Source organism: Suncus etruscus, chromosome 5, assembly GCF_024139225.1.
Source record: "Suncus etruscus isolate mSunEtr1 chromosome 5, mSunEtr1.pri.cur, whole genome shotgun sequence".
Classification (NCBI taxonomy): Eukaryota; Metazoa; Chordata; class Mammalia; order Eulipotyphla; family Soricidae; genus Suncus; species Suncus etruscus.
The window spans coordinates 84,722,556-84,794,644 of record NC_064852.1 but is presented as its reverse complement, the minus strand read 5'-3'; positions in this window follow the sequence as shown (position 1 = coordinate 84,794,644).

Here is a 72,089-nt window from a genome sequence, read left to right as displayed (position 1 = left end):
GTGATGTATGCCAGTCTCTGTGGCATTACATGGTACTCATTGTTATTTTGTTTATTTGTGTTTGTTTTTGGCTTTGGGGTCACACCCAGCAGTGTTTAGGGGTTTACTCCTGGCTCTGTGCTCAGAAATTGCTCCTGGCAGGCATGGGGAACCATATGGGATGCTGGGATTCGAATCATCATCTGTCCTGGACTGGCTGAATTGCAAGGCAAATGCCCTACTGCTACTGCTGTGCTATCTCTTCGGCCCCTCATTGTTGTTTTTATTTGCATCTCCCTGATGATGAAATGTGGAGCATTTTTATGTGCCCTTTGGCCATTTGTATTTCTTCTTTGAACAAGTGTCTGTTCATTTCTTCTCCCCATTTTTTGGTGGGGTTAGTAATTTTTTCTTGTTAAGTTCTGTCAGTACCGTGTATATCTTAGATATTAACCCCTTTTCAGATGGGTATTGGGTGAATAGTTTCTCCCATCCTGTGGGTGACTTTTATATCCTAGTCATTCTTTTCTTTGAGGTACAGAAGCTTCTCAGCTTAATACAGTCCCAATCTATCTCTGCTTCCACTTGTTTGGAGAGTGCTATTTCCTCCTTAAAGATGCCTTTAGTCTCAATATCATGGAGTGTTTTCTCTACATGTTCTTCTATATACCTTATGATTTTGGGTCTGGTATTAAGGTAATATTTAAGTATTGTGTAGTGATCTTCCATAAAATATTCAATTAAAATAGAAGCAAAAATATGTCCCATAAGAATCACAATGTACCATCCTGACAGAATTCATGAGAAATATCATGAAACCAAAGTGAACAAGAAAATGCAAAGAGCTTTGTGGACAGTTCTGTGGTTCAAAAATTCTGGTGTGTGTGTGTGTGTGTGTGTGTGTGTGTGTGGTGTGTGTGTGTGTATGCTTTTTACGTTTACAGAGATATTAATAAAATCATTTGATTTGGTGTACCCATCTTATTGTTAAATGTATGAGATATCAACTTAACATCATCTGCCCCAGATAAATTATACTCAGAAAACTAAACTTGGTACTGACAAGTCTTTTTCAAGAGGTACTTCCTTTAGTATTTGAGAACTAATAAGCATAGTTGAAATGCTATACTCCTTGTTGGAACCAAGTATACTCTCCTCAAATAAATTGTTTTATAGATTGTGACTAATTTAGGAATGTTAATCAATGCATTGGGACATGCAATTAGTATAAAATAATCAGAGAAATTAGAAGTAATCACATTTATCATTTTGTCTTGTTTTGGGGCCATACTTGGGTATGTGCAGGGGTTACTCCTGGCTCTGCACTCATAAACCACTACTGGAAGTGTTCGAGGAGCCCAAATGAGATATGGGGATCTAGCCCAGATTGGCTGCATAAAGGCAAGTGCCCGGTCCACTTTGCTATCATTCCTGCCCTTATATTTTAGCTGACTATGAATTTGCTTAAAGTATTTAGCTTTAAAACTTAAAAGCATTTCAAAAATGTCTTCATCATTATCTCTATAAAATAAATGAAATTCTCTTATATTTCATGTAATTTCTACTGAATTAACTAACACCTCCCCCAAAGTGGTTCTAGAGTTTTTTTTGGGAATTGAAGCCTAGTCGTGTCTTAAACAACGTGAGTCTAAAGTTCAGGGTAAATTTACTTATTTGTAGTTTTATTCATTTCCATTGTTTTCTTGTTCACAAATCTAACCAACTATGACTCTGGATGTTTGAGGATTTAGAACTGAAATAGAGGATCCATGATAAAAGCACTTAAGCTTCCCTGAAATTGAGTATGGGGGCATGACCTGAAACCAATACCCTTCTATACCAGTTGCTGACTAGAGTTAATATTATGTGAAAATAAGAAATTATTTTCTTCTGTTGCTTATTGTCCTCCATCTATCCCTTTTCCTTCCACCCTTTTCAAATGTATTTGAAAACATATGACATAGTAATCAAATTGATCCTCCCTCCACCCCACACATGCAACGTTTTAAAGATATTAAAAGGAGGAGAGACAAAGGGGCAGAGACAATATTGTGGGTAAGCCACATTCCTTGCAAGTGGCTGATTTCAATCAATCCCAGCACCACTAATGATTCTCTAAACCCCACCAGGAGCATAGAGCCAGGAGTAAGCTCCTATGCACTGCTAGGTGTGGCCTACATACCAAAAATAATAATTAATAATAATAATAAACATTTTATAAATGCTAAAGAATTACTCTGTTGGAATAATCAGGAAAACTTCATGGAAGAGACTATTAAAATATTTTTAGGAAAATAATAGGGAGCAGAAAAGTCAAGTAGTGGTAATATATCTCTAATGAAAAAAAATTATTTGAGTAGATAATAAGAAGTCTTTACATTGAAAGTTCCTTCAAATATGCTCTTGGGTTAAACAGAGGCTCTTGGGAAGGTACCACTGTGCAGAGAAGACTACATGTAGAGTCATCTGCCACAAACTTTGAGTGCTGAGGACCTGAAGGGATACTTCTCACTACTTTCTTGGCTTGTTGACCTTTTGCTGGCTTTTTGTCTCCTTCTCTTGGATCTGTACTTATATTTGTCTCTTTAGTTTACCAGAAGGGAGGGGAAAAAACCAAGAGATCCCTCCTTCATCTTATGTAGATCAACTTTCCCTTCTTATGTCTTTCTTCTTTTCCACACAAGTGTCCGAGATATTTCTCAACAGACAAGACAGTTCTTCCTAAAAGAAGTGCTGGTGTTCATTTCTAAGGTTCTTAAAGGAAATAACCTTTGTATATGTAAAATGATAAATCAGAAAAATACCAAAAATTTATCATTGCCCTCCTCACTTGGTCCCATAGTTGGAGTTTTCTACTTGGCTCAATCGAACATTCTACCTTCTGTTCTCTTTTATTTCTGAGTATCAGAGTTCTCCCTATTTGTTCTTTCCTATCCTTTTCTCTCACTGCCCCCAAGACCATTTAAACTGGTGTCCTTTAAACTGCTCCTGGGAAGCAATTAATGTTTACTACTCTTTAATTACTTTCTTGCTCTACTTATCATGGCTTTTATGTCCAGATACAGCCTCTTATTTCACTGTCTTCAAAACCATGCGTGAAAGATATAATTATCTCCATTTCTATAGGTGTGAGAATACAAGATTAAAGAAGTGAAATAACATGTTCTGGACAATATTAGGAACTGGAAAGCAGCAGAATTTGAGACGAACTATTATCTTCAGTGGTTTGAAAGCAAGTTAGTCTGGTTTGTTACTGCTGTCCACTATTTCATTTTCTCTCTCAAATTTTATTTTCAGTTCTTTGACTTAAGTAAAAGTATTTCAATTGTAATAATGTGAACATAACTGCTAATATAAACTCTATTTAATATTAATGTTTCTTTTTATAAATGACTGTCCTGCAATCTCACAAAATACCTAACCAGTTTATCTTTGGCTTTTCACTTCCTGGCTAAAGACTTCTATAGAGCATTTATATATAATTTAATTAATTTAATTTTTCTCTTTTTTTTCTTGGTGTGTGTGTTCAGGGCTTACTTTTGCCTTTGTGCTTAAGGATTTCTTTAGGCAGATTCAGGGAATTATATGTCCTGGGGATTAAATTTGGATCAGTCACATGCAAGGCAAGCACTCTACCCATGGTATTCTCTCTCTAGCCCCTCATTTCTGTCATTTTAAGTGATCTACTTGCTTAAATTCGTCATAGTCTACTGGTGTCAACTTTGTACCAGTTAATTGAAAGACAGGAATCATCTTTCTCTTTCCTTCATTTTACCTTTTCTGTTCATAATTGTCTCAAATATTTCCTCTACATACACTTGGACCCATTTGAGGCATTGTTTTTTTCTTTATTCAACTATTACACATAATTTAAAAATCTTTTCACAGGTAATGCTCCAAACTAAAAGAAAACCAAAGGAGTGAGAAGCTGCTACATTCATGAAGAAAAAGCAGAGTACCAGGAAAAAAAAATTCATTGGAAAAGAACTCTTAAAAACTGAGAATAAACCAAAATGTAAGGCAATAGCATTTTGGGAAGCAAAATTGAGGATAACTATAATAAAATAAATTTAAAAAGAAGTAGAAAGTAAGAGCTAGATACAATATGATAAATACATTCTGGAGCAGAATATGTATCCAGAATAGCTCTGAAATTAGGTTAAATGAATAGGAAAGAAAATATTAAATAATATTGTATGTGATCCAAACTACAATGGAAGAAAGAGGATCCAGGAATCTGACTTTGAGAGAAAAATTACTATTAAAATGGATAGAGTAAGATATGTTAAGAATAATTTGTGTTCTAGTATGTAACACAGGAATGAATTAACAATAAGAACAGAGAAAACTAAAGAAAATAAAGTTAATGCCTCTTCAGTGGGATCTAGATAAGAAAAAAAATTTATACTAAAATATTTAATTGGTGCTATCATAATAATTTAGTGTTTTATATATATATATATATATATATATATATACATATATCACAACATTGTAGTGGGAAATCGAGTAAGTGATATTGGAAACAGGCAGACAAGACAAGGTTAATATAAACTCTATCAACAAATAATTCCCCAAATCAGAAAGCCAATGAAGAGCTGTACAATGTGTTTCCTGAGACTATTTTTCAATTCCCCTGGGATACATTTGCCCTATAATTTTTAGTGGTCTTTCTTTTTGTGAGTCTATTATCATCATCATCATCATCATCAAACTGCTGTAGGTTTTATATATATATATATATATATATACACACACACAATGGAATGCTATTCAACTATAAGAAAATAGGAACTCATGCAGTTTGCTGTTATATGATGGAACTAGAAAGTACCATGCTGAGTTTAGTGAATGAGAAGGAAAGGGATAGATACAGAACGATCTCATATGTGGAATATAAAGGAACATATTAAAAGAATAACAAATGGGCAAAGACAACATAACTAGAGAGTTAATATTGAAATGAACTTTCCTGAGAGTTGGGAGAAGGAGGTAGGATTGGAAGGTCCCTGGGGCATTAGTGGAGGCTGGTGAGTCCCCACATGTGGTAGATGTGGTGTTGGAAAGATATATGCAAAATAATTATGAACAGAACTGTAAGTCATGGCACCTCAATAAAAAGGGGGAAATAAACAACTTCTTAGTCAAAAGGGCAGACATCTTGGTTTATGTTAAATAAACTCTGGTAGCATAAAAATTCTAGTGAACCGTATTCTCCTGCCAGTTGGAGTATTTGCTGTGGTTACAGGTGCTGAGGCATTGGGACAGAGCATTAGCCCAGTGGGAAGGTAGGTGAGTCCTAGAGGTTTTGGTCCATTCTCAAAAACCTCTCCACCTCCTAATAATTCTTATTTTATGGCTTTGCTCACCTACTCTCAGGCAAGGGTTTTCCAGTTGACCAGAAAAGAACAGGGCCCAAGCTTATGATCCAAGAGCGCTTTATTCCTTCTAACCAAGGGAGGGGCCACAGCGATGGCGCAGCGATAGAGCGTTTGCCTTGCACGTGGCTGACCTAGGACAGACCGCTGTTCGATTCCCCGGCGTCCCATATGGTCCCCCACGCCAGGAGCGATTTCTGAGCACGTAACCAGGAGTAACCCCTGAGCGTCACCAGATGTGACCCCCGCCCTCCCCCCCCCCCCCCAAATAGGAGGGACAGGGATAGCTGACGAGGTCCAGTGGTGTAGGTGAGGGTTGGGAAGAAAAAGCGAAACAGTGCAGTTAAGAGTGCCCTGGGTTGACACTGTGTGGATAGGTTTTATCTCCTGCAACCTGAGCTCTCTGTGAGGGAGGAAGGACGGCCCAAGGTCAAACCTAATTAGAAATGGGGTGGAGGAGTGACATCCCTTTTTGTGCTGTCCATCTCCATCTCCGGTTAGGTGGTTTGAGAAAAAAAGCATCACAGAGGGCATCCAACAATACATTTAAACATCTGGCAAATGATTAGTTTGTTTTGTTTTGTTGTTTTGGGGCCACACCAGGCAACTCTTGGAGTTTACTCAGGGTTATGCATCCAGGATTTCCTCTGGTGGTGCTTTAGGAACATATGGGATGCTGGGGATCGAACCTAGATTGCTGCATGTTTGGCAAGCACACTACAGGCTGCACTATTACTCCAGCCCTTAGCAAATTATATTTTTGTTACTTCTTTTTTTAATAGTATCTTTATTTAAACACCTTGATTACAAACTTAATTGTGATTAGGTTTCAGTCATGTAAAGAACACCCCCCTTCACCAATGCAACATTCCCACCACCAATGTCCCAAATCTACCTTCCATCCCACCCCACCCCCACCTGTACTTCAGACAGGCTTTCCAGTTCCCTCATTCATTCACATGGTTATGATAGTTCTCAGTGTAGCTATTTCTCTAATTGCACTCACCACTCTTTGTGGTGAACTTCATGAAGTGAGCTGGAAATTCCAGCCTTCCTCTCTTTGTCTCTGAGGATTGTTGCAAAATGTCTTTCATTTTTCTTAAAACCCATAGATGAGTGAGACTATTCTGCATCTCTCTCTCTCCCTCTGACTTATTTCACTCAGCATGATAGACTCCATGTATATCCATGTATAGGAAAATTTCATGACTTCATCTCTCCTGATGGCTGCATAATATTCCATTGTGTATATGTACCACAGTTTCTTTAGCCATTTACATCTAATGTACTCTCTGTCAGCCCAGAGTACCTAAAACATCCTGACTTTTCTGATAATAATGCTCATCCTCATCTGCAAAGCTGGTCGAATGGTGAGCGTGATATGATTTCAGTATTTTATTACTTTCATTTTGTGCCTTCTTACAACTGTTTTCTACACTTTAGAGTAATATATGCCCTTTTATAGTGAAAAAGGATAACCGATTTTAGTTGCATTGAGTTTACCCTTAGTAATAAATATGGGACTGGCAAGAGAGCTCAAAACACTGGATCACACACCTTGTAATCCCAAATCTTTTTTTTTTTTTTTTTTGGTTTTTGGGCCACACCCGGCGTTGCTCAAGAGTTACTCCTGGCTGTTTGCTCAGAAATAGTTCCTGGCAGGCACGGGGGACCATATGGGACACCGGGATTCGAACTAACCACCTTAAATCCCGGATCGGCTGCTTGCAACGCAAATGCCGCTGTGCTATCTCTCCGGGCCCATAATCCCAAATCTTTAATTTTGATCCTGGCACCCCATAGCCATGTGTACACTGGACTGTGGTGGCTGAGTACTGTTGGGAGATACCCAAAAAGTCACAAATATTTCCCCAAATGAATTATTTAAGAGCTGCTTTCATTGATTGAAAAAGTCACAAGCGGGACCAGAGAGATAGCACAGCGGAATTTGCCTTGCAAGCAGCCGATCCGGGACTTAAGGTGGTTGGTTAGAATCCCAGCGTCCCATATGGTCCCCCGTGCCTGCCAGGAGCTATTTCTGAGCAGATAGCCCGGAGTAACTCCTGAGCACCGCTGAGTGTGGCCCAAAAACCGAAAAAAAAAAAAAAAAGGAAAGAAAAAGTCACAATCAGGGCCAGGGAGATAGCACAGCGGTAGGGCATTTGCTTTGCATGCAGTAGATCCAGGGCAGACTGTGGTTCCAATCCCGGCATCCCATATGGTCCCCCATGCCTGCCAGGAGTGATTTCTGAGTGCAGAAACAGAAGTAGCTCCCGGTGTTACTGGGGATGCCACCGGTGTGACTGGGTGTGATAGGGGTGTCGCTGGGTGTGACCAAAAAACAAACAAAAAACACCAAAAAAAAAAGTCACAATCAGTATTTCATTTAATCAAACTTTCAGGTTAAAAAATGGTTAAATAACTTCAAATAGGAAATGTATTCACATTAACCACAAATTCTCCTTCTCTCCCTGTTTTCTTCTTCCCTCAGTGCTCTTTTGTGCAGATGATTTTTCCAGTCTTGTCTGTTCTTCCAGAGATATTGTAGACATGTGAAAACATACAAAAAATTTTTTTTGTTTTGTTTGTTTTGGTTTGGTTTTTGGGTCACACCCGGCAGCGCTCAGGGGTTACTCCTGGCTCTATGCTCAGAAATCGCTCCTGGCAGGCTCAGAGGACCATATGGGATGCTGGGATTCGAACCACCAACCTTATGCATGAAAGACAAACGCCTTACCTCCATGCTATCTCTCCGGCTCGAAAACATACGTTTTTAAATAAGTTGAGAATTCAGAACACATTGTTCTCCTTCTCCCTCCATTAACAAAGTATTTTTGTATGAAATGGTTTCACGCAGGCATAATCTAGTTCGTTCTTTATTGTGTGGTGTGTCTTAATTGACATGAAGATTTCTACTTAATAGTGAAATTGTGACTAAATTGTAATCGAAAGGTAATTGATAATATAGCACTCCCCCGAGTTTACATACAGAGGCAATATATTTTTAGCCTTTAAAGCAGGGGTCTCAAACTCACGGCCGAGGGCCATTTGCGGCCCTCCGTACAACATTTGTGGCTCGCGGCCGGCCTTCAAATATCGCAGTATTCGCGATTATTCACTTACCGAATAATCGCAATAAAAATCGCAGTTCTGTTCGGGGTACGCACATTTTTAATGCAATTATTTTGCGATTTTTTTCTTACTAATACAATTTTTTATTGCTAATATTTGGTAAGCGAAATCCCTTATGCGGCCTTGCCTCTGCCTCACCCGGAGTTTGCCTCCTGCGGCCCCCAGGTAAATTGAGTTTGAGACCCCTGTTAAAGTGAAAGATTAAAGCCCAGACTTCAGCCATTTTTTGTGAGAATAAGAAGTTGTATCAGTTATAGATTGATCATGTACTTGATGAAAATATAAAGCAAAATGGCTTTAAATGGTTTCATTTTAATTAACAATGGTCTGTGAATTGTATGAAGAATTTTAGGTGAATTTTATGAAGAGTTTAAGACCTGAAAATTACTTGTAAGAATTTTAGATTTTGTTTCTTTTTCCCCTTTCTCTTCTGTATTATTGTCTTCATTTCTTCCCACATTCCTCTTCTTTCTCTTTTGGGTTTTTAATATATAATAGCTACTATTTAACTTCTATTAATGGGTCGATTGAGAGCTCTGTAACCACTAGGTGGTGGTACAAGAACATAAGGCGAAGCACTTTCGTAAACAGACGTGGAATTAGTTTTGATTTCCTGCTCAGTTTTTAAATTGCTATACACGTGGGCCCTTAAATACCTCCTAAGGGATGTCATTGTGATTGCTGTTTAGCAGTGGAGCCCACATAAAATTGATGTTGAGCTTTACAACAGCTGTTACGAACCACTTTATGTTGATGTTGAGACTTTATAAAAATGCTTATTGCTGGAAAATGTTAACTCTTCAGTAGAAATCAAGTTTTCTGAGTGATTTGAGATCATTGCTTCCATTTCAGACTGATTTACAGATCTCTCTGACAATGTTACAGTTAAGACTACTTAGAATGTAAAATCACCCCCTTTTAAACACAATTTTCGGTAAAGTAACAATCTCCCAGCTACCCTCTCTGAAAATGATAAAAAATCTGTTTCTTATAGTTTTATTTAGTTGACTTCAAGTAGAGTTTTAATCAACCTTGTAATGCTGATCTTTATTTAAATGAGTAAACTAGGTGTTCGAAATGATTCCAAAATTTGAAAGTGTTTTCTATGTATTGGGTAGTTTAATTAATTTTAGGATGTTTGTGTTGTCCATTTCAATATTTTGAATTTGTGATTAGACATTTGAACTGGGTAATTATCTTTGAATTGCACATAAACACACACAAGGAATTCAATGTAAGTATTGCAAGAGCTTTGCTTATATCAGAATTGTTATGATGCATTTACCTTTTGCTGAAATTCTGTATGGTAATATAGTTACACTTACCTCTTTGAAATTGGAAATCCACATGCTCTTTCCCCCTTTTTTTCCCCTCTCCTCCCCCCTTCCTCTTTTTCCTGTCCTTACCTTACCTCTCCTTCTCTACTACTCTTTACTCCCTTCCCCTCTCCCCTCCTCCTCTCCACTCTCTTCCCTTCCCCTCTCTCTTTATCTCTCTCCTCCCCTTCCATTCCTTCCCCTTCACTCTTCCTTCTCATCTCCCCCCTCCTCACCCCTTTCCTCTCCACCCCTTCTCCTTTCCTTTCTCATTATTATCATTATCCTGGCTGGGTTTGTAAAAATGGATATGTAGAGTGGCTTCCGCACTTTATCACAACAAGTTTTTGTCAAGGGGCAAACCCGTGTCTTTCTAAGAAGTAATCTTATAACAAAATATCCATTGACTTGCTTCAATGGATCAGTTATTTGGGAATAAGTATTGAAGCATTTCACATCTTCTCATAGGTATGGTTAGATTTGCATGTAATTTTACTAGTGATTGCTATGTTTGAAAATGAGGACACACATATTTTAGCTAAATTGTCTTCCCAATTTGTTTTGATGATCATTCTTTTTATCATTATATACATATAATCTTATATACAAATATAATCTTATATATATATATACTTTCATATATGTAATCTCCCAAATAAAATTCTATGACCTGATATCCAATAATGGTGTGTTATAACATCACATCTGAATCTTTTATTTAAGATATATGGTATTTAACTATACATACAAATAAGTTCTTATCTAATAAAGATTGGAACACACAAATCTCATAGTGCAATGAGACCTTACGCCCTGAACATTGATATAATGATCTGGCACAGGCCTCAGAAGAATGGACATCCTCCATTCACCCCTGAACCAGGGAAGCTATCTATGAAACATCCAAGCTTTTTTATAACAACACCTGGAAGCAATCCTCTACCAGGGAAGGCCCTACCACTGCTCTGACATCTACCTGCTCAAAAGAGACTTCCCTTAACACTAAGAAGACAACAACAACGACCTGCTTACAGGACAGGGTTCTCTGCATTACCCTTTAATTGTGAAGTGAAACAAGAGGACGCTCTGCACCATCCTGACTGCAATGTAGGATATGCAGATTCCAGGATCTTTAATACAGAAACATGATACCAGCAACAGAGACTGTGTGAAAAATAAAAGTATTGGCACTACAGACAATGACCTGGATTGGACAACCTAGTTTGCCTGGAGCCTAGAATTGGTCTTGTGCCAGGAAATTTCAGGGGTAGGGTCTCCTTGTATTTAGGCCAAGGCTTTTTTTTTCTATGTCCCTCATATTTTGGTGGGCCTATGCAGACAATGATTGCCACTCTAACACTGTTTTTGCTGTGCTCCTTTGACTCTAATCCTTAAGAAAAACAACCCACTTAAACTTTTGAGGTTAACTTAAACTAATATGCATGTGCATGGAAATGTAAAAAAGTACTTTGCCTTCAATGTTTAAGGAGTTACATAAGTTTTATGGCTTTAGATTGCTTTGTGTGCTAAGAAATATTATGTACTACAATCTGGGGACTAAGGGACAAAGTAATTGTACATGGGATCTGTTTTATTTTTCTTAATGTTCTTTGGCTGAAAGTTCAAAGTTAAGATATCAGCAATGGGACTACTGAGAATTCTGTTTATGGGTGATTGTCCTTCCACTGTAACTTTACCTTGTCCTCTTTCTTTGCATCTTTGTTCTCATAATTAAAAATAAAAAAATTAATAAAAAAATAACAAAAAGATATATGGTATTTTACTGAAAGGAAAAATGACTAGTGCCGAGTCACACATTAGCAAACAAAACAATCAGAGATCAGTTGGACTGAAGAGAACTAATTTAAAAGAAGACTCCTTTAAATTATGAAGCCATTCCAGCACTTTCCAGGATTAGAATCAGCCACAGCTGATTCCTCAGTTTTATTAGAAAAGATAACCCAGTTTGTAACCTGCAACGTTTAAATCAATTGAACAATAGTGAAATCTCTCCCCTGAAATGGCTATTACACAGCTTGCAACCTTTTGTTCAAGAGATTAAGTTTGCATCTCCTCACATTATCTCCTTGTAATTGGAAAACTTTCATTTTGACAGAGAAAATGTGCCAGTCCCCCTGTGAGCATTGCCACAAGCCAATGCAGAATGCCATCTGGAGGATGCATGCCCAAGTCGTGCAGCAACCTCCTGTCGGCTTGTATCTGGAACTTGCAACAGAACAACTAATAGCATCTTAAGCTCCATTTGTCTAGCTCGCTAGTGCTCTTGGCAGAGGTCATAACCAGTAGTAGTTTTGTTGATTTGCTGCATCAAATGTAATTAGGTTAAAGCACTCACTGACAGAGTTGCTGATAATGGCATAAAAGCCTGAGGCTTAAATTTACCCATTGTGTCAAATTCAAGTGTAGATCAACAAAGACATACTCATTTCATCACAGGGACAATGCCACATAATAATTTTTAAAATATGCTTGTTTTCTGGGCTTTGGATCTTAAATTTATTTGTCTTTTAATGTTTTTTTTGTTGTTGTTGTTTTTGGTTTTTTTTTTTTTTAGTCAATGGCTCCCAGTGAAGTTGTTGGCATTTCCTATTAAGAAAGACAGTTTCATGTTTACTCAAGCCATGCCTCCCTTGAGAACACTGTGGAAAACGAGAAGACATTTTTTATCAGGTTACATCAAAGATCCTTGAACCCTGCCAGTTTCACACTCATGAGGACGGGAATAACAGTATTACTGACCTTTTAACCCTTGCTCACTGAAAAACTCCAGTATGCCTAAAGTCTCTTTATAAATGAGTCAGTTTCAGTCTCTGAGTAAAACGTAGAGACCATTACTTAGGGTTAAATTTAGGGCAAAGCCCTGCCCAGAGCACAAAATAGACTTTAGTTGTTAGTAAAAGCCATAAGAAAATTTCAGAAGAGAATTTCTGCTTACTTCAGAGAAGGAAAAATATAGCATGGATAAGGCTGAATGTTTTCCTGTATAAATGTAAAACAGGTCAGCAGGGATCTGTGCAAGAAAAGGAGGACTAGGACTTGGTCTGTTGGAAGGCACTAGAACTGCCCTGGAGTAGCTGGCCTGCTGAATCCTGGCGAGGCTTTTTCCAAGAACAAGCAGGCGAGCTTAACATGAAATCACATGCAAAGAATATTCTATTTAGGTTTCGTTTTCTTATTGACTTTTGAATTTTCTCTCACTTGCATGAATTCTTGAAATAATGTTTTCAGTGTTAAAGCTTGCAAGTAAATTACCCTGAAATGTTCAGGGCATAGCTGTGATTTCTGTGGACTTTGTACCTCATCATAGAAGCTGTCTTAGTGTGAATGTTCCAGGTATGCTGCTTTTGATAAAAGCAATAGGCATATGTGAGAATGAGGTTAAGTAAGTGTCTATTTGAGGATTTAATATTGCACATACTCTAGGACTAAAGCAATTATCATGCTGTTAATTTCATATTCATGTATGGCTTATTTATTTGTTGTTTACCTCTCTGCATAATAAAAATGCCATGAAATCTGCTTCTTCTGGTACTCTAATTGTAAATGAAGCTAAATGGATGCATAATTTTGAGTTACAGATTGCTAATTCCATTTTATTTTAAATACTTTGTATAAGAATTGCCTATGTTTTCTACTCTTCTTTTTAAATAGCACCAAAGCATTATTGCCTAAATAATTATAAAAGACAATTAATTAAAGCTAACCTTATTATATGCATAATTTAACCATATAGTTATCTGAACCATGTTTGGAGAGAGGTAAAAATTAAAGGGAACATATATATATATATCAAATATATTTACACATATGTCCCCTATATTTCTAAGACATAATACCTTACTTTTCTGACAAATATAATGTAGGCTAAAGATATTATCACTTTGCTCCTACTGACAAGTTATTTGTATCTGGCTTACTTATAATCTGGTAGCAGAGTCAATATTTGATAAAGTGATTCCAAAAGCTCCAGGACACTGCAGTTTTCATTTATTTACATGACATGATATTTTTGAAGAACCAGTTATTGGCAGAATTCTGGGTTGGTTCTCTGGTTATTTGAATTTTTTTAAGAAATGGGATGAATACAATCCAATATTGATGAAGTCTTTCTCTGGTTTTAGAATTCACTCAAATTTTATGCCTCTGATTCTATTTCCTGGCCCTTTCTGGTTCTTCTCTGTTTAACACCTGATTTATATCTGAAAGCAGAGAGGCGAGTCATCTCTATTCTGTCAGATACATCACATCAGCAACAGTATCATTGAGTGCCCACCATGTGTACATTAAGGTTCCTACCTTTGATGGCTATAGTTCAGTTGAGAAGAAATATGAAATATTGAATAAATAATACTGCATGTGTCACCATACATTTAAGTACTCCAAAGGCAAAAATTGTTGAGGAAATTTGCTTCTGAAAACACTTCACATAATCTGCAAAGCTTGATATGTGCCAGTTGTTTAGTTTCCATTGTTATTTACAAAACTGGAGATTTAGATTAAAAAAAAAAGCACACAAAAAACAGGTACCATCTGCCTGCCCATGTAATAATCTTGGTTTTATTCCCAAGCACATAAACCACTGGCTTGGCATTTTAACTAACTGAAGTACTTTTCTCATTAGAGTGTGTGTGTCTACAAGGTGTATTTTAGTTGTTTCTCCCTTGCTGCTTCTTTTAATATTTTTGTACTCAATCTGTGTCCTGCTAAACTTGAAGCTTTTCTGTCAGTAAGAATGACCAATTTGTCAAATGACCCTTTCATTCTGGCACATCAGATGTAGGTTAAACAGATGCCCCTTCTTTTCTGGTTACTTACTCAGTCAATCTTTTTTCAAATGATGGTTTAACATAAATGTCAGTATTTCTATTAAGTAAGTGCCTATGTTCTGTGACACAAGGGCAAATGGTAACCCTTTAAAGATGTAAAAATCAAAGTATAAGACAGTACTCAATTCAGATAAATTTCAAAAGAAAAATGTGCCTATAAAATTTTCTAATTTAAGCAAAATTTTCTAAGTGCTTGTATGTTGCCCATTTATTCATTAAGTCAGTAACTTATTCAACAAATTCTGAATGTGAGGTGTAAAGTGTTCTGTGATTCAAGGAAAATACAAAGATAAATTATGCAGGATGTTTTCCTGCCCTGTATGAACTTAGACCTGTAGAAATACTTCTAGGCCAGAACTGTGTTACTCAATTTGTGTCAGACAACTAGTGGAGTTTGTAAGAGCATGTTTGACATCCATACCCCCAGGCCCTACCAGATCTTTTAATTCAGAATTTTCTTTTTAATATGCTACCCATGTAATACAATTAAGTTTGAAAAGCACTATGGTTATTGAATATTTTGAGAAGAACTTAAAAATGTAGCTGCTATGGCTGGAGACATAGTATAATGGCACAGTACTTGCCTTGCATGCTGCTGATCTACCTTTAATCCCAACACTCTATAGGTCTCCTGAACAACACCAGGAGGAATCTATCAGCAGAGAGCCAGAAGAAAGCCCTACTACTGCCCAGTGTGGCCACAAACAGCAATAATAACAAAAAAATTTAGGAGCCACTAAGTTTTATTAAAAGAAGAAGGGCAAATTTGGTTAGGTTAAGGTGCTTATCTAAATATTTGCACTCCTAGAACAAAGCAAGAGGGAGTGACTTGCAAATTATAGCTCAATTCCTTAGACTTTTGGTGGCTGGACACTGTTAGATGAAAGCTGTATTCAACTTGACAAGAGCAAGAACCTGATTCCACTTCTTCACTATTGAGTGTCTTTTTGTTTGAATGTCTCATGGCCAAAAGTGTAAGGGAGCTAACTCTTTTAGGTCTCAGGATATAAATTTGTGAGAAAGAAAAATATAACAGTGAAGAACAGATAAAATTTGATTCAGGATCTAAAATTTTAGAAGTGACTTATGACTCTTTCTGATGTTTGTGTCCCCCATTTCTCTTCTTTTCCTTGGCTCTTCCTATGAAAGTGATTGTATCTTCTGCTAGAAGACACTATGGTCATCTTCAGACCCTTTGTGTCTGGTTCAACAATCAGCTCAAGAATGCTACAAGGAGGATCAAGATGTTCAATGGACACCAGTCCAACCTCTATGTAATGGTGAAGTGGGGCTGGTGGAAGAGTTGAGGTATTAACAGCAGTGCGCAACAAGGATTCTAAATCTCTGTGCCAGCATCTGTTATAGTAGCAAAAAGCAGACAAAGCACATGCTGTCCAGTGGCTTCCAGAAGTTGTTGTTCCACAACACCAAGGAGTTTGAGGTGTTGTTGATGTGCAATAAATTTTACTGTGTTGATTGAGATTGTTCCCAATGTCTCTGCTAAGAATTGTAAATTGTGGTAAGAGAAGCCCAATTGGCCTCAGAATCACATCCCAATGCCAGGCTATGCAGTGAAGGAAAAGAAAAGATAGGCATTAGACATGTTATGTTGTATTAATACAGTTATAAAATTGCCAAAGAAAGATCTTAGAAAGAGTAATCCTTAGCATCCCATATGTCTACCCTCAGCACTGCCAGGAGTGACCCCTGAGCACAGAGCCAGGAGTAACACATGAGCACCCCTGGGTAAGGACCTCAGCTCAAAATTTAAACAACACAAAGTTTTGTTCTTCAAAAAATGTTGGAAAACAAACTGGTAAAAAATTCCATTGATCCATAGAGAGGATGATAATATGAAATTCAAAGATGAGAAAGAAGTATGGCGAGTTTCTGAAATTCAGAAGTAGGGATGTAGTGTTGAGGGTAAGGTATAACTTCTGGAGTTGAGACTCATCCAAAACATGTGGAGGCAACTACTATTATTTTTAAGATTAATTTTTAAAATCTTAGCACTGGCATTTTGGAATCCTAAAATTAGAGTGAACAACAATTTGCAGGTGCAAATGGAAGTTATAGAACTTTATATTTATCTTTACTTAAAATGTCTATTTATTAGATCTTAGCTATGGAAGAAAATCTAACTGTTAAGTATTGCTTTAAAATGAAGAATGATGTTATTTATTTGATTTTTTTGTTTTGGGGCCACACCCGTTGGTGCTCAGGGGCTACTTCCTGGCTCTGCACTCAGGCAAGCTTAGGGACCATATAGGATGCTGGTGATTGAACCCAAGTTGGCCATATGTAAGGCAGGTGTCCTACCAGTTGTGCTATCACTCTGGTCCCAGAATAGTGTTATTTAGAGGGAAAGGACTGTTTCCATCTTTATCAACACAGTTATGACTCAAGTGATATCTGATGCAAGAGTGTGAGATAATGAATTTCATCTTTGGTAGTTTTCTCTGCTACAATCATTCGTTCTGTTACCTCCTGCTTGTTTTTTATTCTTGTTTTGTTTTGTTTTGTTTTCAGTCTTTTGCACACAAAGAAGTTTGGCAAAAGTCAATGAGAGACTTAATGAGAAACAGGCAACCTTTTTAAATACATCACTTAAAATAACTTTATACCTTGTACTTTCTAGCCCTTTGTAAGGTCTATCCTCTATATATTGGAAATTTCTGTTCTTGGATTTGAAAAATCCAAGGGGATGATAAATCCATGCAATGCAAACAACCTCATGACTGTCACAGAAGCCTTATATTTGCTTATCAAATTCTTAATAATAATAATAATAAATAAAATAATTGACTTTTCTATTATGTTATTGTCAACTGTGTGTTCCTACATCAGAAGTCAGTATTTTATAAGAATAATTAGAGGACTTCAAGGGAAACCTCTCCTGAACCTGTCTGTGTTCCTGAATACCTGAAGGTCTCATCAGAGGCCTAGGGAGCGCACCCACCAAAAACTGCATTTTGAAGCTGCCCAGTGAGTAAACTCTGGCTGTGAGGGTCGCCATCTAATAAGCGGAGCTCTCTGGCCTGTGGAGGCTCCACCCTGCTGTGCCTTTGATCACTCTGAGGACTTCAAGGGAAACCTCTCCTGTGCCTGTCTGTGTTTCTGAATATCTGAAGGGCTCCTCAGAGGCCTAGGGAGCGCACCCCCAAAAAACTGTCAACTAGGGGCAGCAGAAGAGCGCAACCGCTCTGCTTCACTTCCCGGCAGCGCACTCCTTCTAACCAATGAACCCCACCACAACACACAGGAAAAAACACACTACAAGCATGACAATGGGGTAACCTCGCAGGTAAACACCATGCACAGAGAATGAAGACGAAAGCTCGGATGACCTAATAAATTCCAACCACCTGATTAACTCCTCGGATAAGGAACTTAAAATAGCAATATAGAACTCAATATACAAACTCAGTTTGTAGAACTCAGCGGCAAGGCTCTTCCATGAAATTGAAAAAACGGGAACACTCCCAAACAGCTTTTATGAAGCCAACATCACTTTGATACCAAATCCGGATAGAGATGCTGCCAAAAAGAGAAAATTACAGACCAATATCCCTAATGAATGCTGATGCAAAGATCTTCAACAAAATCCTGGCAAATAGGATGCAATGCATCATCAAGAAGATCATACCCTACGACCAAGTAGGTTTCATCCCAGGAATGCAAGGATGGTTTAACATCCATAAATCTATCAACATCATACACAAAACCAACAAGAAGAAAAATTAAAATTACATGATCATATCAATAGACGCAGAGAAAGCATTTGATAAGGTCCAACACCCATTCTTGATCAAAACTCTCAGCAAGATGGGAATGAAAGGAACCTTTATCAATCTAGTTGAAGCCATCTACCACAAGCCAGTGGCAAATATTATCCTCAATGGAGAAAAACTAAAAGCCTTTCCTCTAAATTCTGGTACAAGACAAGGCTGTCCGCTCTCACCACTCCTCTTCAATATAGTACTGGAAGTGCTTGCTATAGCGATCAGGCAAGAAAAAGATATTAAGGGAATCCAGATAGGAAAGGAAGAAGTCAAAATCTCATTGTTTGCAGATGACATGATACTCTACTTAGAAAACCCTAACTGCTCTACCAAAAAGCTTCTAGAAACAATAGACTCATATAGCAAGGTGGCAGGCTACAAAATTAACACACAGAAATTAATGGCCTTTTTATACACCAATAATGATAGGGAAGAGAAGGAAGTCAAGAAGGCAATCCACTCACATTAGTGCCACACAAACTCAAATATCTTGGAGTCAACTTGACCAAAGATGTGAAGGACCTATACAAAAAAACTATAAAGCCCTGAACAAAGAAATAAGAGAGGACACACGGAAATGGAAACACATGCTCATGGATTGGCAGGATTAACGTTATTAAACGTTATTAACATTATTAAAATGGCAATACTCCCCAAAGCATTATACAGATTTAATGCGATCCCCCTAAAAATACCCATGACATTCTTCAAAGAAGTGGATCAAACACTTATGAAGTTCATCTGGAAAAATAAACACCCTCGAATAGCTAAAGCACTCCTAGGGAAAAGGAAAATGTGGCATTACTTTCCCCTACTTTAAATTACTACAAAGCAATAGTTATCAAAACAGCATGGTATTGGAATAAAGACAGACCCTCAGATCAGTGGAATAGGCTTGAGTTCTCAGATAAAGTTCCCCAGACATACAAGCACCTAATTTTTTTACAAAGGAGCAAGAAATCCTAAGTGGAGCAGGGAAAACCTCTTCAACAAGTGGTGCTGGAAGAACTGGTTAGCCACTTGCAAAAAAGTGAACATAGACCCCCCAGTTAACATCATGTATGAAGGTAAAATCCAAATGGATTAAAGACCTTGATATCAGGCCTGATACCATAAGGTATATAGAACAGCACGTCAGTAAAACACTCCATGACATTGAAACTAAAGGCATCTTCAAGGAGGAAACTGCACTTTCCAAACAAGTGGAAGCAGAGATCAACAGATGGGAATACATTAAGCTCAGAAGCTTCTGCACCTCAAAAGATATAGTGCCCAGGATACAAGAGCCACCCACTGTGTGGGAGAAACTATTCACCCAACACCCATCAGATAAGGGGCTAATCTCCAAAATATACAGGGCACTGACAGAACTTTACAAGAAAAAAATCTAATCCCATCAAAAAATGGGGAGAAGAAATAAACAGACGCTTTGATAAAAAAGAAATACAAATGGCCAAAAGGCACATGAAAAAATGATCCTCATCACTAATCATCAGGAAGATGCCTGATACCATCTCACACCACAGAGATTGGCATACATCACAAAGAATGAGAACAATCAGTGCTGGCAGGGATGTGGAGAGAAAGGAACTCTTATCCACTGGTGGTGGGAATGCCGTCTAGTCCAACTCTATGGAAAGCGATAAGGAGATTCCTCCAAAATCTGGAAATTGAGCTCCCATTCGACCCAGCTATTCCACTCCTAGGGATATACCCTAAGAACACAAGAATACAATACAAAACCCCCTTCCTCACACCTATATTTATTGCAGCACTATACACAATAGCCAGGCTCTGAAAACAACCAAGATGCCCTTCAAGAGACGAATTGGTAAAGAAACCATGGTACATATACACAATGGAATATTATGCAGCCGTCAGGAGAGATGAAGTCATGAAATTTTCCTATACATGGATGTACATCGAATCTATCATGCTGAGTGAAATAAGACAGAGGGAGAGAGAGAGACACAGAATAGTCTCACTCATCTATGGGTTTTAAGAAAAATAAAAATCATTTTGCAACAATCCTCAGAGAAAATGAGAAGAGGGCTGGAACTTCCAGCTCACTTCATGAAGCTCACCAAAAAGAGTGGTGTGAGTGCAGTTATAGAAATAATTACACAGAGAACTACCATAATCATGTGAATGAATGAGGGAAGTGGAAAGCCTGTCTGGAGTACAGGTGGGGGTGGGGTGGATGGAGGGAGATTTGGAACATTGGTGGTGTGAATGTTGCACTGGTGAAGGGGGTCTTCTTTACATGACTGAAACCTAATCACAATCTTATATGTAATCAAGATGTTTAAATAAAGGAAAAAATTAAGAAAATTAAAAGAAAATAAAGCTGGCGTCAGAGATAGCAGAACAACTTGAAAAAAGAATAATTAGGTTGCTTGTGTACTTTCTTTTTCTTTTCTTATTTTTGGGGGGGGGGTTTGGGTCATACCCGACAGGCTCAGGGGCCACTCTTGGATCTATGCTCAGAAATCACTCCTGGCAGGCTCAGGGGACCATATAGGATGCCGGGATTTAAACCACTGCCCCTCTGCATGTAAGGCAAATGCCCAACCTTCATGCCATCTTTCTGGCCCCATGTGTAATTTCTTTTTGTTTATTTATTTGTTTATGTGTATAATTTATCTTAGCAATCCTCTAATAGGGGGTCACATACACTGGTACTCTGGCAGGTCTCAGAAAAAAAATTTTCTGAGATGTTTTGAAATGACACCAATCTTCCATATTTTATGAGCATCTGCTAATGTGGAATTTCATGTGTTTTACTCACATGTCTTATCTGCATACAAACTTGAGCTGACAAGGGGACATTTGTAGTTCCCAATAAATGACAGACTGACTCAATGAGACACAGAGCCTAGAGCTGTGTTCAAGACAAGTCTAAAAATGTCCAACAAACATAATCTGACCATAGTTAATGTTGATGTTTCCAATGTATCAACACAATGGTGGAGAAATAGTTATTTCTTTGTATTGAGTGCTTCAAAATAACTTTTGAAGTAAGCATAAGAACCTGGAGTTATAATTGTATGTAAGGGTTTGGAAGAAGAAATTTCCTTCTGGAGGTAGGCTTTATGAGAAACTTTTTTCTCATCAGACTCGCATTATTTAATATAATAATTTGGAATGGTATTTTCAAATATAATTTTTTGTGTGAGTGATTTAAATGCTGTATTTGATTATACATTTTTACACAGTTTCAGAAATATTCCCTTATTAAATAAATTAGTAGTGGATTTTTTATTTGGAGAATTTGTTTTTTGGGAGACATACCTGGTGGTGCTTAGGCACTTCAGAAGTATTCCTATGGTTTTGGGGGACCATAGAGATGATGGGGATTCAACTTGGGTTGTCCACATGCAAGGTAAGCACCCAACCCTCTGCAATATCTCTCTGGGCCCAATAATTGTTTTAAATATTAGTGAGTGTACAGAGTCCTTAACACAAGTCTTGAATCCCAGGGTTAAATTTACTCTAAAATTGTGTTATGTGGTAGGTGAACATTTCTCTCATGACAGATTTTCACTACTTTAATGTAGACTGTAAATTTTTCTCATGAAAGCCATTTGGAAACATTTTTGATAAGTTCACAAGGAAATCAACTGCTAGCCAGCTGTTTTAGGTAGAAAAAAAATTGAAGAATGGATGGATGGGTGGAAGGAAGCAAAAAAGAAACAGAAGAAAAAGGGTTCATTGTACATACAAAATACAACTTTATATGCATGTGTTGAAATACTTCCTTTAGTTCCAAACATCAGCAGTATTGCTTTATAATTCCTTCCAGAGTCAGAAAGCAGCAAACATTTAAATATACATATTCCATTGTGCTTAACTGAAATAGGTTTCGTTTTTCTGCATTAGTCATAATGCTTATGGTCAGTGAACTTGAACAATCACTTTTAAATAATGAACCCAATAATGAAAGCCACACTAAGTACATAATCTGTATAATTCTCTTACTAGAAATTCTAAAATTGTTTTTTTTTCTTTTTTGTAAATATATTTTTATTGTGATCAACCTGGATTACAAGTCTTTCACAGTAACATTTAAAGTACATATTGACATTGAATCAGGGGTATTCCTACCACCAGTGTTGTCCCCCGTCCAAACCTATTCCCAGCATCCCCCTCCATTGCCTCCTGGACTGCTAGTATAATTGGTCCTCTCTGTATAGTGCTTGTTGAAAATTGGGTAATGATTCTGTTGTCATTGACTTTGGGTTTGGTGTTTAAGTCTGATCATTTTTATTTCTACTCAATGTTCATACGACTGTTTGATTCTCATACCATTCATTTCCCCCCACCCTCAATTTATGAGGTAGAACAAGATGATTCAATTTATGTGATTCTGTTTGGAAAAAAGAGAAAAAAACAAAAACAAAAAACCCCAAAATATAAAAAATAAAACCAAGAAACAAAAACGGGAATTAAGAAATAACATATCATGTAATTAGAAAAGTAAGTTATTGGAAGAATATTTCCTTTTTCAAAGAAGCATTACATCTGGAGAGGAGAAAGTTGGGGTCACAACCAGTGGTGCTCAGGGCTTACTCTGGGCTTTGTGCACAAGGATAACCCCTGGCAGTGCTCAGGAACTTCACGTGGTGTGAGGATGGCTGCATCCAGTGCAAGTAACTTACCTACTTGTACTATCTCTCTGACTCCAAAGAAGTGCTACTTTTTATGTGCTAAGTCATTAATATAAAAAAATAGCATTTCTGAAAATAGAGTTCATACTTTTTCTAATTATAGTTCTTTTCTATCTATAACGGGTATTCAAAAATGTCAGTTTTTCTGGCTAACACTTTCCTACCATAATACCCTACCAGTGAGAATGACTCAGAATAGTTTCCCCAGTTTTTTTTTTTTTAAAGATCAATCAAAACAAAAAAACTGGGGCTGAGAGAATAGTGGCATAGTGACTTGATGTTGGAGTCCATCATTTTTGTGAGAAAGAAAATGCAGTAGCAAAAGTGGCACCACAGAAATGATTATCAGTAGGAAAAATGTCACCCATCATGTGGCCTCTGTCTGTTAATTTAATGTGATGCACTTGAGTGTAAAAATAATGGGCTTGTCAGCTTTATTAATTATCTATGCTTGTTCTAGAAGTTGTGATCGCGTAATGCTTCCAAATCACCTGATGTAATGGGCTATTTTAAAGCTTTATTTGCAAGTCTCCAAGAGAGCAATTGGCAATCCCAATGGCTAGCTCATCTGCAGTTAGGAATGTTCTACTGAGCTGGGCACACATAACAGCAGTGTTGGCCACAAAATGATGGAATCATTGATCTTTCTACGGTGCATTTCTTTACCCTGGTGGGACAAATGTTCTAGTTGATGAAACCATTTTGAAGCCTGGGGCAGTTCTTTAGCTCATGCTGCCTCTGTCCATTATAGTTTAAATATACTGCATTTAAGTTCATGGTGGGAAGAAATTAGTCTGCTAAAATGATTCATATACACATGTTTTGTGTATCTTTTAATGTGCCCTTGGAAAGCAAGAAGACAATTTAGTCAGACAGTGATCCAGCACTGGAAACTATTAATACTTTTATGTTTAAGGAGTTATCAGTGTGGTATTTGAAGAGGAAACATGTTTGAATGAGATGATTTACCTGACTGCTGACGGGGTTTGCATCTTATTCTTCAGTGTGTGTGCACATGATTATGCATGTGTGTGGACACACAGTCGTATATACACATTTATACTAGAGCTGCTAAAAGACAGCTTATTCCTTTTTCTGCCTTAAATGTTAGAACTGTGTTAGAGTTTCAGAAAGTCTGTAAATCATATTTGAGGGAATAAGTGTTCTAGTCAAGATTACAGTCAGAAATTTGACTTTCAGTGATCCTTGATAATTTTTAGCTATTTGACCTTGGGCAAGTAACTTACCTATCCTGAGTTTCATTTCTTTATTATTATTATTATTATTATTATTATTATTATTATTATTATTATTCTAGGAGGCCACACCCAGCAGTGTTCAGGGGTTACTCTTGGTTCTGTACTTAAGAATTATTCCTGGTGGTGCTCAGGGGAACCATATGGGATGCTGATGATTGAACCCAGGTCTGCCACATGCCCATGTACTGTCATTCCAGTCTCTCAGTTTATTTTCTTAAAGAATTTTAATAATGTCCATTCTACTTATGCCACTAGTATATATTTGAGATTTAAATTAGGATATGGAGCACTGCAAAATGTGGCCCTCAAAACAAAATAAATTCTTTTTTAAATTAATTTTTTATTATTTATTTATTTATTTTGGTTTTTGGTCCACACCCGGTGATGCTCAGGGGTTAGTCCTGGCTATACACTCAGAAGTCGCTCCTGGCTTGGGGTAGCATATGGGTGCTCAGGGGTTACTCCTGGTTATCTGCTCAGAAATAGCTCCTGGCAGGCATGGGGGAACATAGAGGATGCCAGGATTTGAACCAACCACCTTAGGTCCTGGATCGGCTGCTTGTAAGACAAACACTGCTGTGCTATCTCTCCAGCCCCTGCTCTACAAATTGAACCACATCCCTAGTCTCCTCCTCTTCCTCTTTTCTTTTCTTTTCTTTTCTTTTCTTGTCTTTCTTTCTTCCCTTCTTTTTTTCTTCCTCTTTCTCCTCTTTCTCCTCTTCTTCCTCCTCCTCTTTTCTTATTCTTCTTTCTCTTCCTCCTCTTATTCTTCCTTCTCTTTTCTTCCTCTTCTTCTCCCTGCTCTTTTCCCCCTTCTTCTTCATCTTTTTCTTTCTCCTCTTCCTCTTCTTCCTCTTCCTCCAGCTCCTCTTATTATTCTCTTACTGGGTCTCTGGGACTCCAATGGTTCCTATGTTGTTGCTGTTGAGTTTATCAAAGATTTCTATTTTCATCTGCTCATATTTTTGAGTAGTTTATCCATTGCCTGATCATTTGCTTTAAGGTTCTTTTCCAATCTTTTCTGCTGTATAGAGTTGTTTTGCATCTCATCCTCCAGCTCACTGACCCCGTCCTCAGCTGCTGTTACTCTGTTGGAGAGGCTTTCCATTGAGGTTTTTATTTCATCCTCAGAATTTTTCAGTATTTCAGTTTGAAGTTTTCTGAGTTCTATCTTTGTGGTCTGTTCAGTTCAATCTATACTTTCTTTGAATTCTCTAAGCATCCTCCATATTTCTACTTGAAACACTTTATCTGAGAGGATACTTAGCTGGTTGGTACATTTCAGGTCATCAGAGCTGCTATCTTCATACTCTATATGTGGGGTTGTCCTGCATTCTTTCCCCATTGCCATACATGTAGTGTAGTTTTTACTAAATGCTATGGTGGGGTTTATGGGTTAGAAGATGTGCGAGGCCATGGAGTGAAGCAGAAGGCAAGCTCCTTTGGATCCACTTTATTGGGTGGGTCAGCTTACCAGATTTGGACCCTGGAGAGATTATGTTTGACGGCATCTTTTTGGCTGCCTCACACAGAAAAGCCACAAAATAAATTCTTAATAGATACATGATGGATTTTATTCCTCTCCTTTTTACTTTTGTTATTAAATATGCTGCAAAATCTGATCCAGCACTAAATATTTTAATTTTTAATGTTAATCTTTCTTATAAAGTTCAACAGAATCCTTGTGTGAATCTTTTTTTTAATATTAGTACCCAAGAATTACAATCTCAAATTATACTAGGAAGAAAAATAATTATTATAAACTAATAAATGTAGAAATTTAATGTCACATATTCAGACATATATGTCATGAAACAATCTAATTCAAAGAAGATCTTCACTTGCATTATTTCTTCTGTTGTAACTAGATTGATGATCAGATTTAGTTATGTCATTTGATGCATACCTTACAGATATTGAATAATTAGTGAATTAATGTATACTAATAAACCTTTTTTGTTTACTCTAACTCTAAAGTTTAATTGCTGAGTTATAGAAATTAGTTTAGCTATTTAATCCACTGAACTTTGGTTTTGTTGTGTAATATGAGGAAATAACTTTGAAGGAGATTGATGACCCTTTTTACTTATAGAAAGATCTGCCCTCTGGGGCCAGAGTAATAGAACACCAGATAATGTGTTTGCCTTGTATACAGCTGACCCAGGTTTGATCCCCAGTATCCCATATGGTTCCCTGAGCCTTCCAGGAGTAATTTCTGAGTGCAAGTCAGGAGTAAACCCTCAGGGCTTTTGGGGTGTGGCCCCAAAACAAAAACAAACAAACAATAAAAGATATGGCCTCCATGCATGTTTTTGAGTATCTGATTAGTAAATGATATACTTTAAATATAGCCAGTCATTCAGGACTAATTACCATTTCATTTTCTTTTTAGCTTTTATTCCAGCCTCTGAAGATTTTATTTGTTTCTTTTCCTGTTTAAACTTTATCTCTGCATAAGACTAGAGACTTGCTTGATTACAAATAGATGTTCAAGGCCTAAAAAACTGTGTAGCTGGTAAGTACTAGAGTGCCTATTAAACATAAGTTGAACAAATATGTGAATGAATGAATTGGGAGTTATATTCAGTGTAGAATCTCTTTTTATTTTTTGGAATAAAAGTTTGGTGGGTCACGCTTGGGTTGAAACCACTATTTAACTTAGTCACTGGGGTATATGATTAAATATTTGTATCTTATATAGGAGAATCTTATTTATTTATTTACTTATTTATGGCCTTTTAATGTTATCTGGGAGGTTTTTGTTTTGGTGGTTTAGTTTGATTTGGTTTTAGCCTCACAAGGAGTGCTCAGGAGACACAAGGTCCCAACAGTGATTGCCTGCCAGGACAGTGGTTCAATGCAGGGGACTGAAGATGTGATGCTGCTTGGGACATGTAGTGCCAGGGTCACTCTGGCAGCAGTGTGGGGATTCAGGGCTGGACCTGGTGGTACTTGGGATTTTCGGAATCGCACTTGTCCATTCTTGGAAATTCATGTGGTTCTAGCCCAGCATGTGACCCAATCACTATAATTGTTAACAACTATATCTTAATCACTATGCTTGATTTTTGTTTTTGTTTTTGTTTTTGGGCTACACACAAAACAGAGGAGCTCAGAGCTTACTCCTGGCTCTGCACTCAGAAATTGCTCCTGGCAGGCTCAGGGAACCACATGGGATGCCAGAAATTAAACCTAGGTCCAGCCTGGGTTGGTCACATGCAAGACAAACGCTCTACCGCTTTGCTATCTCTCCAGTCCCGCTTGTTTGTTTTTTAATTAAAGATTTTTTTCTTTGCTTGTTTACCATTTTTCCCCATTTCTTTTTGTCTTTAAAGACTATGCTTAGCTATTGCACTTGTGCACATAATAATGCCCAGGTATTTTTTCTTTTACCTCATATAAATATCATGCCTATTTCAGGCATGCACTTTTATGTAAGAGAAGAATTTTTATCACCATAAAATGTGAACTGTAAGTTTAGAATTCATTGTGAAAAGCTATACATCTTGAAATTTTCTACCGAGATAGAGAGTATCATCTGTTTCTCCATGCATCACTTCTCATAACATGAAAATGTTCAAAAATCATGTCATTTATCCGTCCTTAGCTAGTTCAATTATTTCTCGCTTCAACTTACTTTCCTGTTAAGGTCAATATGAGTGCTATGTTCTCATTTTTTAATTTGTTAGAAAGGTAAATTTTTCTTTGTAAGACATTACTCAGTGAACCCTTGCTTTACAGTGAAATAAACCATTTCAAACAAGAAACATACAGATTCAAATTGATTTGGAATACAGGAACATGAATATCATTGACAGAATCTATCTTGCCCTCTTATAACAATGTTAATTTCATCTGTGAACTAGTAGCTGTTTGCTGTTAAATTTTGATAGAGCCTGTCTGTTCCAGTTTGTGGAGACAAACCTTTCTCTTATGAACCCTTCTTATGCTTTGCTCCCTGGCGGTAGATCTGGGAGTCATTCCTGGCTATAGAGTATGCTCCTATGTGTTTCATCATGTTAATTTAATTTGCAATTTAATTAGAACATAAAAGCAAGTCCAAAGACACCCTGAAGAACACAGCTTTTAGTGACATGACAAGGAAATCTCAAGGACAATAATTTGCACTTAAAAGCTCATAGCTGTTGTTTCTTGGTCACTAATGGTAAAAGCTGCCTCACTGTGTCCTTGCTGCAGAGAAAGTGTTGAGGAAGAGCCTCTCATCAAACTTCTTCTAATGCACATGCATGGATACATATTTACATGGTGCTTATATTTTGACACTTCTTGAGCTGCAGCACATTACATATAAAATGAATATAAATGGTTTCAAATTGACTTTTTTAAAGGGTGAATATTATGGATTCAGAGTGGCCCAATAGAGGTGCAAATGAATGTTACCACAACAATCCTAAAATGGAATTATTTTAAACATACACATATAAAAATGAATTTAGAATCAGCCTACTTCAGTTTTGGAGAGGGATTTACTGCCTGGAAATGGAAAGTAAATGTGTGAATAATATCAAGGGTGTGAAATTCTCCATTTGTACAGATTGAAAACTTGGTAATAATTATGAATATAGAAATAGCAGAAATTTTGCAAAAGTTTAGCAACACTGAAAATTTAAATGTAAGCATTTTATACCAAGAGTTTGGGATCAGCTTGGAGATTATGTCTTATAGTCTCTGATACTATAAAGTTTGGAATTTCCAAGCAGAACACAAATGATGATTTTCTTGTAATTTTAAAACAGAAAATTGCAGTGACTAATCTTTTCAGTTTCTAAAGCTGCTTATTCTAAGTATCTAAGAATCTGATAAATCCACAAGCCCCAACTTAACCCAACCTAAATGAAACTTAACCTTTTCTCTCTTCTCACATCAGTGGACAATGGGGCTCAGCTGCAGGGAGCATTAGAGACGCTTGCCCAATCTCTAGGCCAGCTGGAAGGCCAGGCTCCCCTGCTTCTCAGCCAAATAGACACTGGCGTGGAGTTACCCCAGGGCAGGGGTTTAACATGGCTTGAATGAAGCTTGGATTTTGAAGTATCTTTCCCTTTAGGTTGATATCGCTGGGAGTCCAAGACTCCTCTTTCATTAACTGGCCTCTTACATCGATGGCAGTGGTGAGAGAAAATAGCCAACCGCTAAAACAGTTGGTTCTTTTTTATTATTTGTAATTTCATCTATTTGCATGAGAGCCTGGCAGCATATGGCTGGTGTATTAAAAAAAAACAACAACAAAACTCCATAAACTCTCATCTCCTGCCCAGGGCCTGAAGCTCATGGCATTAGCAGGGGTTAGAACTGCTCCACCTGCCACTTGTCTGGAGGATGCAGCATAAACTGATGACCTACTAGGCTTCCACAGCCAAACAGGGCTCTGTGGTTACCATGATTTAATTCCTAACGAAATGGCAAAATATGCAAATATCCACAGTTTTGATAGTAATTAGGTGACCAGCTTTCTACCCTACCTGATATTTGACCTGTTTAGGCCAGCAAGAATAGATAGGGAAGAAATACTTCTAATCTAATGTGCACAGGTTAATGTTGAGTAGAAATATCTAGAAATGGATGTCCACATGATCATTCCTTGTTAGTAAGGGCTAGCATCAAAGCAGGCAAGAAACTCATAAGTTAGATCATACATTTTATATGTTATGATATACATATACATATATTCTGATTTATATACATATATATACATTCAAGAGAAGGACTAAAGAGAAACTAATTTGCTGATATTTTCAGTGTGTTCTAGGAAAACATTGTAAATCAAAGTCCAAAATTGTACTTGTCAACATGGAGGATAGTTCTTAGAATTAAAGACTTGGTTTCACTTATATGTGGAATATAAAGAAACAAAGTCAACAGAACACAACAACTGTTAAAACTCTGGGATAAAAAATAGTGATTACAAGACAAAAGAATGTAATTGCTAGTGGTAAATGCTCTAGAATTTTAGTGGTGGGAGCAGTGAAATATATATTAGGGCAGAGGCTAAATTCATATATGAGGGTTGAAATATATATTCCTAGAACATATAGTTTTAAAAACATTGATAAATGAAGGGCTGGAGAAATAGTACAATGAAAAGGAAGTTGCTTGCCTTGCACACGGCTGACCCAGGTTCAATCCCTGACATTCTATATGATCTTCCTGGCCTACTAAATGTGATTTCTAAGCTCAGAACCGGAGTAACCCCTGAGCACTGCCAGTTGGGCCCCCAAAACCTAATAAAACAAAACAAAACAAAAACATGGATAAATTATTTGAAGAAAAAAATAATTTAGAGCTGAATGGAACTTTAGAGATTGTCAGATCATTGGGTACAATTTATCTCCCATAGTTGAATTAACTGATTCTTCTTCTTCATCATCTAATTTCACAAATACTGATTAGACCAAAGATTTCTACAACTTTGCTCTATTCTTCTTATTCAATATAATGGAAGTTTTAAATATTTCAAGATTTTGAGAGTAGAAGAAATCCTTATTTATCTTCTATTAAAACCACCCTTTTGGGCTCGAGAGATAGCACAGCGGTTGGGCATTTGACTTGCACACATTCAATCCAGGACAGACAGTGGTTCGAATCCCAGCATCCCATATGGTCCCCCATGCCTGCCAGGAGCTATTTCGGAGTGCAGATCCAGAAGTAATCCCCGAGCACCGCTGGTGTGACCAAAAAACAAAACAAAAACAAAAACAAAAAAACCATCATAGCCGGGTTTGACCCAAAAACAACAAAACAAACAACCCCCCCAAAAAAACCCCACCCTTTCATTTCAGCAGCCAGTCTATTACCATTGTCTATTTAGTATGAAAATATTGCTTGAATTTCCGTCCTCTGTACAATATAGCTTTTGCTTATTGTTAATAATATAAATGTAATGTTATTTTCTAAGAAAACAGACACATATAAATAACTCAAATAATACATTAAGAGCTTAATTTATAAAAAAGTAAATGCAGGCTACCAAAATGAATATTAAGATAGATTCATTCATAAAAAGACAAAAGACACCTGTGGTTGGAACTACAAATACTTGTTTAAGTGGATGAAAATAGAAGAAGGGCATAATGAAATTGTGAAAGGACTCAATACTAATTATTTGTTGAAAGGCTTTAATGAAAGGATTGGGTTCAGTTTTAACATGTGATACCTCCATCAAGTCCTAGATATCCCAAACAAATGCCAATTGGAGCAGTGACAACTTGATACAATGACTCTAGATGTGGGGGCTGGGAGATAGGAGTTGTTTTAGGTGACAGAGATTCATTTCCTCTATACACTCGAAGTGTGGTTTGGCAAGCGAAGCTAGACTTTTCCTGTTTATTATTTCTTTATGTGTGAAGAAAGGTTTTAATTTGATGATTTCTCTCTCTCTCTCTTTTTGGTTTTTCGGGCCACACCCATTTGATGCTCAGGGGTTACTCCTGGCTAAGCGCTCAGAAATTGCCCCTGGCTTGGGGGACCATATGGGACGCCGGGGGATCAAACCATGGTCCTTCCTTGGCTAGCACTTGCAAGGCAGACAGACACCTTATATCTAGCGCCACCTCACCAGCCCCTAATTTGATGGTTTCTAAAGGTTCATTCAGATCATAGTCTGGAACCATCTTGAACCATCTCTTGAACCATCTTAATGAAAAGAGCATACCAGCATAGTTTCAGAACAAAGGTGTATCAGGAAGAGGGTTTTTAAAGAGAACCAGAAGAAGGTAGGATAGGAATGATTTTTAACATGTCATCCAGAAACAAATAAATTCAGGAGGAGGTTGTAAAAAAGTTAAGAGAAACAGTAAGTCTAGAAAAATATTTCCATAGGTAGAAATGGTCTGTTTGGTATGAGATCTTTTTTGTTCTTTGGCTTTTTGGGCTACACTCGGTGATGCTCAGGGGTTATTCCTGGCTATGTGCTCAGCAATTGCTCCTGGCTTGGGGGAAACATGGGATGCCAGGGGATTGAACCAAGGTCCATCCTAGGTTAGCGTGTGCAAGGCAAATGCCCTACCACTTGCACCACTGCTCCAGCCCCCAATGTAAAATTTTAAAGTGGCTATCTAGATTCATTTTTACCCCCATTCCACCTTCAGCCACGTTTCACACATACTCAAACAGCAAAGCACAGAATGCTCTACCTCTTATGTTCATGGCGTATTTCCCAGAATCTCTTTCACACCCCTGTTTCTTTGTTCAGAGCCTGGGTTTGAACCCAGGGCCTTACACCTGCATTGCATGTGCTCTGCTGAACTGAATTATCTCCAACTTAGTGTGAGATAAGAAAAATTAGTTTAGAAATGAGCCTTGGGGACTGGAGTGGTGGTGCAAGGGGTAAAGCGTCTGCCTTGCCCTTGCTAGCCTAGGACGAACCTTGGTTTGATCCCCAGCATCCCATGTGGCTCCCCAAACCAGGAGTGATTTCTGAGTGCATAGCCAGGAGTAACCCCTGAGCGTTATCGGATGTGGTCCAAAAACCAAAAAAAAAAAAAAAAAAAAAAAAAAAAGAGCCTTAAGGGAAACTTGGTAAAAACAATTCTTGGGGACCCAAAGAGAAGAGGACCCAGTTATGAAATGAACTGTAGCAAGTATAGGCTAGAAAGCCAGTGTAATTGCCAAAGTTTACCTTGTTTGACAAAAGTAAACTTAAGGTAGTACTTCCATCAGTACCTATTTACTCAGTGTCTATGCCAAGTACTGTTATAGCTCTAAGTCATTCTGATACATGAAAATAAAGTGGATATAGTTTCTTCAAAAGGCATTATTTTTTGGTACTCTATTTCTACTACATCTTAGCACTTAGAAACTCACCATTGAAAAAATTTATTTTAACAAGCTTATTAATTTTTATTAAAGTAATCTTTAAAGTATTTAAGCATTATAAGAAGATACTTGCCAGTTTTTTCCTGTGACGAATCTTGTTAATATCTCAGTCTCATCTTTTATGACATCTCTAGGCATAACTAGATAAGTCCCAGAATGTACTGTTCTTTGTGCCTATATATCTTTGAATATTCCAGGTTCCCAACTAAAAATGTATTTCCATGCATGGAAAATGCCCCTCGAATGCCCTTTACTACAACACTTATTAAATCTTGCCCTTCCTGTCTAGGGGAGGTAGCCTAGCAAGTAGAACACATTCTTAGCCTGTGTGAGGACTGAGCTCGAAGCCTAATATCACATGATGACACACATGCCTGAGCACTGCTATAGCCTCACGCCCAGCATCTCTTCTCCTTTGATCAGTTTTTCTCCTATCCCAACTCACCTTATTTCACCAGTGTTTATTTTACCATCTGAGGCTCACAATATTCTGTGTAGAACTCCAATTATTACTCCAAATATTAGGGGTAGAGAATGTTGTCTTTTTGTTTGCTTTTATTTGGGGGCCACACCTGGCAATGTACAGGAGACATTTCTGGCTTTACACTAAGGAATCACTAATGGCCATGCTCAGGGGATCATATGGGATCGAACCTAGGTTGACCACATGCCATATGACAAATGCCCCATCTGCTATACTATTGCTTCAACCCCATAGAGTACACATCTTATCTGTGATTTGTCCTTAGGGCCTCAAGAAGTACAAAACTGAACAAATGGATAATGGATGCATATTCACATAACCATGACTTATAGACACACCTTCAATTCCTATAAATGTAGCATGCTTTACTGAGGCATTCAAAGAAATACAGTTTGCACTTTGATGAACGTGCTTCTAAGATGCAATACTATTGTGTTATAAGGGATGCAAATAATGGTTCCCTGTTAATTTATCCTGAAGGAAGAAAGTTTCCCTTTTTAAAAAAGACAGTCTGTAATCAAAGTGTTTTTTGTAGAGTCCCAACTTTTTTTTTTTTGAAAGCAAAACTCTGTATTTAAAGAAAACCCAACAGCAGTCAACATGTTTCACTGTTTTCATGTGTGGACATGGTGGAAATGTGTAGCTGCCTGATCTGGCATCATCATTGACTTGTCAGTCTTCCTACTCAGAGGCCAACCTGAATTTAGCATGAACTGCATGAGCAACGATTTCTCAAGCTGTCTGCTCCGCAGACGCTTGCTTTCATAACCACTGCTCATGGCTTTCTTTCTGAGGTAACCTAAATTCAGAGCTACTGTAAATCCAGAGTCAGCAGTCATGAGGACAAGAAAGAAAAACAGGTAAGTGAAGAAAAGATAAACAGGGACAAATGCTTTTTCAAAAGGTGAAGTATTTGTCCAAGAATGATAGCAAGCACCACCTTACAGGATTTCCTAGGGGTGTGGATCAGAGATGCAGCAATAATTTGTGGTGTGGTTTTCAGTGCCCAATCTCACAAGACAGCAGGCTCTCTTGTCTAAAAAAAAAGGAAATGCTTTGTTTTTGGAGGGAAGGTTATCAGAATTTTAAAAGCCAAATGATGGGCTAAAATTTTATCAATTTCATAGTTTTAGAAGATACCTTTTCCTCTTCCTGCTTTTATTCTAAAAGCATGTCTTTAAGTTCTAGTTGCAAATGAAAATTGTGATTAAAAATAAATATAGCCCTGGTGCCCAAAAGACATTATATGTATGGTTACTTAAATTGTTCATCAAGAGTTGGGGAAGGGATCTAACCTGGACCTTCAACATGCAATTTTAAACTTGGGATGGAATCAATATATGTGAATTTTTTTCTTAGTACTAACTACACAGTAGCTACACCTGGCAGCGCTCAGAAATTACTCTAGGCAGGTTCAAGGGACCATACTGAGTGCCATAGATAGAACCTGGACTGGCAGCGTGCAAGGTAAACTCCCTACTGAGTATGCTATCGCATAGGTGGCTATTTTTATGGCCTTTTTTTGGTGGGGTCACATCAGGTGACACTTAGAGATTATGCCTGTCTATGAGCTCAGAAATTGCTCCTGGCTCCGGGGACCAAATGGGACTCGGGGAATCAAGCCCCGGATCGAGTCCTGGGTCAGCCACTTGCAGGCAAACAGCCCCTCCTGCCCCTTTTATGGCTCTTTTATAAACATCTTAAAATGCTACATGCAGCGAGGAGGGCATTTGTTTCGATTATGGTCAAACTGGGTTCTGTCCCCAGCATCTCATTTGGTCCCCTGAGCCTAACAGGAGTAAATTCTGAGCAGAGAGCCAGAACCCAAGTTGACCATATGCAAAGGAAGCACCCTACCAATTGTGCTATTTTTCTAGTCCCAAGTCTTACAAGGTTTTAAAAAAAATCAATAGTAACCTTTTGTAGACATATCTTTGGCCATTCAGTAGGTCATACTTTTGTTAGATGTATATTTTTCTCTTTATATAAACTTTAAGTTTAATGCAGTCTTATTTTAGCTTTTGTTTGGAACATTAATGTTAAATTTACTTCCCTAAAAGCAAGTGAATATTTCATAATGATTTATTTTAGAAGAAACAAAAGACCCAACTACCATATTAGTTGTTTCTGTTTTTGGTTTATTTACTGATCTTTAGGTGTTCTTTGATCAATTTACTCAAGGTGCCAATAAGCAAGTTAGCTTATTTTTAGAACTGTTATTTTTTTTCTCAACAAATGTACTTAGGTTGAAGAGAAATAAGACAAAACTATCTAGTAATAGTAATCTAGTAACTATCCAGTAATAGTACTAGTAAATTTTAACATGTATATTTAATAATTATCAAGTAGCAGAAACTGCAGATTTGAATTTTTTCTCACACAAAAAATTGATGAACTTTGACAAACTTTTATTTAGGTTAGTCTTTTGAATATATGAACAGGAAAAACTAAAAGAATGCATAGGAAAAACTACAAGCTCCCCTTTTCTGCTAACATTTTTCTGAGGGGGAAGGCAAAAAACATCAACTTACAGAGCTGAAGGCCTACTACTGCTCTTCCCATGATCTCATGATTGACCTTTTGCCCTATTACTTTAACTTAACTCCTGCAAAATATTTCTTTTGGGGCCAGGGGTATGGGAGAGGAGGTCTGGTAGTGTCTTTCAAAATTAATGAGCCTGACTTCTTGAATAATGAAACAGAGCTGTGCCCCTGTGCTGAGAATCACAGGGTAAGTTTGGTGGGTTAAGAAGCTTTCAATATTAACATACAACACTCATTTCTCTTGTGTCTTGGTGAAATCAGTATAGATAGTAGACCTCAGTTCAGGAGTAACTTTTGACAATACCTTTATAGTGAGTTTTTCCCCTACTATCCTACAGTTTTAATTGTAAAAAGCAAATTTTTCTTTAATGGTTTAAAATCTTAAAACCTAAGAAAATGATATCATTACCTCAGTCTTAATAGTTCAAAAAATAGTAGAGAAAATCAAATAGTAGATAATACCTGCCCTAATTACTTGCCTTTTATTCTGGACACCTTGAGAATTTTTATAGCAATTAAAAAAAAAGTTTTAGAGGGCTCTTCCTGTATTATAAAGATGTCTGCCAAGCAATATACTCAGAGGCTTATTAATGGATAGCTGTTTAAAGATAATGTTCTTTATAAATGTAATTCACTTAACTACTTTGTACTTGCAGACTTTCTAAGATTTATAATTTTGTATTCACATTTTAAAACTAATTCATTTCTATTAAAGTAAAATTTAAAAATAAAGACAATGCTTATCTTTTTAATTATAAACATAGAATGATGTTATATGCTACTTTATATAAAGAGGATAGACTAAGTGTGGGAAAGGCTTAAAATGGCTTTAATTAAAGACCTCACTTAATAATTTCATAGAATTCAAATAAAAGATGATCACAAAGCTCAAAACAAATACATATATGCATGTTACTGGAAAGAATAAACAATATGAAAGTGCTTTTACCTGTGAAACCTGTGAATATGGATATTTTGAAAATCAGCAGCTTTTAAAATTCATAAACTATTTTGAGCACCAAAATTTACTACTTTATTTTATGATTCCCTTCTATCTCCTAGCTTCTGTACAAAGTTAATTTGAATAAATGTTTATTTTATGTACTCCTTTATATTTTTTCATGTCTCTGCCAACACATACATGTTTTTTTTTTTTATAAGCTTGCAAGTATAGTCTATGTTGATGGCATTCAACACTAAAGTTTATATAATTTTGTATAAGTATGACTATATGCACTAATATTTTATTTAGAAAATGCAAAAATAGGAGCCGGGATGATAGTACAGTGGTAGGGCATTTGCCTTGCACATGGCCTACCTGGGCTGGACCAGGGTTCTATCCCAAAATCCCATATGGTCCCCTGAGACTGCAGGAGCAATTTGTGAGTGCAGAGACAGGACTCACTCTTGAGTGCAGCCGGGTGTGCCCCAAAACCAAAAATAAAATTTTTCAGTTGTGAAAATCTAACTTTACATGATCATAGAGCATATAGGTCTAAATTATATCCAAGTGATTTTGATGAAGAATCTAAGTAAATAAAGTTATTTAGAGAAAAGAAACACTTGACTTTCCTATTCTGTGGAAGAATACTTTTTCTTTTTTAGTAATGCAAGATAGTTTTTCTTAAAAGAAATCTACTTATAAATATATGAGTGGGTGGGCCAGAATGATAGATAGTGATAGGGCATTTATTTGCCTTGAATCAGCTGATCAGAAGGACCCAGATTTGATTCCCTGCATCCCATATGGTCCTTCAAGCTTGCCAGGAGTGATTTCTGAGTGCAGAGCCAGGAGTAAACCCTGAGTGCCACTGGATGTGGCCCAAAACCCCTGCCACCCAAAAAAATATGAGGGGAAAAGTAATTTGTTTTCAGGCAAATTTGTGTTCTCCAGAGTTTAAAACAAACAAACAAACAACAACAACAACAACAAAAACCCTTGGAGACTGATAGATCCAGTTAAAGAGAACAAGAGCTCCAAAGAGCAAGCCTCTACAATTTCTGGAGGAAGTTAAACACAATTGACCAGGAGTTTTCTATATCCAGAACACTTTACTAGGAGCAGTGTCAAAAGAGGAATCCTTTCTGTGGTAATGTCCCTTCCTAACCTCATTATAACCTTTAGTTTCTATTGCTTCTCCTTTTGAGTGCAGTCTTGGATTTCTGATTTGTTTGGTTGGCTCAATTTCCAAACTTCAAAGAACTCAGGTTTTGCATCTCAAAGAGACTTGATATACATGCTGCTTTGGGGCTACTTCAGGGCTAGGCGATTTCTTCCTAAATTTATTTATTTCCCAAGAGCTCTTTACCAGGACCCCTCCTACCTATCTTCTTGCAACATTTCCCAACCTCCTACCCCTACCCCTAGAGATTTCATTCCCTTATGCGGTACATTGGTGAATGACTGTGTTTTGTAATTATTCAGGCTTATAAGTAGGCACAGACCCTTCCTAGGTAAGGAAATGAAATCTCTTGCTAACTTAGTATTAAATGAGACTGAGGCAGTGCTTTATTGGGTTCCAGAGTTGTCAGTTTGAAAGACAAATCAGATTGACTAGATGACTTTTATTTTTTTTCCTTCTTTATTTGAACATCTTGATTACATAAATGATTGTGATTAGGTTTCAGTCATGTAAAGAACACCCCCTTCACCAATGCAACATTCCCATCACCAATGTCCCAAATAGCATTAGGTATTGGAGAAGAAAACCTTTTCCCAAGGAGAACAGAGTACTTAAAGAAAGAAAATAATGCCTATAGTATAAGCATTTGTTCCTTTCTTTTGCTTACTGAGAAAAGAGTTGATTTCTGCTTTTACTAGACTCCTATTAAAAAAAGTGTTCAAAGTTAACATACATAATTAGCTTTTAGTATTGGGTTTTCTGTTTGTTTTTGGACTACACTCATTGGTGCTCAGGGATCATGCCTGATGGCTCAGGGAATCATGTAGATTGTTGGTTGTGGAACTTGGGTGGGCAGCATACAAGGAAAGCATCCTTTCTGCTGTAATGTTGATCTAACACCCAGTGTTGGATTTTTCTTATAAATAAAATTCAAAAAGCCTGAGTGATAGCATAGTGGGTAGGGTGTTTGCCTTGCATGTGTTAAACCCAGGGCCAAACCCCAGTATCCTATGTGGAATCCCCAAGCCTTCCAGGAGTAATTTCTGAGCACAGAGTCAGGAGTAACTCCTGAGCACCACTGGGTGTGGCCCAAAAACCAAAAAAAAAAAAAAAAAAGTTTCAAGACCGGGGTGCGGTCACAATAGCTATTTTTGTTTTGTTTTTGGGCCACACCTGGTGACACTCAGGGGTTACTCCTGGCTGTATGCTCAGAAATGACTCCTGGCTTGGTGGACCATATGGGACATTGGGGGATCGAATCAGTCTGTCCTAGGTCAGCTGTGTACAAGGCAAACGCTCTACAGCTGTGCCACTGCTCTGGCCTCACAATAGTTTTGATTTGCTCTGTCAGTGTCTAGTCATCTGATGATGTCGCCTGAATTATTTTTATCCTGGAAAAATGAACCTAACTGGAGATACCAGTAAATCATCCAGTTGAAATGCCTAAGATAACTTGATCAAGGTCCCTTCCATTTAGGTAGTAGTTGATCAAAAGGGGATCCAGTTTTCCTGAACCCTCAGTATCTTTTTATTTTGAAGCCATGCATTATTGTTGATGTGGGAATAGTGATGGCTCTCTTCTGTGTTGGTCCATGGTTCTCAGGTTCTTTAATATTTTCAAGAATGAAAATATTGGTTAGTAAAGATACTTAGGTTCATAGTTAGAAATAGGTTAGTAGACAGAAACTAGAAGAGAAACTCCTGGCTGAGGAAGAACTTAGTGAAGTAGGTAGATAGATAGGTAAGCCCCCACCCCTCAATACTCCCCTTGGCAGTGAGTTGTATGTAATAAGTTCTTGGGACATAATAAATTTGAAGAAGTTACTCTTGTTAAAAGAGAAAGCTCCATTTTCTTTTGCCAGCACTTCCCTTGACTTAATACACATCTCATCCCCCAAGAACTATCTTATATCATTCCTAATCAATTCTGACCCACTAAAGATAAGAGGATAAGATAATAGTAGATAAATCATAGATAGATAAACCTAAAGCATAGAACCAAACATGTCTTTTATTTATTTTTTGACCAAACATGTCTTAAGCCAGCTAAGACCACTCTGTAACCTTACAGTCTTTGAACCACAAAGGACCTTTAGAAGAGCTCACATAAAGCCCCCTTAACTTTAACTTAGTCCTGTACTAAGTTCCTCCTCATCCAGAAAGTTTCTTTTCCTTCTACTTCACTTTCCAATAAACTTTTCTACATTCTAACTCTGAGTCTGAACATAATTACTAATCAATATTTTCACTCTTGAAAATATTGAAGAATCTGGGAATACTTGGATGACTAGAGAGACCTGCATTCACACTCAGGCATTAATGCCACTAGTTCTAATGCTATCAGGACTCACTTTGTGGATACTGAAACTAAGGCCTGATAAGAGAAGCTCCAGCAGCAAAAAAGCCCAACCCTTCCCCCTAGAAACCACCACAGGACTTTTATCTAAGTAGAAAGTCCTACTTGGGCACATTGGGGAAACCCTATATAAACCAAGTTGGATCAAAGGAGATACCCACATGTGTCCCCACGTAGATGGTCCCTATATGCACATGTCAACTGCATCTTCCATGAGATGTGGACTTTCCTACTTTCAAGCTGGGTTGTCTTTCCACCTTTGGAGAAACCTTGTTCTCTCTTGGGCACACCACTCTCTCCCTTTCTTATCCTCTCCTTCCCCTTCATCAGAATTTCCTAATAAAACCTGCTTTTTACTTCATTGCTCATTCATTGCTCATGGTTTATTGTTGACTGACCTTAAAGTCTGGGGCAAGGGAACCTCCACCAGCATCACTTAATACAGGACCAAGTTAAGTATGACTCATTTTGTGGATATTTTTTAATAGGAAAGTTAGGTTTTTGTGTTACAAGTGAGAAAAGTATTTATAGTAAATGCAAGGATCATATAGGGTGACCTGACCTTTAGGATTATGTATTTGGCCATTTGGCCAAATGTCTCTTTTTTGACTCATTGATGGAGCCATTTTTTATTCCATTTGATTCATTGTCTCTTTTTTGGTGGAGAAGGGAGCCAATACCCTGCAATGCACAGGCCTTCTGGCCCTACACTCAGGGATCATACCTGGCAGGAATCAGGGAAACATATGAGCTTTTGGAGATAAAAATCTGTGCTGTATGTAAGTAATTCATGGCTCCTACTACACTATCACTCCAGCCTATCTTGTCTTTTAGTTTACATGACCTTAAGGTCTGGGGCAGAATCTTTGATATCAGATAACTGTTAACTTCCTGTTTATCAGAAAGAATTCACAGAAATGCTAAAAATGTAGCATAGGGGCAGTCAAAAATGGGACTGCTTGGAGCAGCTGTCAAGGGGAAACAGATTTCTTCTTTCATTACTCTTCTGGTCATTTTCTCAAAAACTTGTTTTCACAATAAGCTTGGTAAAATAAACTTGATTATTTTTCAAATTTATTTTCTTATAGTATTTCATATTGATAGTTCATATTATCCCAAACTTTATTGGGGAGATCTCCACCAAAAAGGTACTGAGTAATAGATTTAACATAATATTGTAACTTTACTTCATTGATAGCGCAAACATATTTATTATTTTAAATTGAATCACTGAGAGATTCACAGATCCAAAGTTGTTCATGGCTGAGTTTCAGTTCTACAATGTTCCAACACCATCCCTTCACCAGTGTACATTTCCCATCACCAATGTATCTGGTTTTCTTTCCCTCCAACCTCTCTCTCTCTCTCTCTCTCTCTCTCTCTCTCTCTCTCTCTCTCTCTCTCTCTCTCTCTCTCTCTCTCTCTCTCTCTCTCTCTCTCTCTCTCTCTCTCTCTCTCTCTCTCTCTCTCTCTCTCTCTCTCTCTCTCTCTCCCCTCACACACACTTTGGTTTACAATGCTGTTACTAAAAGGGTATCATATATATTACTTTACCTCCTCTCAGCACCCATTTCTTTTTGTTTGTTTGTTTTGTTTTCTGGGCTACACTCAGTGGCGTTCAGGGGTTACTCCTGGCTCTGTGCTCAGAAATTGCTCCTGGCTTGGGGGACCATATGGGATGTCTGGGATCAAACCAGCATCTATCCTGAGTCAGCAGTGTGCACAGCAAATGCCCTACTACTGTGCTACCACTTCGGCCCAGCACCCAGTTCTTGTCTAGAGCGATCATTTCCAATGATCACTGTTGATTGTCATAGTGGATCCTTCTCTGTATTAATTATATTCCCCCTACCCCACTTTGTGGCAAGCTTACTACCATCAACCAGTCTTCCTGGCCCTCTTTTCTATTGCCCTTGGTTATTATTCTCATACTATGTTTTCTATTTATGCTCAGCAAGTGAGCATGATTATTCTTATGTCCTTCTCCCTTGACTCATTTCACTTAGCATGATACTCTCCATGTTCACCTATCGGCTTGGGTGAAGATAAAACTTTGAAGGTAAAACTGGTAGGATTTACTAAGACTTCATATGGAAAGAAAAAGAGAGAAAAGTTTAATAATTATCCCAACTTTTTTGTTGTGGTCAAGAAAATAAAAAAAGTATTTTCCATGACCAGAGTTAAGAAAACAGAAAAACAGCTTATAAAGGGGACATGCCCAAGTGGAGCTACCAAGCAGGAATATTTTAAGAAATATGAATTTTAGATTAAGAGAAGGATCTAGCATGAATAGATATGTAGTGATGTAGGAGGCAGAATGAAATCGCTAAAAGTAAAATATAAATACAGAGAAAGTGGCAGCACTCTGATCTCTGGTCTACTCAGTATTAAGAGTTGATAGAGATGCAGCTATATGTAAAGCAGGAAGCAAATGAATGTGGTGATATGAATGTAAAGGAAGATGTTAAAATGAAGCAAGAAGGAAAAGGTGATCACTGTTGTAAAATTCTGCTGATAGAATAAATGAGATTGAACTGCACATTAATTATAAGTCTATATAGCAATGTGGAGGTACTTGGTAGTTTCAGAGCAATTTCAGTACAGTTGGGAATAAAACTTAAGTGGAATCATTTTAAAACAAAATGGCAAGAATCTGAATATAGGTTCTTTCATTTTAAAGTTAGTGTTATTTATAAGCTTCTTTTATTTTATAGTGGGTGAAAAAAATCCATGCAATATATCTTCTCTAGAGGATTTTGTTCACACATCAATTTTAAAGTTAATGTTGGGCTCTCTTCCTGATGGTTCTGAGAAATATCCATTGCTGATTAGCAATGTTTTTCTTGGAGAAATTTCTACTTCTCCCAAAATTGCAGAGCTTGCTTTTCTTTTTTAGTAGCCATTCTTCCTTGGTCAAACAGATGAAAAATACCTTCTGTCTTTTATAGGAAAGTACTTGCCATATTAAAAAGTTAGAATGCCATATATTTTTATTCAAGTTATTTTTATGATTACCTATTGTGGATGAACTTTTTTCCCCCAATTAAAAATGTTCAAGCAAATTAAATAATATTTTTCTTTTTATTTCAGCAGAAATTTTTTTATATTCTTGAGTACTTGCCTTTTTTGGGGGGGGGTGGGTCACACCCAGCAGTGCTCAGGGGTTACTCCTTGCTCTGCACTTAAAAATCGCTTATGGCTGGGGTACCATATGAAACGCCGGGGATCAAACCCAATTTCTGGGTAAGCCATGTGCAAGGCAAACACCCAATGGCTGTGCTAGCTCTCCTGCCCCAGTACTTGCATTTAAAAATTTTTTTTTAAATACCATAGTTACAAGGTTGTTCATAAAAAAAGTTTTTATTTTTACAGATAAAGTTGTTCATTATTTAGTTACAGCCATACAGTATACAACAATTTTCACCAGAGCACATTTACCACCACCAATGTTCCCAATGCATATACAAACTTATATGTATACTTTTGTTTTGAAGTAACATCAGACTTATCAAAAATGACAAGTTTAATATAAAGAACTTTTCTGTCCAGAGAGTGAACTGATACCATGTGATTGCATCAGCCGCACCAAATACTTGTTTCCTGTGAACAATAACATTTCTGACATTAGCACAGTGAACCTACCAAATACAGGACATTAATATTAATTTATTATTATCTTTTAGTCTAGACCCGGCAGTGGTCCTCAAACTACAGCCTGCGAGTCACATATTGTATTTGTTCCAGATTTTTTTCTTCACTTCAAAATAAGATATATGCAGTGTCCATAGGAATTTGTTCATAGATTTTGTTTTTACTATAGTCTGGGCTCCAATGATCTGAGGAACAGTGAACTGGCCCCTGTTTAAAAAGTTTGAGGACCACTGGGCAGAGTCTATTTAAGTTTCATCTATTCTCTGAATAATACCTTAAAATGGAAGAATTCAGTCTAGGATTTTGTGTTTTTTATTTTTACAGATTTTCATTTTTTTTCTTTTTATATACCAATAAAATGTAATGTTTTTTAAAATTATGTCAAAACATATTTGTTTATAAGGTAAAGGAATTCAGAAGATAAAATGTCAAGCATGGTAATCACATTAACAATAAAGCATTACATATTTGAAAACATTAAAAAATAAAGCCACATACTATATGCATAAATAAATATAAAACAAATCAAAGAAAGATATAAATGACAGTTCTATAAGTAATACTTGTATAAAAAGATTATGAGATTTTAAAATTTGCTCTTTTTGTTGCAAATTTTGTTGCAAATTTAATGAGGTATTCATTTGGTATTTGAGCACAATTTATCTACAATGTACCCAAAACACATATTCATTATTCAGGTGGCAGTGATGCCTTACTGTTGTATGAATCCATCTCTAGAACAACAGGAGTAGCAAATAGAATGGGAGAGTTTAGTCAGTGCCTACATTTTTACTGATTTGATTAGATATCAGAATTTTGTCCTAAAAAACTAGATAATATTAAGACAGTATCTAATTTTTAAATTGGAGAGGAGAAATACATAGTTCTAAAACTCTCAATTACATTGATTTGAATATATTTAAGATGATACTTTGCTAAGAAAAAAGGAAGCAATTGTTTCAGATTTTCATCCAGAACACTTCCTCAGTTTCCTTGATTTTTGTGATCCAAACTGATCAATTATTTCCTATGCTGCTCCTTAATTCAAATATGTTTAGCATGTCTTCAATATCAGTTACATAATTTGTATTAAAATACAGTTTATGAATTTTAGAATATTAGTTATTTTGGTGCCCTGTTGCAGAATATTATATGGGTTATCTCTTAATCTTATTTCTGACATTGTAATTTTGATCACATGGTTAAATGATATTTGTCAGGTTTCTTCAAAGTAAAGCTACTTACTTTTGTTTTATAATTTATTCATGATTGCATAGAGATAGTGATAGTACCAGATATAGAGATAATTAGAAGCTGAAAATATCTAACTTTTTAGCACCACTTATTTCTTATCTGAATTGTTACAGTGATTGACAAATTGTGGTTTTCTATTTCCATAATTCATTCTGTATTTATAGTTACAATAAACTAGAAGAAGTTAGTCTTCTAGCCATTTGTTAATTTATTTTGGTATGAATCCCTACTTTATTTAATAAGTAATTTTCTAGTGTTGTTACTTACTTTCATGCAATATTTTGTTCCAGATTTGACTAATAGGATCTCATTAATACTAGTTTTGTATATTTTTGATATGGTTTTCATTCACTTCATACTTTCTTACTTTCTGGCACAAGACTCATCTTATATTTTTTTCTCATGCCATGGAATTGCCTATTTCTCCAAACAACCCTGCTTCCTTTTTGGAAGATGATGGTATTGAGAAACCTAGATGTAGATATTATTGCATTCATTGTTTCTATAAGGTAGGTGTTTATAGTATCTCCCAGATGACAATGTCAGAGAATATGTGTTCATATACCTGAATATTTATTTGTATTTTTACATTTATCAATGAATATCCAACATTTTGATTTTTCACTGATATTCTTATACTAATTTCAACACCATGAAGTTCTTTCTTGCAGGGTACAAACTTTCTGTAAGGAAGCCCCATGAACAGAGAGCAACCCATTTCTTGTTCTGGATATGTGTACATGACTGGCCTTCTTGTTATGCAGAGCTTTCCAGTTCCATGCTTGGCTACTGTGACTTAAGACCATTTAATATTGCTTAGGCTCCAACTGTGCTCCAGACTGGCTGCCAATCTCTTCTTCTACATGGTGGACTCATTACCTCACTTGGTCTCTAATCAATGATCAGTTTGGGAGCCAGAGCAATAGCACAGCAGTAAGGCATTTGCCTTGCATGCAGCAGACCTGGGATAGACTCAGGTTCGATTTCTGGCATCTCATATGGTCTCCTGAGCCTGCAAGAAGTGATTTCTGAGTACGGAGCCAGGAGTAATCCCTGAGAGTCACTGGGTGTGATCCACAAAAACCAAAACCAAAAAAAAAAAAAAAAAGTCAGTTTGGGTCCCTAAAGTCTCTTCATTCCTTCCCTCACTAGGAAGGAAGGTCAATAGAAAAAGATGAATTTTATTTACATTCAGGATATATTCTATGTGATTTTCATTAGCTGTTAATACCCAGGCTTCTCCATGTTATCATTATTTTTTCTTTTTTGTTTTTGGGTTTGAGGACCGCATCCAGCAGTTTTCATGGAATATTTTTGTATTTTGGCATAAGGATCATTCATGGTGATGCTTAGAGGACCATGTATAATTTTAGGGACAGACAAGGGTTGGTTACATACAAGTTAGTCTCCTTACCCCTGGATGGTCCTTGTTACCTTTCAATGTTCTTCTTTCATCTATTTGAATTTTTTTTTTTTTTTTTTGGTTTTTGGGTCACACCCAGCAGCGCTCAGGGGTTACTCCTGTCTCTATGCTCAGAAATTGCTCCTGGCAGGCTCAGGGAACCATATGGGATGCCAGGTTTCGAACCACTGACCTTCTGCATGAAAGGCAAATGCCTTACCTTCATGCTATCTCGCTGGCCCCCATCTATTTGAATATTAAATTCTGGAAGGATTGTTAATTCATGCAATGTTAATTCATTCAGTTGAAATAATTGCCTTTTAATATTTTTTGATCCTAGGGATAAAAATCAGGGTTTCACTTAGGGTGGGATGCATGAACTGCATTGAATCACATCTCTGACCTTAAAATAATCTTCCCTCCCCACATTAATCCAATAAATGTGATCTAATGTGAATTTGTTCTTTGTTCTTTTCTGCTTTGAAATTTTTCAGTTCACATCATTTGATAATTGTATATTATCTTTGGGCAAGAATAAACATTTTGCTGCTGTTGATTTTTTACTCTGACCTATGTATGCATCTTGAGTTTTATTATTTTTTTCTGACTTTATTTTAATCATTGTGCTGTTGGAAAGCCATAGAAATTCTCACATGAAATATATTAATTGAGCAGACAGCAATGGTCTCCTGTTCTAGGGATGGCGGAAAATAGTATCAGTTTCCCTCAACTTCCCCTCTCTCCAGTGATAAAAGAATATGGTATCTGTCCTTTGAGAGGTTGGAAATAAGATCTGGGAGCCAGTGTCACTGTGTGTCTAAAGACTTGCTTATTCTTTGTAATTATTTTTAAAACCTCTGCCTAATCATTAGAGATCTACTTGTTTTTTAAAAGTCTAACCATAGTCTTTTCATACAATGCAAAAATAAAGTACTACTTGTTAGAAAACAAATTTAGATAGGCTTATAATTTTAAACTAAGTTTATAATATATATCATTCAAAGTATGTATTTAAGAGATATGTTTTATGTACAAACATGAATATCACCTATGCTCCTTGATAGAAAAATACTTAAAAATTGAATAGTTTAAACCCTGAGTTTATTTTTATCTACCTCTCTATCAATCATTTTTTTATTTGTTTGGGGTTTTTTTGGCAACACCCAGGGTCCCAGCTCAGAGGTTACTCCTGGTTCTGTGCTCAAAAATATCTCTTAGCAGGGTTGGGTAATCCAACTGTGTCAGCTTCGTACAAAGCAAATGCCCCACCTGATGTGCTATTGCCCCAGCCCCCTAAATCTCGAGTTTAAAAGAGGGAGAGAGGACCAGAGAAATAATACAGGGGTTAAAGTGCTTGCTTTGTATAAGGTTGACCCAGATTGACTTCACTTACCACACACATATGGGCAGACCTGAGCATAAAGCTAGGAAGTGTCCCTGAGCACTGCTGGATGTGTCCTCCAAATCCAAATAAACAAAAATAAAAGAGGAGAAAGCTTAGCAGAAAATGGAAGAGACTAAAGAAGAGTGGCCTGTGGGCAGTTTGGGGTGAGTGTAAGAGAAAAGACAGCAGTAAGAAAAGGGCCTGTGCATGCAAGAAACCGGGAGGAGGAGAAACAGATGCCTGGTGAAATGAGATAACCAGGGAACAGAGGCTCTGCAGACGCTGCCATTGGTGACCAGTTTAGAAGGCCATATGGTAACTTGTTGCATTTTGGGAGTAGGCGCTGGTTGGATGCCAGTGAGAATGCAAATCCATTATACCGGTATGAAGAAGCCACATTCTGTAAGATGAAGTCAAGGCGGAAAAAGAAAGGTTAGAGCGAGTCCAGCTGCTCCTCCTTTCAGACCACAATTCAAAAAAGCCTCTTTGTACAGAAACCTCGTGAGCCCCCTGGTGGCCGCCAATTCCAACCCTTACTTTACTTACTTAATTCGGATTTTCTTGTAACTATAAAGTAAGGCCAACATCTTTTCACTTGAGGTGCTTGATACAACACTTGGCAACTGTCAGGTAAACAAATTTTAGTGTGAAAAATGGTAGAATAGTTTTGGAGCAACATGCTTAGATACTAATTGTCAAGAAATAACACCTAAGGAAATAGTTGGTTAACTTTCAGCACTAAGATCCTCAAGATAAGATAAAGGAAGACTGAACTTAAAAAAAAAAAGTCCTCATTTTATTTAAATAAAGAATTAAAATGAAAAAACAGGCAGGAGAGATAGCACAGTGGTAAGGCGTTTGCCTTGCATGCAGAAGGAAGTTGGTTCAAATCCCGGCATCCCATATGGTCCCCCGAACCTGCTGGGGGCGATTTCTGAGTGTATAGCCAGGAGTAACCCCTGAGCTCTGCTGGGTGTGACCCAAAAACCAAAATGAAAAAAACAAACAAAACCACCCACAAAAATGGCAACCTTATTACTCAAATATCCAGGATAGTAAATAGAAAAAAGTAACAGAAAACTGTAGACTCAGTAGTAATGTCTAATTTTAGGCTTTACCAGGACTGTTCAAACTTACATGAGCCTCATCCTGAAAATGCAGATGAAAATGAAAATGAAGATAAAGACTGGAAAGTTAGTACAGAATTAGGGTTAGGGTTCATACTTTGGCACCCAGTCACTAGTTTTACCCCTGTACCACATAGTGCCCAACTACTGCCAAATACAGCCCTAGGTGCTCCCTGAGTACCAGTGGGGTAGTCCATTATTTCTTGGGGTTTCACATTGAACTTCTTACCCAGTTGTCTGAGAGTCAACCAGGAGACACCCTGGGCCTCCTGAGTATTGCTTGGGAAGAATCCCCCACCCCATATGTAAATAAATAACCCAAAGATGGTAATAATGAAATGACATTTATTATTAGAATTAGAGATGTATGAAAGCTGTAAATGTAAGACATGCTCAAAAAACATATTATTTGTGCCTCAAATATGTATTCTCTGTTCTTTATTTGCTCTATATGATTGAATATAACTTTTAGTTTCTTTGCACTGCTGGTATCAAATCCAGGGCCTAATTAATGAGAGGTAGAAGGTAGAATATTTTATCACTGATTCAGTCCCTGCCCTTAAGTGATTAATATTGAAAAATAGCCTATGAAATGTCTATGTTTTAGCAGATGAATTACAAGTTTGTAGGGGCAAAGAGTAGTGTCTATCCTCCACTTTTTACCAGTTTTTGGGCACATGTTATGAACTAAATGTAAAATTTTGTCATCAAATAGATAACAAATATATGAGAATACAAATTTTCCTTTAATTATGGTCTCTCTTGTGTTTTTCATATATAGAAATATTAAACCAGGCTACTAACACTTATAATAATAATGGATGTAAAAATCTAGATAAATGTACAATTTAAAATTTGAAGGATTAAAACCAAAGTACAGAAAAGCCAACTATTAGCTATTTGGTAAATGTGCATTCCTTCAATATTTCTTGCTATCTCCAGTTTTGTTGTATTAGATAATCCAAGTGCAATAACCTTATCGACCAGCTAACCTTCACATTTTCTGTTGACTATTATGGATAGCTCAGGTGTCATTTTAAGAAATTGAAATACAAATTATGTTTTTGGAACTGTCACTACCCAAAAGGAGTTTGCACACCTTTCATTAGTAGAATTTCTGTATACAATTTACTACACATACAGCAATCATAGACATATCATCCCAGACAGTATGCCTGGGGATAAGGTGGAAATTGTGCTCTTTTGTGTTACTGGGAAGGTCTCCAAGATGAGTGCCATTTCTTGGAGCAGCAGAATTCTCTTCTCACATGAGATGTATGACAGAGGAGTGTTACACAGCTCACCCATAGATGCTGGCAGCCAAGTGACACCCAAACAGAGTTCTGATTCTTATTATGTAATTGGAAATCCCTGCAGTGCGGTGATGATTTTCATTGTGCACAATGGTTTAAATTAATGTCTCCCTTCTACCAGGTAGAGTTAGACTGCCAATGATTATATTCCCCCTGCCCTTTTATGTGAGAGATTCAATTTATTTGAGAGAGAATTGTGATGGGTGTTTCTATGTGTCTGTTTTGCAAAATTAAGACATGTTTTATATTGCCCTGTTTTTTTTCCCCAGCTTTAGCATTTGGATATGTGAGTTTATATATTTCAGTGTGAGGTCCTGCAACCATTCAGTTGCTAATAGGTACCAAGAAAGCACCTTGTCTATTGTAAATATCACTTTGTTGTTGCTTATTTTGGGGGTATACTTAGTGGTATTTAGGGCTCATGAATCTGTGGTCAGGATCACTACTGCTAGTGTGAAGAGTACAATATATAATGTCAGGGATTAAACCTGAGGCAGCTACATGCAAGTAAGTAACTTGACCCCTTTACTGTCTCTTTGACTCTTTGCACATATCACTTTTATGAATTAAACAGGTTAACTTCTTGATCAAAAAATAGTAGATGTTGGGGCTGGAGTGGTGGCGCTAGCGGTAAGGCATCTGCCTTACTCGTGCTAGCCTAGGGTGGACCATGGTTCAATCCCTCGGCATCCCATATGGTCCCCCAAACCAGGAACTACTTCTGAATGCATAGCCAGGAGTAACCCATGAGTGTCACTAGGTGTGCCCCCCCACAAAATAGTAGATGTTATCCCTAAGGCAATAACAGCTTTATTTTAATTGGCAAAGATGATAGCGTTGGTTATTTTAGAAATTTTATCACTGGTTATTTGAGAATTTTTATTATTATATCTACTACTTATAGCAAGTTTGAATTTATTTCAGTTTGAATTCAAAGCTATTACAGCTGTTAGATTTAATAATATGGTTGACTTTTTCATAAACCATTGTTCACCCATAGCATTTTCATAATAAAAACATATAAAACATAAAAACATAATAAAAATATGAGAATTTATTTGTGTGTTAATAGAATATTATTAGCCAAGCACTTTGACATAAAGGGAAATGATACAGTTAGGTGTAAAGTTTTCTAGGCAGTTGGCATATTTATTTTTATTTTTATTTTTTTTTTGCATTTTGATTATTTTGAAGTTTGCATTTTCTTATCTTTCCATTGGATCCAACTACATATGAAAATCCTTTATGTAGACTGTTACCCTTTGTATTCTCTAGAATACTTATAAACCTAAAGGTCCTTTCATTAAAAATATACCTAGAGGCACTGGAGCCATAGTAAGGTATTTGTCTTTCCTGTGTGGCTGATCTGGGTTTGATCCCTGGCATCCTATATATTTCCCACGCCTCACCAAAGGTGTGTTTTAGAGGAAAGAAATTCTCCCTCTGTCCATAGCCCACATCTCTAGTTCTTTTTTTTTTTTTTTGTTTTTGGGCCACACCCGGTAACGCTCAGGGGTTACTCCTGGCTATGTGCTCAGAAGTTGCTCCTGGCTTGGGGGACCATATGGGACACCGGGGGATCGAACCACGGTCCGTCCAAGGCTAGCACAGGCAAGGCAGGCACCTTACCTTTAGCGCCACCGCCCGGCCCCCCCACATCTCTAGTTCTACTACCCCAATCTAGCTACCACATTCTAATATTTTGTACACTGTGTTATTTTTTTGTGTTTATTTTTATTTATTTTTTTAAAATAGTTTATTGAGACCATTGTGAATTACAAGTCTTTCACAGTTCTATTTCAGGCATATAGTGACAGTAAATTGGGACCATTTCCACCATCAGTGTTGATTTCCCTTCACCCTAGTTCCCAGCATGCATCCCATACGTCTAATCTTAGCCCCCTGGCCTACGTGTGTAACAGGTTCATTTTGTGTTTAGCTTGGTAGTTTGGATCTCTTGATTCTATTGTCGTTGACTTTGGCTTGGGTATTCTGATCATTTTTTCCCCCACTCAATGCACCTGAGACCACTTGTATCCTGGGTCCATTCACTTTTTATTTTTTTTCTTTTCTCAATTTGTAGGAAGACAGAAATATGAGGCAGAACAAAATAATTAATGTTCTAAGATGTGGCAAGTTTTTTTTTTTTTTTTGCATAGGTGCAGTAAACATTGGGGAACTTAGAAAGAAAATTCCTTTGGCCTAAAAGATAAAGGGTACCTTTACCCAAAAAACATACTGTCATATGGTCGACTACAGGTGCTCCGGGCATGTTGATTTATCTTTATTTTTCGTTCCCCTTCATAGAATACCCCAGCAGGAAGTACTCCTAGATCAGTGCTCAAGGATGGCCACTGGCAGTGTGCTCAGGGAATGAAATGTGGTGCTGACAATTGAACCAGAATTAGTTGCATGCAAGGTAAATGCCTTGTCCCATGTACTATCTCTCTGGCTCCTTGATTTTTGCTTTATTTTTAGAACAAGAAAAACAAATTCATTTCCTGGCTTTTAGGGAACATTAAAACTCTCAAGCACAGAGTGGAGGGTCTAGATAAAAGCCAGATGTCAGAAGTTCTGACTCCCAGACTAACTTACAGACTTACAACCAGAGCCTCCTAGTCATACCAAATTACAGGACAATCTTTTCCTGGAATACGTATCTCCAAAGACAGATTCTGAAAGCGTTCAATCTAAAGTTTAAATCTGAATCATAAGCTAAAGTTCAATGTCAGCTAAAAACACTTTATTGCAATGTTTTCCATTTTGCTTGATCTTTGTTGTGACATTTTATTAAAATTCATTAAGTTATATATGAAACTAAACATTTTTTGATTAATAAAATTTACCTCTCAAAGTACCCATGCATACGTTTACTTTACATATGCTTTTACATAAGATGTAGTAATTATTTTGTAAAACTGCAAGAGAAAAATGATTAGCAACATTTTATTCACAGTTCATTAGTATTATGATTTCTAGTAAAATATGGCTTCAAACTGAGCTTAACATTGCTATTTTCTTATCCTTAGCTGCTGGGAATAACAATGAATACAAAACATTTCAAGTGGTGGCAAAGTAATTAAGATGGCATTTTTATGATAGGTCATATTACTAAGGCACAGATAATGAAGTTTTTAATGCAATAATGATTGTCTTTCATTTTCTGAAAGTCTATTTTCTAAAAACTTAAAAAGTCTCTCTGTTTACATCAAGTGTTCAAAGCTTTCTTCTTTCTGTGTACATCAACACAGGAAATGAATGACCAAGACAGAGTTGCCTTTCTCAAGACCTCTAGTTTTTGTTTTGAAAGTCTGAATGGCAGTGTGCATTTGAAAGTTTACTACACAGACAAAACTCATGATTGTATTTTTTCTTCATTAAATAGGCAAAGTAAAGCGTTATTCTTATTACACACAATTGGATTCCTTTTTGTTGTGCATTTTATTGATATGCTACCTTGTTGATTCCTACTGTTTAGAGGAAAATGAAAATTTTATGGATGGGTAGAAACAAAATGAATAAACAAAGTAGTATTTTTCCTATGTAAGTATCTTTAGTTATAAACTGATAATATAAATAAGGAGTTATATCAGTTACAGATGTTTATATAAAATAGAAATTATAAGACAAATAAAGCGGAAGCTATAGTGCAGTGGTAGAGTATTAGCTTTGCAAATGGCTAACCCAGGACAGACCTCAGTTTGATCCCTGGTGTCCCATATGGTCCCTCAAGCCAGGTAAGATTTCTGAGCCAAGAGTAACCCCTGAGCATCACCAGGTGTGGCCCCTAAACAAACAAAAAAACCCCAAACAAACAACTACAACAAAAAGAAATTATGGGACACAATATTTCCAAGTTCCGAGTTGAAATTAAATGCTGCAACCAACATTTGTTTTATTTTGAAAAATACTTTTTTAATATATAAAATCTTTATTTAAGCACCATGATTACAAGCATTATTGTAGTTGAGGTTCAGTCATAAACATTATAACTTTCTTCACCAGTGCAACATTCCCACCATCAATTACCCCCCTTCCCCCCCCCCCGCACCTGTATTCGAGACAGGCATTCTACTTCTCTTATTCATTAACATTGTCATGCTAGTTGTTAGTGTAGTTATTTTCCTAATAGCATTCACCACTCTTTGTGGTGAGTTTCAAATTGTAAGCCAGTCCTTCCGCCCCTTAACTCTATTGTCTCTGGTCCTTATTACAATAATGTCTTTAATTTTTCTTAAAACCCACAGATGAGTGAGACTATTCTGTGTCTATTTCTCTCCCTCTGACTTATTTCACTCAACATAATAGATTCTATGTACATCATGTATAGGAAAATTTCATGACTTCATCTCTCCTGACGGCTGCATAATATTCCATTGTGTATATGTATCACAGTTTCTTTAGCCATTCCTCTGTTGAAAGGCATCTTGGTTGTTTCCAGAATCTGGCTACAGTAAATAGTGCTGCAATGAATATAGGTGTGAAGAAAGGATATTTGAATTGTATTTTTGTGTTCCTAGGATATATCCCTAGGAGTAGCATAGATGGATCATATGGGAGCTCAATTTCCAGTTTTTGGAGGAATCTCCATATTGTTTTCCATAAAGGCTGGACTACATGGCATTCCCAACCAGCAGTGAATATGAATTCCTTTCTCTCCACATCCCTGTCGGCACTGATTGTTCTTGTTCTTTGTGATGTGTGCCAGTATCTGTGGTGTGAGATGGTATCTCATTATAGTTTTGGTTTGCATCTCCCTGATGATTAGTGATGTGGAACATTTTCATATATCTTTTGGCCATTTGTATTTCTTCTTTGAGGAAGTGTCTGTTCATTTCTTCTCCCCATTATTTTATGGGGCTATATATTTTTTTTTCTTGTTAAGTTCTCTCAGTACCTTGTATATTTTTGATATTAGCCCCTTGTCTGATGGGTATTGGGTGAATAGTTTTTTCCATTCTGTGGGTGGCTCTTTTATCCTAGGCCCTATTTACTTTGAAGTGCAGAAGCTTCTTAGCTTAATACAATCCTAACTGTTTATCTGTGCTTCTGCTTGTTTGGAAAGTGCTGTTTCCTTCTTGAAGATGCATTAGTCTCAATGTCATGGAGAGTTTTACCTATGTGTCATTTTATATATTTTATAGTTTCAGGCCTGATATCCAGGTCTTTAATATATTTGGATTTGATCTGCAAAGTACTTTTTTAAAAACAGTATTGATTTTTCTTAGGAAATCTCAGTAGAGAATAATAACAATGTCATGTTATTAGACTCATCTTTTATTGTCATTGTAAATTTTATTAGTACCATATTTATCAATTTTATAATTGTGGAAAGCATTTGCTATATTGCCATTATTTGAAGGAGAAAACCCAAACACCAAGAAGAAAGATAATATGTAATAACAGTAAACATGGGGTCAGAATGCTTGGCATAGAGTCCTAGTCTTTCTACTTATTATCCATGAAATAGTCTTTTTTTTTTTTGGTGGGGGGAAGCACACCCTGTGATGCTCAGGGATTACTTCTGGCCATGTGCTCAGAAATTACTCTTGACTTGGGGGACCATATGGAGTGCAGGGGGATCGAACTGCGGTCCATCCTAGGTTAGAGCATGCAAGGCAAATGTCCTACTGCTTGTGCCACTTCACCAGCCTGAAATAGACTTTATTCTCAATATAGTAGAAAATATACCTAATGATTTCTCTTTTTTTGTTTTTTTGGTTTTTTTGTTTGTTTGTTTATTTTTGGGCCACACCGGCATTGCTCAGGGGTTACTCCTGGCTGTCTGCTCAGAAATAGCTCCTGGCAGGCACGGGGGACCATATGGGACACCGGGATTCAAACCAACCACCTTAGGTTCTGGATCGGCTGCTTGCAAGGCAAACACCGCTGTGCTATCTCTCCGGGCCCACCTAATGATTTCTATTCTTGACAATTCACAGATTTACACAAGGAGTCACAAATTTCTATTATTATCCTGTATACAAGAACTAGAAAATTGTCACTTTTTTAAATCTATTTTCTAGTGCAAAGACCAATGATTTTTTTAGTCATAGAGTGAATAGTTCAGAAAGTATAGTTCTAGAAGAATCATATAACTGAATATAAGTCTGAGAATATCAAGGGTTTTGTAGTATTTATTTATTTTCACTACCTGTCTTTATTATTTCTTTATCTTTTTGGTTTTTTGGGCATACCCATTTGATGCTCAGGGGTTACTCCTGGCTAAGAGCTCAGAAATTGCCCCTGGCTTGGGGGGACCATATGGGAAGCTGGGGGATCGAACCATGGTCCTTCCTTGGCTAACGCTTGCAAGGCAGACACCTTACCTCTAGTGCCACGTCACCGGCCCCTCTGTCTTTATTTTTATTCCTACCTCTTGGTAGTGCTTTATATGGTATTACTTAGCTGCATAGAAAAAAATTTTTTTACTGTCATTACTTTTGAATATATTATAATACAAATGACTAAAAATTATTACAATTATGCATGAAGTTTTTCTTATTTCCTTGTTCATGTGCTCCACACATAGCCTTTCCCATCCTTCACTTAAAGGTACTCTGCTCAAAATTTATTGAAAATATTTACAGAATACTTTTAAATATCTGCACTTCAATGTAAATACATGTTGTTTGTCTTTCTTAAAAAACACAAGTAATAATCCAACATGTCAAACATATATTGTGTGATAGCTTATTCTCAGGGTATACCACTATAATTTTGTTTTCTTTTGTAAATTTGGGAATAACAAGGTAACTGGTGTTTCAAGAAATTGATCAGATGAGTAAAAAAAAGATGTTATTATATTGAGGGTTTTTTGTTTGTTTGTTTGTTTTTGGGTCATATCTGGCAGCACTCGAGTGTTACTCTTGACAATGTGCTCAGAAACCACCCCTGGCAGGCTCAGGGGACCATTTGGGGTGTTGAGGATTGAACCTGGGCCAGCTGCATGCAAGGTAAACACCTTTTCCACTGTGTTATGGCTCTAGCCCCTATATTGAGGTTTGAAAATGAGATATTCCAGTGTATGCTGCTTAAATATCAGAGAACTGAGTAAAGTTTCTTCTAATTTTCTTTAAAAAAAATGTGTATACATATATTTAAATTTCTTCAAATCATCATAGTAATTGCTGTAATGACCTGATATTTAATAGGAATTAAAAAGCTTTAGTAAAGTTTGCCTTTCAAAGAAAAGACTAAGAAAAGGCCTTGGAAAAACATATTTATCATGGAATCTAAATATCTAGGTTTTTCTTGCCAGTCTATCTGAATTTATTCTAAAATATCCAGTTCATTAGCATTTTCCAAGAGTCTAAATACCTAAGTATTTCTTGCCAGTCTATATAAATTTATTATAAATACCCAGCCCATTAGCATTTTCCAAGAATTTAGTAAAATTTTCTTTCATTACCAACAGAAAATCAATGTTTAAATATGACACACAATTTAGAGTATATGTACAATATATCATATATAACATTATTAATATTTCTTAAATATTTATTAAAAACCACATTATGATTATGCACACTGTTTCAGATGGTTTTTAGTCATGTAAATTATTTCTTTCCTGACTGTAATTACATGATGGACTGGTTTCTAGCGTATCATGTACTTAATGTGAGTTTCTAAAATAGCTTTAATCATATAATTGCTAGTTTATCAAGTAGAAAATATAGGTCTGAGAACACTATCATTATGTCATTATTCTCCACAAAAGACTGTGGAACACATTGAAGAGGCCATTATGAGGCAAATAACAGTTTTTATGATGTCTAAATTTGCAAGAATTAAAAAAATAGGATTAGAAAAAAATAGCTAAAGAGCATAAAATCTACCCCAGTTATATATCTCATGTCTCTTTGGAAAAAAATCAGTCCCAAGGAAGAGACTAGATAAGGGAAGACCAAAGAGGGAAGCGTGTAGATTATTTAATTTAAAGAGAGACACTAATAGTTGCCTGGGGAGCAGCCCAGAGTGAAAGGGCCTGAAACAGGGGGTGCATCGAGGAATTAGAAAACAAGACAGACATATGAGAGAAAAGCTTGGGGTCAGGGGGCTCTCAAATTCTGGGACAGAGAACTTTGACTGTTTTCCATGTGCAATATTTATTGTTCAGGGCCAATCAACATGAGAAGAAGGGAAGATGTTAAGGGGCACATATCTATCTAATGCTAATCAAGCCAAAGTGGGTCTTCACATTTCAAAAGAGGTTTATATGAAAGGGGAGGATAATGTAAAATTTCTGTGGATTTTCTTCCTCTGAAAAAGGAGGCAGGACAAAACAGTGAATACAGGACTCTCACAGCCAGGCTTTCCCTGGGAGTGTCGACTTTCTGTTAATTTAGAATTTAAGAGCTCTTAGATCACCTTTGTCCATCTCTCTTCTCATATTATCAACTCTCTAGCTAAACTTATTCATTTCTTGGATGTCTTTATACCTAAAAAATAGTTAATAATTGATTTGTTAAATTTTATATTAAAAGTTTACAGAAGGGGTCGGAGAGATAGCATGGAGGTAAGGCATTTGCCTTCCATGCAGAAGGTTGGTGGTTTGAATCCTGGTATTCCCCGAGCCTCCCAGGAGCGATTTCTGAGGGTAGAGCCAGGAGTAAACCCCTGAGTGTTGGCGGGTTTGATCCCCCCCAAAAAAGTTTACAGGAAATAAAATTAATTTGAGATTATTTGTTTTGAAATCTAGTTGCCCATTGTACTAATTATTGGGTGTACATGTTCAAGTGTGAAATATATAATTAATTTATATTGTCTAAAGCCTATAGAATTGGGGCACATGATGAAGACATTTTTATTTTTTAAATTGTGAGGTCTGTTATGAACAATTTATAGTAAAGTACAAGGTAAAATTGCTCCATCTATGATTTAAAGTGATAAAACTTCTAAAAGACTCTTCTTTTGGAGCCAGAGTTAAAAGTCAATGGAGGTGGGGGCAGAGAGATAGCATGAAGATAGGGAGTTTGCCTTGCATGCAGAAGGACGGTGGTTCGAATCCCGGGCATTTTATATGGTCCCCGAGCCTGCCAGGAACAATTTCCGAGCATAGAGCCAGGAGTAATCCCTGAGCGCTGCTGAATGTGACCCAAAAACCAAAAAAAAAAAAAAAAAAGTCAATGTGTTCTGTGTTCTTCACATGTTTTTTTTTTTTTTTTTTTTTTTTTTTTTTTTTGTAGAGACAAACTTTCTATGAATATATTCACAGCCAAATATTCCGTTTAAGCATTAGTAAAGGACTTGTACTTATTTTTTTTTTTTAACGTTGTATTTTTTTTTTTAATTTTTATTTTGATCATAATGGTTTACATAGTGTTGACAATAATATTTTAGGTACATATTTACATAAAATCAGGGGGGATTCCCATCACCAAATTGTCCTCCCTACACCTCCATTTCTGTCCTACCTCCCATTTCCTCTTCCCTCATCCCAGGTCGGCTTGAATATGTGGTCCCCTCTTTATCTAACCCACAACTTAGTAGTCTTGCACCTGTTTGGTCTTGATGCCTCCCTTAGTTCCCCCTCTAACTGGAGGCAGGACTAGCTAGTTCAAGTTGTGTGGTTTTGTTTGAAAAAGAGAAAAGTAATAAACTGGGGTAAGGATCTAATACCCCGAAACTGGGCGGAATCCTTCTAGAGGCTCTCATCATCGTTTTGAGAGATGGAGAAAAAGAAGGTGAAACACTCCACCAGTACCAAAAGAGGTGTCAAATATCTAGTGAGGGCTTGAGCTGTATCGATAAGCACCACAAAAAAAAAAAAAAACAGGCAAACAAACAAACAACAAAAAGCAAAACAAGCAAAAACAAACAAACAAAAAAAACACACCATGGTCTTGAAATGAGAAACATGGCATAGCACATAACGAAAGAAAAGAAAGGAAGAGAAAATATAAGTATGGTTGGGGACAGTTTCAATAATCACTCCCAAACAGAGAAATCGACCAAAATAGATAGGTGAATAAAAATAATAACAACAATAATAAATGGAGGTAAAAAATATATAGATAATAACCAAGGTTTTGTGCTTTTTGTATTTTTATTTTTTCCCTCCTGCCCTGGCACAGTAAATATTGGGGTCATTCGAAAAGGAATTCACTTGGCCTAAGAGATATGGGGTTTCTCCGTCCTTGGAGCATACTGTCATGGGATCAACACTAGACTTTGCTCAGGAGCCTTTACTCTCCCGGTGGTGGTTTTTTTTTTTTTTTTTTTTGGTGTGTGGAAGACTTCTGTTCTGTGTTTAGAGGTCTCAGTATCTGCACAGCTCCTGAGGTGGGACTTATGATGAAGTCAGTCTTTGTGGTTCTAGAGGTTCTGTTACCTCCGTATCATTTTAAACCATCTTCTGTGGTTGGTGATCTTGGTCTTTGCCCTGATCCTAGGGTGGCACCTAGGATAGCATCTTTCTTTGTGCTTCCAAAAGCCCTGTTCCGTTACAATTTTCTCTGCCGGACCTTTGGGACTGGGGATCCTGGTTATTGTGCAGGTCATAGTTCAAACCCTAAACTAGGGCTTTTTTTTTTTTTTTTTGGTCCCAAGATGTATACCGTCTGGTCGTAGTTCTAGCAGCCAGTCAACTATAAATCACGATCTTGGCTTTTGGACCTACCAAAGGGTGCCGAGACTTCTGGTTGTGTCTTGTCGTTAGCTGGTAAGGTAGGTTAATCTACTCTGAGGTCAGGATGTTCAGATTTTCCTCATTGTCAGGAAATCATGTTAGAGTTGGCCCTTGTTGTTGACCCCGCAGTATTAAGGCAGTCCCAGCTGGGATTTGTTTCTTGCCACTGTTGTGAGGAACTGTGCCGTTTCTATGTCTGGGATCCAGGGTTCAAGGCTGGATGAATGGTATCTGATCACCTGAGGTCTAAGTTGATTCCACATGACATATTTTCAAGGTAGGAGATATCCCTGTTTTGTAAACAACTATGAGTTCCCATCTCTAGTAGACAAGAGTTCTTTTTTTTATATGTAAGATTTCCCCTTTATTTGGTGTGCCTTTGCAGGGGGAAGTGGTGCTACATTATAATGTCTGTGTATTTGTGGGTGGACAGAGGGGATAACAGAAACAGGTCACATACCCAAAAGCGAGGAAAAGAAAAAAAAAAAAAGGAAATAAAAATGTATGCGCTCACAAATGTATATGTAGGACAAACATTTAAAAAATAAATTAATTAATTAAAAAAAAATAAAAAAATTAAAAAAAAATTTTTAAGGTGAGTTAGTGAGGTTTTTTAAGGGACCAAAGTGGTGCAAAAGACTACCTTACATTTGGGGGAGAGTAGGTAAAGAGGTGGTGTATTACCAGTCTTATGCCTATGTTGGAGGTACAGTTTTTCCCATTGTCTTTTGGGTGTTTCCTGTGGTGTGTGGGTTCCCAGGCATCTTCCTATCCCACCCCCTGACCTTCTTCAGATTGGTAAAAATTTGTGGCAGGGAGGTCTTGGAAGAGTTCTTGCGTTGGGGATACTTTTGGACCTAGATCCGGTTTCAAGAAACAGTCCACGTTAGGGGGAGTTGGTAGGGAAGGCCGCACAGCATGAGTCCGCAGGGAGTTGGCTGTCTTTTCTTGCAGGAGACGAGGTGTGGGTTTGACTGGGTGTCCCCTCGCCTGGGTGCTGGGTACTGTTTCGTTGGGTAGGAGGTCGGCCTTGATGCCTAATAGATTAAGGATTGAGGGTGAAGAGTTTTAATATGGTGGGAGATCTGGATGGAATTGAGGGGTGAAGGGATAGTTGGATTTCCAGAGGGGAGACAGGGGAAGGTATATGGGAGGGGTATGCAGTGAGAGGAAAGAGAAAATACCTTAGAAAGAAAAGGAGAAGAGAAAGGGGAAAAAGTAAAGAGAGGAATAGAATTAAAAAAAAAAAAAAGTATTGAGAAGAGAGGGGAGAATAGCAAGGGAATGCTGGTTCGGTTGAATGTGTTCGAAGAATAGAGCCTGTAGTTTAAGTCTGTACATCACAGGCACTGCTTCGGTGGTCTGACTGGTCACTTGCTTCAATTCCTAAAAGAAGGAATAACCTAGAGATAAAGTATATGTTAGAGAGTTTTCTCGTGGCCCTCTCGTAGTGCATGCTATGTATGGTATCTCGTGTGGTATCCCGAGTTGCCATCTTAGTTTGTCCGCCCTTTGTATCCAAGGGCGCCTGTGGACAGAAAAGCTGAGAGGTTATTTAAAATATAGTAAGATAAAGGCATTAAAACATAGTGCTATGGTATGCTGCCATTGCAGTCGTGATTTCCCTTGGTGTTCTATACTTGTGTTCCTGTATACGAACTCTAAGGGATTATTGTGGGCCTTTGTTTTGGAAGTCTGATTACTTACCTGTTCTCTTAATGCTGTTGTTTCTGTTGTTGCTGCTTTCTTTGTGGTATAATGTGTTGTCAAGTGTTTGTGTTGCTCCTTTTTCATGAATTTTGGATACTGCTCCCACGTAAATGTTGAGTATTACAGTGTTCGAAGTTTCTACCCTGTTAAACCCTGTTATTTGATTGTTAGGTATTAGTTGTGTTTAAACTATATGTTCTAGGTGTTTCAGAATAGTGCCACCATTCTGTGTTTATCTTTTGTCTTCTGACTTACTTCGTTTAACATAACATGATCTAAGTCCATCCATGTTGCTGCAAAGTCTGTGATTGTATCGTTTCTGACTGCCATGTAATATTCCATTGTGTATATGTACCACATCTTAATGATCCATTCATCTGTTGTTGGACATCGAGGTTGGTTCCACGATTTGGCTATTATACTGAGTGCTGCAATAAATAGTGGGGTGCATACGTATTTTGGAATGAATGCCCTTCCATCTTGGGGGTATATGCCTAGGAGAGCAATTGCTGGGTCAAATGGCAGCTCAATTCTGAGTTCTTTGAGCACTCTCCAGACTTTTCTCCATAGATGTTGGACTAGGGGGCATTCCCACCAGCAGTGAATGAGAGTTCCTTTCATACCGCATCCCCGCCAACAAAGGTTGTTTCCATTATTTTTGATGTGAGCCATCCTCACTGGTGTAAGGTGGTATCTCATTGTTGTCTTGATTTGGATCTCCCTGATGATGAGTGAAGGTGAGCATGTTTTCATGTGTTTGTTGGCCATCCTTCTGTCTTCCTCAGAGAAGTGTCTATTCATTTCATCTCCCCATTTTTTTATGGCTTTATTTGGTTTTGAGGGTCTCAGCTTTCTGAGTGCTTTGTATGTTCTAGATATCAGGCCTTTATCTGATATGTCGAGTGAAAAGATTTTTTCCCATTCTGTTAGCTGTCTTCTTGCGTTAAGTAGGGTTTGTTTTGCCATGCAGAAGCTTTTTAGTTTGATGTAGTCCCATTTGTTTATATTACATGCTAAAGTTCTTGCCATTGGTGCTCCATTCTCAAAGACCTTTTTGATATATAGGTCTTCGAGTGTTCTGCCTATTTTATTCTCGATAAACTTTATAGATTCGGGTCTGATTTCAAGGTCTTTGATCCATTTTGAGTTGACTTTTGTATAAGGGGTGAGATATGGGTCGATTTTCACTTTCTTACATGTGGTTTTCCAGTTGTACCAACACCATTTGTTGAATAGGCTTTCTTTGTTCCATTTCAGATTCTTGCCTCTTTTATCAAATATTAGTTGGCTGTATATCTGGGGGTTTATGTCAGGGAATTCTGTTCTGACCCACTGGTCTGAGGTCCTGTCTCTGTTCCAGTACCATGCTGTTTTAATTACTATGGCTTTATAGTATAGTTTCAAGTTAGGTAAGGAGATGCCTCCCAGCTTCTTGTTTTTCAATATGTGTTTGGCTATCCTGGGTCTTTTGTGGTTCCAGATGAATTTTGTGATTGATTGTTCTATTTCTTTAAAGAATTGTGTCTGGATTTGGATAGGGATTGCATTAAATCTATATAAAAGTTTGGGTAAGATAGTCATTTTGACTATGTTAATTCTACCTATCCATGAGCATGGGATGTTCTTCCATTTCTTTAGATCGTCTTCAATTTCTTTCTGAAGTGTTTTGAAGTTTTCCTGGTATAGGTCTTTCACTTCTCTTGTAAGGTTGATTCCTAGATACTTGATATTTTTTGATACTATCTTGAATGGAATTGTATTTTTAATCTCTCTCTCCTCAACTTCATTGTTTGTATATAGAAACGCTACTGTCTTTTGTGTATTTACTTTGTATCCAGCCACTTTGCTGTATTGGTTGATTGTTTCTAGGAGTTTTACTGTGGACTCTTTAGGGTTTTTGATGTAGATCATCATATCGTCGGCAAATAGAGATAGCTTGTGTTCCTCTTTCCCTACTTGAATTCCTTTGATTCCCTTCTCTTTTCGGATTGCTATTGCTAGGACTTCTAAAGTTATATTGAATAAGAGTGGAGAGAGTGGACAGCCTTGTCTAGTTCCTGACCTTAGTGGGAATGCTTCTAGTTTCTCGCCGTTAAGTATAATGTTGGCTATAGGCTTTTCATATATAGCTGTAACTATCTTGAGGAAGGTTCCTTCTAATCCTATTTTGCTGAGTGTCTTTAGCATGAAAGGATGTTGGATTTTGTCAAACGCCTTCTCTGCGTCAATTGATATGATCATGTGGTTTTGGTCTTTCATGTTGTTGATGTGATATATCATATTGATTGATTTGCGTATGTTGAACCAACCTTGCATTCCTGGTATGAATCCCACTTGGTCGTGATGAATGATCTTTTTGATGAAGTGTTGGATTCGGTTTGCTAAGATTTTGTTGAGAATTTTTGCATCTATGTTCATTAGTGAGATTGGTCTGTAGTTTTCTTTCTTAGTGGTGTCTTTGCCTTCTTTGGGAATGAGTGTGATATTAGCCTCATAAAAGGAGTTGGGGAGGATTCCTGTTTTTTCTATGGTTTGGAAAAGCCTATGGAAAAGTGGTAGTAAGTCTTCTTGAAATGTTTGATAGAATTCACCTGTAAATCCATCTGGGCCTGGGCTTTTGTTCTTAGGGAGTTTTTTAATTACATCTTCAATTTCCTCTGAGGTGATTGGACTGTTTAGACTTTCTAGATCTTCCTTTTCCAGCTTTGGAAGAGGGTGTTTGTCCAAGAATCTGTCGATTTCTACTGGGTTCTCTAGCCTAGTTGAGTATAGTTGTTCATAATATGATCTCATGATATGTTGTATTTCATGGGGTTCTGTTGTAATCTCACCCCTTTCATGTGTGATCCTACTGATTTGGGTGTTTTCCCTCTTTTTTTTGGTGAGTTTTGCCAATGGTTTGTCTATCTTGTTTATTTTTTCGAAAAACCAACTCCTGGTCTCATTGATTTTTTGTATTGTTTTCTTAGTTTCGATGTTGTTTATTTCTGCTCTGGTTTTTATTATTTCTTGCCTTCTGGTTGTGGTTGGATTTCTCTGTTGCTGTTGCTCCAATTCTTTGAGGTGATCTTTTAAACTGTTGGTTTTGTTATTTTCCTGTTTCTTGACATAGGCCTGTATTGCTATGAGTTTCCCCCTAATTACTGCTTTTGCTGTGTCCCATAAATTTTGACATGTTGTCTCTTCATTGTCATTTGTCTCAAGGAATCTTTTTATTTCTTCCTTGAGTTGTTCTTTGATCCAGGTGTTGTTGAGCAGCATGTTATTTAATCTCCAGGTATTAGTTTTTCTCCATTGCTTCTTCTTGATATCAATTTTAACCTCTGTTGCATAGTGATCTGAAAGGGTACTTCTAATGATCCTTACCTTTGTGGTCTTATATAGGTTGGCTTTGTATCCCAAGACATGGTCTATTCTGGAGAAGGTTCCATGTGGGCTTGAGAAGAATGTGTATTCTGCTTTCTGGGGATGGAGGGCTCTATATAAGTCTATCAGCCCTAAATCTTCTAATTTTTCATTTAGAGCTCTTATTTCTTTGCTATTTTTCTGTTTGGTGGATCTGTCCAGTGGTGATAGTGGAGTATTCAGGTCCCCTACTATTATCACATTTCCCTTCATGTGTTTCTCCAGGTTTGCCAGTAGTTGCCTCACATATTTTGCTGACTCTAGATTAGGTGCGTATATATTGACCAGGGTTAGTGTTTCTTGATCTAATGTTCCCCTGATCAGTAAGTAGTGACCCTCTTTGTCTCTGATCACTTTCTTGAGGTTGAATACAATTTGATCTGATATAAGAATTGCTGTCCCTGCTCTTTTTTGTTTTCCATTGGCCTGGATGATTACTTTCCATCCTTTTATTCTAAGCCTGTGCTTATCCTGTAACTGTAGGTGTGTTTCTTGTAGACAGCAGAAGTCCGGTTTATTTTTCCTAACCCAGTTCTCTACTATGTGTCTTTTGATTGGAGAGTTTAGTCCGTTTACATTTAGGGAAATTATTGATAGAGAGGACTGTTGTGCAGTTGTATTGTGTGGGGTGGTTGTTGTTACAATCGGGGGTTTGGATTGTGTAATTCGTCTCTGAGTAAATCGCTTAGTATCGGCTTAGTTTGCACAAATAGTTCAAGTTCGTTCATATTTGAGAATGTTTTTAGTCTGCCCTCCCATATGAATGATAGTTTTGCTGGGTATTGGACCCTGGGTTGGAAATTTCTTTCATTCAGTCGTTTAAATATGTCATTCCACTGTCTTCTTGCTTGAATTATTTCAAATGGGAGATCTGGTTTGATTCTTATGTCTTTTCCTTTGTACTTGAGGTTTTTTTTCTCCCTTATTGCTTTCAGGAGTTCCTCTTTCTCTTTGTTTTTTGCCATTTGGATTATTATGTGTCTTGGTGTGGGTTTATTAGGGTCTATTTTATTAGGGACTCTCTTGACTTCCTGGATTTGTCCTGAATTGTCTTTCCAGAGGGTGGGAAAGTTCTCTGTTATTATCTCCCTGACTACCTGTTCTTCCCCCTTCCCTATTTCCTCCCCTTCTGGTATACCTACAATTCTTAGATTGTTTCTTTTGTCTTTATTCATTAGATATTGGACTTTTCCTTCCAGTGCTTTGCCTTTTATTTCTTTGTTGGTTTCTTGATCATTTTTTGATTGCAGTTTTCCTTCGAGTTCTTCGATGTGCTTCTCCAACTCTGTGTTTCTGCTTGTAAGGCTTGTTACTTTGTCTTTTAAATCCTTCACTTCTTTTTGTATGGAATCTCTCATGTTCTTTGACATTTCTTCTTTAATTTGGCTGATTCTTTCATCCATGGCTTTCTTATACTCGGTTGCTAGGGTTTCTTTCATCTGTTTTAGTAATTCTTGCATTTCCTTCCTCATGACCGCTTTTAGGTCTTCTTCCCATGGATCTGTGCGTTTTGGTGGACTTGGAAATTTAATAGGGTTTGTCATGTTGTCTCCAGATATTAGGGATTTCCTTGATTTACGCATAATTCTTTGTATTTAATGGTGTGTTTTGGAGTGCTGTGGCTTCTAATTTCGGCCTGCTTTGGTCCCCTTCCTGAAGGTGATTCTAGAGGATGCTGTTGGGTGGGCTTGTTGAACCTGGCTCTTTCTCCTCCCCTTTGCTACCTAGAGTTCGGCCCTCCTGCAGTGGGTATTATTGCTTTTCTACTCCTTATTTCTGTCGGCGGTGCAGTTCCACTCCTGGCCACACTGGTTGCTGGCGCTATTGAGCCTAGCTCCCAATCCCCCCTCCTTTCTCTGGGAGTCAATGGAGCTCTGCCCCCTCCAAGTTTCCCTTGAAGGAGTTCCCTCAGTCCGACCCTTCAGGCTCTGCCCTCGCCCTTGGGGAGTCCCTGGTCCACTCCAGGGTCCAGGGGGGTGGACTGCTCTAGGTCACCTGCGAGTCCAGAAGGGTGGCCCTATCTCCCCCCGTCTATTTGGGTTGCTCAAGTTGCCGTTCCAGGTGCCCACCTGGGGGAAGGGACTTACCCAAATCACTCTCGCAGGCGCTCGTGGTCCCTGGGGGATGTGCTGGGCTAGGCTCCCGCGTGAAGCAGCAGGGACTCACCCAGGCCTCCCAGGCCGGCGTCTGGGGTCTCCGGGGGATGTGGTGGGCTAGGCGCCCGCGTGAAGGAGCAGGGACCCGCACAGGCCTCCCGGGCCGGCGTCTGGGGTCTCCGGGGGATGTGGCGGGCTAGGCGCCCGTGTGAAAGGGCAAGGACCCGCGCAGGCCTCCCGGGCCGGCGTCTGGAGTCTCCGCGGGATGTGGCGGGCTAGGCGCCCTTGTAAAGGAGCAGGGACCCGCGCAGGCCTCCCGGGCCGGCGTCTGGGGTCTCCGGGGGATGTGGCGGGCTAGGCGCCCGTGTGAAAGGGCAAGGACCCTCGCAGGCCTCTCGGGCCGGCGTCTGGGGTCTCCGCGGGATGTGGCGGGCTAGGCGCCCGTGTGAAAGGGCAAGGACCCGCGCAGGCCTCTCGGGCCGGCGTCTGGGGTCTCCACGGGATGTGGCGGGCTAGGCGCCCGTGTGAAAGGGCAAGGACCCGCGCAGGCCTCCCGGGCCGGCGTCTGGAGTCTCCGCGGGATGTGGCGGGCTAGGCGCCCTTGTAAAGGAGCAGGGACCCGCGCAGGCCTTTCGGGCCGGCGTCTGGGGTCTCCACGGGATGTGGCGGGCTAGGCGCCCGTGTAAAGGACAGGGACCCGCGCAGGCCTTTCGGGCCGGCGTCTGGGGTCTCCGGGGGATGTGCCCAGCTAGGCTCCCGCGTGAGGCAGGAGGGACTCACCCAGGCCTCCCGGGCCGGCGTCTCTCTTCACATGTTTTGCATGTGGGAGACCCAGGTTTGTTCCCTCAAAGCAGCCCCTGAGCACTGCTAAGTGTGGACTTAACACCTAAATCACCACCAAAAAGAGAAAAATCTTTCTTTTAATAAGTGTTTCTTATGCACATACAAACAAGGTTATTTTAAACAATTTAGGAGTTAGAAGCATCAACCTCTGTACCACAGAAAATTTGTGTATAAATTTAACACTCTTTTTTTCTCTAATTATTATGTATAGTGTGCTACAGTCTCCATAGTGGGACTAATTTCAGGAGCCCTTTGGATATTTAATTCTAAGATGTTCAAGACTCTTGTAGTTAGCCCTATCTTATTTGGCCACAGGTTCTGTATCTGCAGGAAAAAAAGCTGAAATTTACCATTGAATGCAGTCTTCACTGTAGAGGTATGAAGAGAAAATAAATCTGTGTACAAGTGAACCTGCACAAAGTTCAAGCCCCTTAAAATGTATTTTACTGACAGGTCATTTGCCTTGCATATAGCTGATCAGTCACAATTCCTGACATCACATAGGGCCCCTGAGCACTACCAGGAGTGATCCCTGAGCACAGTTCAGGGGGTGATGCCTGAGTGTAGAGTCAAGAATAATTCCAGAGAACAGCCAGGTGTGACTCCAGAAACAAAAACAAAACAAAACAAGCAATTGGATATTTGATTTCTCTCTTCCCCTCACTCATAATATGTTACAGCTACAGTTCTAAGCAGAATGAGAAAAAATAAGAATAATCAAATCAAAGGGTAGTAGTTTATAGGTAAATGGGAAAAGTTTTTTTTTCCTACTGTGGCCTCAAAATTAAGTAGTTATTTATTCTGTTATTGAATCTAGTTCTAGTTCATGATTAATATAGTCATCTGAGTAATAACAAAAATGCTTCTGTCCAATATTTAAATTTCTGATATTTATCCTGAAGAACTAAAAGGATAAATATAGAGTGGTAAAATCAACATAGCAGAATATAACATAACACTGCTTATAAAGTATTATGAGCCAAAAATAAGTAATTGCATAAGAGCACTTTAATTTTTGTTAATAATGAAATGTTTTCCATGATGAAAAACCAGCATATGAAGAACCCTAAATCAGATGAGATAAATTTCTTTTAAAATTCTATAATTCGATGTTTGGAGAGATAGTATAGCCAGGAGGTTTCTTGTCTTCATGTGGCTGACCTGGGTTTAATCTTTCGCTTCCTGTATGGACTCCCAAGCATTGCCAGGATTGATATTTAAAAGCAGAGTCATGATTAACCCTCGAGTATTGCTGGGTGTGGCTTAAGAACAAACAAAAATATCTGTAACTTCCTTATTACCATTTCACGGACAGTTCTCAAAATATATACCACCTCCTGCCTTGGTTAGTGCTGGCATGTCACAGCCTCTACATATGTTGGAGGGAGTGTTTTGCTAGTTGTTGAAAATTCTCTTAGGGAAAAATAAAAGCAAAGAATAATTTGGCTAAACAGTTATTTTACCGCATAAAGCTCTGTCACTCTGAGCCCATGGTAGATATTGATGGTGTTGAAATGATTTTTATTCTCTTTGTTACTTTAGTTAGTATTAATTTTAAAAATGTCCAGTGAAATGTACATATTTATATATTAACTTTTCTGGTCAGTTAGAGACAAGAATTTGCAGACTTTGAGAGTGATGGGAAAATAGCCCATAACAAAATGAGTCAGAGGGATAAGGATAGATATAGAATGATCACATCATCTGTGGACTATAGAGAAAAAGATAGTGTTGTATTAATATCCAGAAACATTAGAAGTGAGGGCCAGTCCATGGTAGGAAGCTTGCCACAAAGAGTCACAAAAGCAGGCAGGGGGAGAGTAGGAAGGAGACTTGGGACATTGGCGAGAGAGAGAGAGAGAGAGAGAGAGAGAGAGAGAGAGAGAGAGAGAGAGAGAGAGAGAGAGATAAAATGGCTGTCACAAAAGCAGGCAGTGGGAGAGTAGTAGGAAGGAAACTGGGGACATTGGTGGCAGGAATTATGAACTGATGAAGGTTTTGCCCATTGTATGACTGAAACTCAATCATGAACTCATGTGATTCAATTAATTTTTTTCTTTTTTGGTTTTTGGGTCGCATCTGGCTGCGCTCAGGGGTTACTCCTGTCTCTAAGCTCTGGCAGGCAAGGGGGACTATATGTGATGCAGGGATTTGAACTACCGTCCTTCTGCATGCAAGGCAAACGCTTTACCTCCATGCTATCTCTCTGGCCCCTAAATAATTTATTTATAAAAAGTAAAATATCGGGGCTGTAGCAATTGCTCATCGGTAGGGCGTTGCCTTGCACGCGGCTGACCCAGGACGTACCTCGGTTTCACCTTCGGGGTCTCATATGGTCACCAAGCAGGAGCGATTTCTGAGCGCATAGCCAGGAGTAACCACTGAGCATCACTGGGTGGGTGTGGCCCCAAAACGGCAACAACAACAACAACAAACAAACAAAAACCATGGCACAGAGATTGAATAGCCTGTCATTTTTACCCCTAAATGCATCAACAATATAATATGACATTCCTTTTTGCATAGGCATTCTAAACTGGGGAATCTTATATATTGAAACAAGTTCTTATCTATTA